Here is a 68,688-nt window from a genome sequence, read left to right on the forward strand (position 1 = left end):
TTTCAACCAACAACAAAGTTTTGGTTAAAAACAACACAGGTATCCAGAAAAACACCAAAGAACTGATAGCTTACATTTCGCAAGCCAGTTCCATATTCTGATACAAGTCATAAAATAGCCACACCTTCATAATTAACCATTCTGGTCTCAACATCTTCTTCGCTTGCCTCCCTAAGACCAACCCTTCTCCTTCACTTTGTAACCGAAGCAAGACTGAAACGACCATTTCTTGGTTTAGTCCAGGATTGTACAGATTGATCTCTCGAATCTAAAGTACTCCCGTGCAGTGCATTTGTTTAGGTATAAATTCGTTTCTCAACAACACACCCAAATTTACCAAAACCAGCAGAAACAATTTTTACCCCAAAAACATTCATGTTCACCTTGATTTATCAAAAAACAGAATAAAAACTCATAGTTATATCTATGGGAGACAGATTTATCTATTCAATTGACTTTTATGTGTGAGACAGATTATTTTAACGAGTCTTTGACTTTGGGTCGTAGCAACTCTTAGTTGTGGGTGAGATCAACTAAGGGAATCAAGTGCGTAGAGTCCTGCTGGGATTCAGAGACGTAAGGAGCGCAACTGTACCTTGATCAGTGTGAGATTGGTTAGGGCTCAACTATATTCCAGTCCGAAGTTAACTTGGAGTAGGCTAGTTCTGTAGAGGCTTGGTATAGTGTGGTGTTCAAATCTGGACTAGGTTCCGGGGTTTCTACATTTGCGGTTTCCTCGTTAACAAAATTTCTGGTGTCTGTGTTATTTCTTTTCCGTATTATATTTGTTTATATAATTGAAATATCACAGGTTGTGCGTAAGTTCAATCAATTGTGAATCCAACCTTTGGTTGTTGATTAAATTGATTGACACTTGGATATTGGTTTTTGATACCGTCGAAGTTATTTCTTATATTCAATCGGGGTCGCAAATTGTTATTTGTTGATTGCAGATTGAATTAAGAAATTGGGATATAAATCTTTGATATACTTTTCTTAAGATTGAGGCTGACTGTCTAGTTGATTCTCTTGAAAGTATATTGGAGTTAGTTCATACAGATTGCTAAGCGAAATATTGGGTGTGGTTGTTAGACCCCGCTTTTTCATTATCTAAAATGGTACGTGAAACCTTCGTGCTTATTTTTTATAGGTTGTACAAGTCTTATGGATTTGTAAGATCCTTCCGATTTATCCTTTTATTTGCTCGTACCTTTTTCATTTTTGTGACAAAAAGGGGGAGAAACGTATGGAGTAAACAAGTGATTTTTAATCACTAGGAAAGGATGTATGTGCTTAAACGTTATATCTAATGAAAGAGTAAAGCATAGACTAAGGGGGTGAAACATATCATCATGTTGTATAGTGTTCCATACTACAAAAAGGGAATAACAAAGATGTTCGGATTGAATATTTACCTAGCTTGCCTTTAAGGGGAGTAAAATCTTTTGTTATTCAAATATCAACATTGACATTTATTTTTGAATATATGCAGGTTATTGTGTTGTTGAAACTTGGAATCAAGCATATGAAGAATGAGATATTTTGTAATTCGTTTATCTCCATATGTAATAGAGTTTTGTCACTAAAATTGACAAAGGTGGAGATTGTTAGAGCATAACTCGGTTGAACCCACCAAGCGTTGGTATGTCAAGTTTGGTTGTCATATTTTAGTATCAAAACTCATCTAGAGTCGCTTGATTAAATACTAAAGTCAACTTCGTTTAGGTTAGACTAGAAAGTCTAGGAATGTTGAGACTACAAGTATTACTCTGAATACCCAAAGAATGTGAATAATTAACGACTACAACGAGGATATCATCCTTCCGCTTGAGGTTAGTAATATGGACTTGATATTGTTTTCACTACTAACGTATATTTCAAGTCGGATTATATTGAAAACATAACATGCGAAGCTGTATATATAATACTCTAGTGATTAGACTTGGTCATATCATTATGATTAAAGTGTCAAGGAACTTATTGAATTACGAAGTATAAACGCTTATATTTTGGAACTTCGTAAATACGACATCAACATAATCTTTGTATTTAGTTACTTGATTATGTGTAAGATATATCTAGGAAACAATGTTTTATAACATTTGTTTAAAAGAAGTGCATATATGAACTTGTTTCATAATCGAAAGGAAATCATGATTGGTCAGGTTCTTTATTGAATATCTTTTGAATGACCAATATAAGATGACAAGGGTAGAACCTATCTTAACTTGTTTATATTTGAGGTATAACCGGTCATAGCCTATACTGTGTAGCGTGTTGTAATCGGTCACAAGCTACTTTGTGAAGCATGGTGTAACCAGTTACAAGCTACATTGGGAAGTTATTTGTAGTCAGTCATAAGCTACCTTTTGGAAGCATGGTTTAACTTATCACAAGCTAATTCGGGAACTTAGTTATAATCGGTCACAAGTTACTTTGGGAACCAAGGTGTAACCGATCATAAGCTAACTCGGGAAGTAAGGTGTTACCGATCACAAGCTACCTCTGGGAAGCAAGGTGTAATCGGTCACAACCTAGTTTGGGAAGCATGGTATAACCGATCACAACTTACATTGTGACTCATGGTAGAACCGATGCAAGGATCAAAACCGAGTTTCCAATATTCACATATCTCTTTGTGTTTTGTGTGAAGCTTGGAATTAGGGTTTGCTGAGAAACTTCTAGATGTCGACATTATTTGAACATGTATATAACTCTTATCATTAGTTGTCCAAAAATATTCCTTGATACTCAAGGTGATCCCATACCTAAAAATTGAAAAGCATTGTATTATGATTTTCATAATATATGTTTTAGTTACCAGCAATTAAAGCATAACCTCTTGAAAATATCATCAGTTAATGTTCTAGACTAATAATATAAGTTTTCTAAGGGAGTTTTCGGAAATATGGTTTGGTAATTAATTGGAAATAGGAAAACCGAAATTAGGTACTTTAATGTTAATATCTTGATAATATTTTCGATTTTGGAATTTCCCTGTCCAAACAATCTTGGTCTATAATTACTTGAGTTTGTATTTCTTGCAAACTATCCTAAGAGCCAGGCAAACTTCATTCTTATTGTTTTTGGTGGAGCCGTCTATTCGGAGAGGAAAGTACCCTAATCAGGGGAAATCTCTTACGACCACTCGTTTAAAGACTTCTGTGGGATTAATAAGCTCTACGAGTACTGTTGGTAGGAAACTAAATAATTTCATTGTTATTTTAGTTTTCGGTTATTGATTTGATTGACTAATGGTTGTTGAAATTTTGATTGCACCTAGTTTGTTTATTCTTGAGAACCTTTTCTTCTGATACAAGGCTCACTTGAACTAGATCAAAGTATCGACGGGATCTTTAAAACCATTTTCGGATCTAAAGACATCTTGTGATAATCCATTGTTACCAGACTCTGTACTGTGTGTGATTGATCACGAGAGGATTCATGTTGTGTTGTACAGGTTATTATTGAAGACAAGCGAAAACTTTGAAAACGACGAAGTTTTTCTTATTAGTTTTCGTATCTTTTGAAACTTGTGCACAAACCTTGATCGGCTGGGATCCAACTAAAATCGTGTTTATCTTTGATAGACTTGATTGGGTAGTTGCGTGAGATCGACATCACCTTATAGTTACTCTTTGAGTTCTATATTGATTGATTGCAAATCTAGAATTTGGTTATTTCGGTAATCAAAGTTTAGGTTGATCTAACCAGACAAAGGAGTTTATTAGTTTAAACAGAAGCGCCTTTGTCAACGACTCATAATATCTTATTATCAAGATTGAATAGAGTGGTTACCAAACAAATTTATCCTTTACTTTTTGGAACACGATCAAAAAGATTGGTGATTCACGTGCCTGACTCTAGAAGTCGAAGGCGCATGAATACTGAGGAAACTAAGTAGCTAGGGGTGGTCTACTTGGACCCTATTATACGAATTTGCTATTAGATTTTGTATAACGGCTTGATTCTGAGAGTATTCAAAACTGGACTAGGTCCCCGGGGTTTTCTGCATTTGCGGTTTCTTCGTTAACAAAATCTTGTTGTGTCTTTTACTTTATTTTCCGCATTATAATTTTTATTACAATTAAGTAAATTACACACGTACGTCAATCCGAATTATTTGACTTTGATGCTAATAGTAAATCGGTTAATATTGTTTGTCAAGTAAATACGAAATATCTTGTTGTCGTATTGTTTCGACCTCGTCCATAAACAATCATTCAAGGTATAAAACTTAAGATGTATTGTATCGACTCTGTCCATAGACGATCATTTAAGAAACGATACTTATATATTGACATTTAAAAATATTGTGGTGTATTTGGGTACCCTCGTCTTTTCAGAAATTATCCCATATAAAAATCAGATGAAGCAACCCAATCATTTACTTTTCCATAATATAAAAAAAATAAAATAAAATAAACCTAACATTGGGGATAAGAACGGATTTGATATGTTAGAAGGGCCATGGTGGATGTAAAATTAAATAACGGATGTGAAAAAAGATAATAATTTTTTTTTTCTAATATTCTTCGATACGCAAATACATCTAGGATGTGTTATCTAGGACTATAAGGTGCTCCCTTACAAAAGCTATCACGAGAGTGATCTCGTCACAGCAGGGCACAATCTGATTTCGATCGTCACATCCATTAGATATAATTAATATTAATCTATTTTGATCATCAAGTAATTGTATTAAGATGCATTTTATTAACTTTTTTAGGTTTCATTAATCTTGATATGTTTGGATCATCACGTACGTCTCTTTGGAGAAAGAAAAGCAAACTTGATTAGTGGAATTTTTTCCATTTTTATGAAGGGGAAATTATGGTTTTTCAATTTAACTCCTAGATTTTAGGCTAAAACTGGACATTAGATTTCCATTTACGAACTATACGTTAATAAAAAATAAAAATGAAACTAATTATATTATATAGTTAACTATTGGTTAAATGTAGCCCATAAAATTCCTTTGTTACTTTCACACTCTTTAACAGAATTTGCAGAAAATGAGTACCCAAACATGAGGGTTCTACAAATCGGGAGACTACATCGGGATTAACTCAACTTTATTTCTTTTATCTGAAATTTCAAAAACCACTTCTATCTCTTCATCCTTGCTTTTAGTTTCTAATTTTGCCTACTTTGAATTGTTTTCATTAAAATCTAAGTTTCAATATGTGAATAGCTTTGTTGATAAATATATTTAAAGTTTTAATTTTTTGTTTTTGTTTTAATTTTTTGATTTTCCTTTTCTAAGAAACTTCCATTTGATTTTATTAACATTTTTAATGTTTTAATTTTTCATTTATTTTTTGTTCAATGGGAAAGATGTTTGAATCCGAGGCTCGTCTGCGACTCTGTCGAATATTTTCCATGAACTGAGGCTCGTCTGCGACTCTGTCGAATATTTTCCATGAACTTGTGTGGTGGTTTCCTATACTGGGAAATTTAGATTGGTGCTACAAGGAATTGTCTTCAGATCTCAATTCTCAATTTGGGATTCATGTGGAACATGATAACTTTATCCACTAAGTCAATAGTCAAACCAATCTTTTCAGAAGATATCGACATTCATGCAGTCGATTGAGTGTTTTTTGCTCCGTATTACAACACTACTTTTGCTACCTTGGATTTATTTCCTAGTTTACTTAGCATTTTGTTACAATTATTCGTACAAGTGACGATATTTTGCTCTTGTTTTCCTATATGCATTTCAAATTAATACTACCCATTATGTTTTTCACTATATCACTATATATTCAGTTACCCGATCACTCAGTATCCTACTCTACAAACTCATTTTCTTTCTTACTCCACCTTTATCATACATTTTATTTTACCTTTTAACCAAAACACCATCATGTATGATATACATACTAATGTTGTAATACCCGCTATTTTTAGTTACGGTTTCGGTTCGGATTATACCCAAATTAGCTAACCATGTGGTTTAGGTTGTTTCATTCACCTTAGCCTAGCTAGGTTGTTTGAACTAGAAATGCTACAAGTTAGGGTGGAAACAGAATAGCTAATAAATAATAAAATAAATATTTTTATTAATAAAAAAATGAAAGACGGATAAAAAAGTTAAGAAAAACAATATCTATATCTATGTGTATTTATTTTGGTATTAATATAATAGGTTTTGTATTGATATAAAGAGAAATAACTTTAGATATTAGAAAACAAAAAGGCTAGATAAGAATACCATGGAGAATCAAGAGTATCAATGGAATTAAGGTAGAATGTGAAATCCTTTCTCTTTTGGTGTTTTCTTAGGGTGTTTATATTGTATGATTTTTGTATTATTGGGTTTTAGTTTTTTAATCACACAAATATATATCTCATAATGATGATCAGGCTTTTGAAATTGTTAGATAACATGATTAGTCACCTGTGGTTAAATTTTGAGAGCAATACACCACAAATTCACCGTAGAATGTTTGTTTAGATTTAGGTGATAGTTTCTGAAATTCTGGACAATTTCGTTTCTATGTGGTTTTGATATTCTTAGGCAGTCTTAATGATGATAAAATGATTTTAGGTCTTAACAAAAGTTGTAGATAAATGTATTATCTTTTATTGTGCTTTAGGTTTGCTTAATTTGAGACTAATATGAATTTATGGTGAATAGTTTGGTAAAATGATGTTGTCTGCCTAGATTTTGTAATGCATTTGTAAAATCAATATCTTTTGATTTAGCCGTTAATTTCATGTGAAATTTGGATATGTTGTACATGATGGTGGCATAAATGTTCTCTAAAATTTTGAGTTAGATCGAACAAAGTTGTCATTATGAAACCTATAATGTAAAATTCCGCAGTTAGTGTATTTGCTTAAATGGTTGAAAGAATTACATCGTTAGTTAGGTTGTGAACTTATGACTGCTTGATGAAGTGGTTTGGAATATAAAGACTTATGATGTATGATATGCGTGTTTGAATGGCGGTGCCCGGACCGAGGATATACAGATAGGTGGGGCACGACCCAAGGATACTCGTGCAACGGTAGTATGAATTTTTAAATAAATGGATATGCGTGTTTGGATGGCGGTGCCCGTACCGAGGATATACGAATAGGTGGGGCGCGATCCAAGGATACTCGTGCAGCGGTAGTGTGAATTTTATAAATGAATGGATTTACGTGTTTGAATGACGGTGCCCATACCGAGGATACACGGATAGGTGGGGCACGACCCAAGGATACTCGTGCAAGTGAGGTTGGCGGTTCCGTGCCGAGGATACACGGATAGGCGGGGCACGAACCGAGGATACTCGTGCATTTAAGATGATTTGGTATATTGTGAGTATGATTGATGAACATATATATAGTTAAATCCTTGAAGTTGCATCATATGCTCTTTTGTACATATTCTCTTTGATTGGTTGACATGTTTTCATATATTATTGAGAAAGGGAATACTTTCTATTGAGTTGTCATCTCACCCAAATTGACATTCCTTGCAGATTTATGGAAGTTGGAAGTGGAAGCTAGAAATGAGTAGCTCAGTGATTGAATTGTTTTATTGTATTGCTTGAAATGTAATCTGAAATAATAAGTTTGTTGGAAATATTGTTACAGATGATTAGCGAATTCATATGCTCAAATTCATATTAGAAAGACTGAGTTTGTTGTAATTAATAAATTAGAAGAGTTATATGAATAAGTCTCTTTCTGACCCGAACGCTTCGAGTTCGGATCTCCATATGGGTTTGACCCTTGTACGGAACTCGGGGTGTTACAAATGCCTATATAAATCATATTGCTTAAATGATACATGACACAATGAAGCTGAAGGGCCCTTTCGAGAATATATGAAGTTTTTGAGACTTGCTGCAATTGCAATACAGGGTGGCAAATATCCAAGACTTGTTGGTAAGCTATATAAAGAAATCACATATGCAGGTGGTCCTAGAGGGATCATGTTGATGAATAAATTTAATCTGGTCTCTTGTTGGAAGAGTAATCATAAGAAAACACCGGATCCACGAGTGTTTTTTTTCTCGCTTTACTACGGTTGGAAATTTCTACAATCTATGAAAATCCTAGTATAGTACATGGAAAATTGCTAACTCTAAGATTCTGATTTGCTTATATTCAACCACACCTAGAATTTACGATTTATAGGTTAAATTTTCTTTAAGTGGAAATATGATGCAAAAGGGATATGCTGCAAAAATGCTGATCGATAAGGTCAGAGGTTCTGGCTATCGTAGGTCCTATTGATAAAGCTGGTCTTTATAAGGCACATGTTTTAGTTGATCTAGATGCACCACTTCGTCCTAAAATACGGATCGGATATGAGGATTCAGAAACTCTAAATTTTAAAGTTTATTTTATTACTCTTCCTCATGCTACTTGTCGTACTTCCGGAATATTAATCACAATCAACTTGCTTGTACTGACAGTCAGCTTCACTATAGGAAAAATATGCTACTATTGTGTTTTAGGAAGAGGAAAATGCTAGAATGATTATCAGAGGCAAAAGGGTACAAGTTAGATGTGCTTCTTATGGACTAGCTTCAACGGTATATGAAAGTATTTATGATATTGCTATTGATCGAGAGAATCGAATTGCAATAGGTTAGGAGAGATAAAGGATTCTAGATGAACCCGCAGTAAAAATAATTGAAAATAATTCTAATATAAATGAATCTCACCCAGTTTTTTCGTCAAACAAAGGAAAGAATATCATTATGAGGATATTAAGGGGAAAGGTAAAGCAGTGGTTACTAAAGGTGAAGACGTTATAATGGATCAGAAAAAATTGGACAAGCAACAACAGAAATATAACACTTAGGCTCGCATGTTAAACCAATATGTTAATTAAGGGTCCAATCGGGTTTGACCTATATTTGTGATAATAACAATGCTCCGACTACACCCGTCGTTCAAATTAAAAATACACAAATTAGTCCAGAATGGATAGATGTAACTGAAGATGTTCAGGATGATGGATTGATACCAAAAATTGTAGCAGAAAGTATTCTTCAAAATGATTAAATCAATATGTTAAGCAATTTTGTTAAAAGGGTTTATCGTTTACCAGAAGATATCCCATCTACTTCTGCTACTACGGAAACCACTGTTCAAGATCATGGATATATTGACGCAGTAGTGGAAGAATTTCCAAACCAGACATTGAGTATCATTGACACTACATAGGTAACTTTTTCACACATCTATTTCAATTTCAAATTTCTTTATACATTGAATTCCTTTATCTTCTTTTCAATTCTTATTCCCTGTGATAATATTTTTAGGTTAAAGTTGCTTTTTTTACTTTTTCTAAATTTTTCGACTATGGGTTCAAATAGTTGTCAATCTTTATATGATATTAGGTTTCTCTCTTGGAATTTGCAGGACATTAGGTCTAGTTCAAAGCGGGAACATTTAAATTATCTCATTAAGACAGACCATATTGATATTATTTTCTTTGTAAAAACTAAAGAAAAAATTCCTTTTATGGAACAAATCTTACATAAATTACATGCAAGAGATTAGTTGTTAATCTCTTCTATTGGTAAATCAGGTGGTATTGCTATAGTTTGGTTCTCTCACATACCTGCTTCACTTATTAAGTTTCAAGATAATGTTTTTCATTTTCAAATTTTAAAAACTAATGGTAAATTTAAGATCTCTTTTACATATGAGTCTTTAGATAATCAATTAAGGATTAAGCAATGAGATTATATCTATGCTTTTAACGATTCAATTATGCCATGGGCTATAATTGGTGATATGAATTTCATTATGCATGAATCTGAAAAAGAAGGTGCCAATTTAGTTACTTATAGTAGTTATGCATATGTTTATAGCTGCATTCAAATATTAGGTTTAGTTGATCTTAATTATGCTGGTTCACCTTTTACTTTGATTAACAGAAGTTCAGGTCGTGCTCATATTCAATAATGACTTGATAGAGTCATTGTAAATCATAAATGATTGAAATTTTTCCCAATTCACTTAACTCTCATCTCACTTGGGTTGTTTCTGACCATACTCCAATCATATTGGAGACAACTCACTTTGGTGAGAAATTTGATAAACCTATGAGATATGTGAAATGTTAGTAAATTGGAATTCTATTAATAGGAGGGAAAGAAATCTGCCAAATTATGGTCAACGTTCGGTCAAACAGAAAGATAATCAAAATAAATCTGTACTTCGGGAATACCAATCCTACCCTAACTAAACTAGGGTTCTAATCACACCGGCTCATAAACACGGTTTATCGTCTTCTTCCCCAACATTATTTTGTGAACAATCAGGTTATTTTCCTTGTGGAAGATCTCTCAATTGTGATCACCATCTTAATAAAATCTCTAATTCTTAACTTTGTCTACATCCTTTTCCTATTTCTTAAATTTTGATGGGAAAATTCTTAATCCCCAACTTTTCCATACAAGCATGCTGTGTGTAATTGTATGATTATGATTTGCTTAATTTTATAAGCATATACACAAAATCTATTATCAACACATTAGATGTTTATACTAAAAAACCAAACAAGGAATACACTTATGATTCCATTTTATCCCTGATCTTTGTCTTTATTAATAAGGATCAGAAGTTTCACCAATTGAAATATAAAAAGGGTTCGGTAATTTTGACCAGGACTACTTGCACAGTACATTTACTCTTGCCAATCCCTTCTTTTCACTCCAAATTAAATCTAGGTTACGTTAGAAACTTACTGGCATTCAACGTTCTTAGGCTAGTGTTGGTCTTGGTCTTGGAAGAAGATGCGTGTTTAAGATTTTGTCACTGTAGATTAGGTGTTTGTTTGTTAGTATGCTTAAACCACAAGGACGCTTTATACACTTTATTCTATTTTTCAAGAGTCAATCCCTCGCCTAAAAATCCGATTCCCTCCCCTTAATTATTTCCTCCTCAAATCCATTCCTTCCCTCCTATTAACAGGACTCGTAAATTAGAAAGCCCTTAAACGGCCAAAGAATAAGAATCTGAAATTGATCGTTTTGAACTTAAGCTACCCGATTCAAGTTGTAAAGATTCCATAAATATCATTCTCCCCAATTGCCACATTGTATCTTCTAAAAATACTACCTTTACCCTTAATGGTCACTTTTGGATTCTTGATTTATTTTATTTTATCCATAACATAATGCACAAGGAAAGTGTACACACGGTGTAAATGAAAAGTATGAGTACACTGTACACGATGTAAATGGGTTGAGAAGTCGGCCCATGCCAAAAGATGGCCGCGTTGAAGATGATGTATCAATTTGGTAGTTTATGTGAATTTCCAGAGCATATAGGGCAGCAGCAGAATGGTCTTGACAATTTGGATACCAATCAGTAAAGGCATTTCTTCAGAAGAAGAGCTCATTAACGTCTCAGTCATTTTTTCGCTTGTTCTTCTTTTTCTTTTGTAAATCGGAAATGTAATACTTTAACGGATAGGTTAGAAAAATCGATGCTTAGGAATAATTCTATGTATCGTCGCTCTATAAATATGAGTCCTATGCAAAAACAAGTATGAATAGCTAAGGTCTATAACATAAATAATCCAAACTACGTCAGAGCAGTTCCTATGGACTCAACAAACATGAAGTTTGTTGATTTTGATTTCACCATGGACTCAACAAACATGAAGGATACTCAAACCAACAAATTTGTTGGTTTGTTCATTGAGTTGGAACATGTAGCGCGCTTGATGATAGGTCGGGCGATCGTGCCACAATCACTGGAGTTGGAAGGAAGAACGTTGGAGTTGGAAGGAAAAACTCCAACGTTTGAAGCAAAAACGCCCCCTTCTTTTCTCTCTCCCAAACCCGGTTATTATATTTAGGATTTATTTTTTATTATTTGTTTTATTAGTTAAATATTTTGTGGGACCAAACTCTTATTAGTTTATGTAAATAAAATCATTTTTGGGACCCATTTCTTATTAATTTATATTAATAAAACAAAAATGATTAGTCGACCGTGAGAAAAATCGGGAGAAATCCCGTGGCTCTAATAGGGGTGGGCCCCACTGGTGGGTCCCACCCCTATTAGAGCCACAAGATTTCTCCCGGTCATCCAGCACTACTGTTAATAAAATCAATAGCGGGTCCTTAAAATATCAGATTTGTTCATTTTGCCTTGTTTCCCATAGTGGAAAATGCAGTTTGTTCATCCACGTGGCTCAACAAAATAATAAGTTTGTTGATTGCCATAGGAATTGCCATTACTGCTGAAAAAGAATGGGTTTTGTTATCTTGTGCATCCATGCACAAGATGAGAGCCAATCATTTGCATTGAAAATGATAAAAAACAATAAAAAAATATGAGAGAGAATGTTTCTTGCATTGGAGAAGGTAAAGTTTGCACTTGTATAGAGAAAAATTCAAAAAATCCACGAACATTACCTTTTCCAATGCAAGAAAACATTCTCTCTCATATTTTTTTTATTGTTTTTTATCATTTCCAATGCCAATGATTGGCTCTTATCTTGTGCATGGATGCACAAGATAACAAAACCCAAAAAAGAAAAGAGTATGCACAAAACCGAACTCTGAACTCATTGTTAATTCTTGGGATTCCTCTCCAACTAAACTTAATTTGTCTCAAAAGTTATCTAATGCAAGGAGGAAACTTTCTAGGTGTAATAGAGAATATTTTGGAAAAATTTGTTTTCACTTAAAATATATTACAAATCAATTGTCTTTTCTCCAAGAACAACCCTATAGTGATGCCATCTCTCAGAAGATTCATCTTACTATTCAAAGGTTGAATTATTGGAAAAGATAGAAGCGGATTTTTGGCAACAAAAATCGGGGGATCGTTGGTTAAAGGATTCTGACAATAATACTGCTTATTTTCATGCCTTAGCCAACAGAAGAAGGTCTAGAAATCACATATCAGCTCTTAGAGATGATCAAGGTAATTGGTTTCATTCTCATCAAGACTTAGAAGCTCTTCTTACTAATCATTTTTCTTCTATTGCTAAGACCACAAACCCTCAATTTCAGCAAGATTCTTTTGATATTATTTCTCCAATTATAACTCAAGAGGATAATGCTTCTTTGCTTGCTATGCCAACTGAAGAAGATATTCTTAATGTGCTTAGAGATATGCCAAGTTGGAATTCACCGGGCCCAGATGGGTTCCCAGCTGGATTCTTTCTATCACAATGGCAAGTTGTTGGTAAGGATGTAGTCAAGATGGTGCAATAATTTTTTACAACTAAACTCATGCCACAAAGTATAAACCAAACTGTTACTTGCCTAATCCCTAAAAATAAGCATCCAGCAACACCATATGATTATAGACCGATTGGCTTGTGTAATATAACTTATAAGATAATCTACAAGCTTATAGTTATGAGAATGAAGCCCCTAATGGAGAAAATAATTTCTCCTACTCAAGCTGCGTATGTCCCTAAGAGATATATTAATGACAACATCGTCGTGGCGCATGAGTTAATCCATTCCATGAAGAAATCTAGAAAGAAAAGCGGTTTGGTAGCACTAAAACTAGATATGTCGAAAGCGTTCGACAGAGTTGAATGGAGTTTCATAGAAAAAATGCTTGCTTCTTTAGGGTTTTGTAAAGACTGGCATACCATTATCTCTCAGTGCATTTCAACAACTACGGTGTCGATAAGACTGAACGGTAGTACATGCCAATCTTACATTCCTACTAGAGGACTGAGACAGGGGGATCCTTTATCCCCCTATCTCTTCATCATCTCTATGGAATACCTAGAGAGGTCCTTGTTACATGCAGAAGAGAACAAATTACTTCGTGGTATTCAAGTTGCAAAGAATTCGACATCCATTAATCACCTGTTATTTGCAGATGATTGTATTTTATTATTTCGTGCTGATCAATCGAGTATTGTGCAAGTACAAAAATGTTTGCAGGAATTTTGCAACATTTCTGGTCAGTTAATCAATTTCTCAAAGTCATCGGCTTTTGTCACGGATGAATTATATGAAGAAGAAAAAATGTCCATTAGGCATACACTTGGGGTGAAACAGCTCAGTACCTCAGATAAATATCTGGGGTTACCTATTCTTTTAGGCAAATCTAAATCTACTTCCTTTAAGTCAATTCAGGATTCTTATGAAAACAGGTTCCAAGGTTGGTGCTCTAAAACTCTTAATCAAGCAGCTAGATCAACACTTGTAAGATCAGTCCTTAATTCAATTCTGACCCACTATATGAGTAGTTTTAGGTTACCCAAGAATGTTATTCATAAACTTGATTCAGCTCAAAGAAAGTTTTGGTGGGGTCATAAAACTAATCGTGGGCTAAATATGGTTGCATGGAATGCCTTATGTATCCCTGTAAACGAAGGAGGCCTATCTTTTAGAAATCTGGAAATATTCAATCTAGCTCTTATCATCAAATTGGTCTGGAGATTATATACAGAGGAAGATAAGCCATGGGTACAGGTCATGAAGGCTAAATATTCTCCATATTTTAGTTTTTTTCATGTACAAGAATCCCCTTATAGTTCTTCGTGGATTTGGAAGGGTATTCAAGAAGGATTATTCTATGTAAGGAAATTTCACAGATGGGATGTGAGAGATGGAAGTAGCATATTAATTTGGTGTGATAAGTGGGTAATTGGTCTAGATTCTCCTCCAATACCAAAAGAAACATTTAGTGAACCAGCTACATTAGTTTTTGTTTCAGACTTGATGTTACAAAATCCTAGAAGATGGAACTCTCAGCTTATCCTTGATATTTTTCCAGATGACACAACTCAATTAATCCTTATAATGAATCTGGTTCAGCAGGGTCAAGATAAACTAATTTGGGAACCAAGTAGAAATGGTATCTTTTCTGTTAAGTCTACTTATAAAGCTTTAATGAGTCTGCCGAATGAAACTCACCTGAGGTCTCCTAATAACCCACAAGTTAACTGGAAAAAACGGTGGAAATCCTCAACGCCGCACAAAATTAAGCTATTTGTATGGAAATGTCTAAAGCATATAGTACCAACAAGACTCAAACTTAGTAGTTATATAAGTAATATAGATACCACTTGTCCCAGATGTTTGCAAGCTGAAGAGTCGTTGCATCACATGCTAGTTCAATGTGATTATTCCAGGTATGTTTAGTTAGCTATGAACATAAATATAGCATCAATACATAATCAAGATATTGATATCGCTGTTTGGATAGCTAGTTGGTTTAATGATTCAGGTTCTCTCTCTTCGGAGGATAATCAAAGATGGTTACTGACTCCAATGATCACTGCATGGTACATTTGGAAAAATCGCTGCTCAAAGCTCTTTCAAAATAAAAATCAAAGTATCCTCATAACTGTTTCTTCAATTCAAAATATGGTACAATGATGTTTATGTAATACTACTTCATCAAAGATTGCTAGAATTCAAACCCGGTCTCCTCCTCCATCACATGCGTTCAAAGTTAACGTTGATGCTTCATTTGATCCTTATTCTTCTGAATTTGCAATTGGTCTTATAAATCGTGATTCTACAGGTCACTGCCAAGCCATTGGAGGGAGATTCTTCCACGGAGGAATAGATGCTGAACAGGATGAAAGTCTAGCCATGAAAGAAGCTATCTTGTGGGCTAGACAATGTCATATGCAACAAGTTACTTTTGAAGGAGACTGTCTCAATATAATTAGCTCTATCAAACATGCCATTCCCGCAGTTCACTGGATGAATCAGGGGATTGTATATGAAATAAGACATCTGCTGAATGCTTTTTCTTGGTTTTCTGTTAGTTATGTAAAAAGATCAGCGAATAATGCTGCTCATGATATCGTAATTCCTCCAAGTTAGGTAGATCTTCTTCTGATTACACTAACAACTTTTCAGATATATTTTGTCAAACTATAAAAGAAGATCAACTATCTATGAATGTAAGTTATGTAAGTTAATCTTAATAACATTTGGCTTTTTACATCAAACTCTGGTGTGCATGCATACGAACCGTATACGTGTTGAGATAAATAAGCTACAGTATTTGATTCCATGTCACAACTATTTATGAATCATACATAATAAGAAGATGCACAGAATCATTACTCGATTTTAAGTATAGAAAACAAATGATTTCCTTCCCAAAGGTTCTACTATTTACCGAAAATAGCCGTCATTCTCAGCCCTAGGTTTAACTCCTTCTGAAGAAATACCTTCAGAGTCGACGACGATAATAATTTCAATCTTCATAGAGTATAGTAGTGATAATCATGGATATGTCTCAAAATGACCTAGATCGACTAATGTTCTTTGATCATGCTCGTAAAACTTCTGAGGTAGCTTATGAAGCCAATCCTCTTGATGCTGATGTAAGTTTCCTCCAATCTCCCTCTTCTTCATTTTCTGGATTTCTCTCTCCCTAACTTATAGATCTTATTGAAAATAATCATTTACTTCAATAATCGTGTTCTTATAATTGAAATAGATTAATTTAGGTTATTGTATATCAATCTTTGAATGATGATTTGGTTTATGTTTTAAAACCCTAAAATATTTTGGGTTTTCGAGAAACTCATAAATTGAAAATTAAATTTACCATTAAGGTCTGTGTTGCAGAATCTTACAAGATGGGCAGGAGCTCTACTCGAGCTATCCCAATTTCAGAGTATATCTGAATCTAAGATGATGATTAAGGGTACGTGATAACAGTATGATACGTTTGTTCTTTTATTGAAAGTGAACAAAAATATGTTTCTTTGAGTAGAGCTTGCTGAAAGATTGTATATTGGTTTTTCACAGATGCAATTTCCAAACTGGAGGAGGCACTAGGAATTAATCCAAGAAAGCACGATGCCCTATGGTGTTTGGGAAACGCTTATACTTCTCACGCATTTCTGACTCCCGAGCTTGATGTGGCAAAGGGATATTTTGATAAGGCATCTGTTTACTTCCAAGAAGCAGTTGAGGAGGTAGTTTACTTGTTTAGTGTCTGTACATGGATGCGTTTTCAATTGGTTTCTGCTACTGTGAATGTATTTTTGCTGAGGCTTAAAAAGGTTGTTTCTGTTTCAGGATCCAGCGAATGAGCTGTACCAAAAGTCTTTAGAAATGAACTCAAAGGTATGTTCAATTCCATAGACTATCTCTGAACTTATAAAATTGCAGCAGTTGGTCGTTGGTTGTCGTGGATACTTGTTTCCCCCCTGAATATCCTCTGCATGCTAGACTGCTAGTAGTTTATCATTGTTTCGCTCTTGTTCCCTCCATTAGTAGTTCTCTAAGCAGGTGTGTAAAACCTCATTGTTTGTCAATTTGTAATGATCTAGCATTCTTGAAGTGATTATTTAATCTCTTTCCCAGGCTCCAGAACTGCATATGGAGATTCATAAACAGGGGTTCGGTCAAACCCTTACAGGGGGAGGAGGATCTTCAACCTCATCAAACATGAAGGTCAAGTCTGCTGACTAGGTTTCCCTTGATATCCTGTGGAGAAATCCTTGCTTCAGAATCTTGTATAGCTAACTGACTTGTCACTTTGTGTGGCCTACAGAGTAAAATGTTATAATAATACTTGACACACATACCTTGAAGCTTAGTAGCCAGGAACGTGCAAAGCCATCACGAATCTCAGTGAGAACCGCGAATTTGCGTTCCTCAATGAAAATCGTGATGGGAGCACGCTCCTAACAAGGGAAAACCGCGCTCCAAGCAAGGGAAAATTGTGTCACTTGAAATGCCGTCAATTTCTCCAAGTTTTTTGCTTTCTTAGATAGATTTTATAATTGGAAAATAGAGGAAACATAAGAAGAAAGAAATAAAGAAAGATAGGAGTAAGATTAAAGAGGAAAAAGAAGAAGAAAGAAAAGGATAACATTAAAGTTTCATTTTTTTTTCATTGTTGTGAGATCAAAGGTGTAAGATGCTTGAGAGAGGAGGCAGAATGTGTAGAAGAAGACAGAAGGACGATAGATTTCTTTTAGGGTTAAGCACAGAAAAAAAGGGGGGGGGGGACTATTAGTTAATTGGGGGCCTATCTTAGCTTATATTAGGCCCAGCTAAATTTATCTTAACATATATTAAGTCCATTCAGTAAAAACCCTGGCCATTATGAACTATATACCGGACATAGAAACTAACAAAATAATTATCTATAAATTTTTTGGCACTGAAAACTACTATATCTATGAAACTTAATGTACGCTCCTTATTTGTTCCTCGAATTTCATTTTTTGAAAATTTTACGATTCTCGTTTCCGTCCTCGCGCTCGTTCCCTCTCCTGGCTATTAAGCCTTGGAGCTGTCTGTTTAAGTGGAGTCTGTTGTGGTTGATAATTTTAATGTGATGTAATACTAGACATGTAATCTATTTCTTTGGAGCTTGAAGCACTCTTCAAGTGGTGGAGTCTGTTGAGATTGATCTGTTTTCTGTTTTTTTTTGTTAAATTTATCTATTTTGCTTTCAGGGCGCTAAGAAGAAGAAAAACACTGATCTGTATTATGACATAGGGGGATGGTTCGTCCTTGTACTTGGCATTGCTGTATGGATTGGGTTTGCAAAGTCCCAGGCTCCACCATCACCTCCAAGATAAGAAAAGAAAGAGTAACGGGGAGACTCTTGGAAGTTAAATTTACAAGTTCATGGAATTGCTATTGCAATGCTGCATTTTGAATTCTGCTGAGTTGTATTTAGAAACTTGAGCTAGCTTATGGTTCATTATCTATCTATTAATTTGATTTTGAGTGGGAAATGTTTTCCTTTTTCTTCTATCTTTAATTTTTATATTTGGTAAATGTTTGTTCTAGTTCAAAATCCTGGCTTTAACCAGGAAAAGGGAAAATTCTTCTGATTAATTAGTAATCAAGTCTCTGTTGAAATATACACTTGCTTCAGGATGTCTTCACTTCCACTTTGAGATTCTAATTATAACTTCTGTCTTAAATACCCAGCTGTGGGGTAAACAGGATATGCTTTGCTTTGGCTGTTGGTTCGGCAAAGTAGTACAGTGAAAGAAGCTTATGCTTGTGGTGCAGCTGGGTGTTCAAATGTTTATCCTTATGAATGCTTCGATCTTCAAATGAACATTTTCTGCTTATTGTACTGCAACAACCCCTTTAAGAACTATGGAGTGACTGAAACAGGAATGTCACATGTTTCTTGTTCTTGCCCCAAAGCCTTAACGAGCTCTTTCTCACACCACTTCTGAAATCATCTGGTTGGTTATCTAGGCCGAGATTAGTGATTAGAGAGTGGACTCTCTTTTCTGAGAATGGGGCTATTACTGTTCAGAGCATCAAACTGCATCTTGAAACTGAAGGGGTGCGTGTTTTGTAATACACATAAATCATACACGCCTTCTGTATTACTTGTGTACGAAGTGTTGTTACTTGGTCACCACTCCCCGAGCTGGCTGAAAGAGTAAACCCTTTCCACATTTCTTTCTCTTTCTGCCAACTTGCTTTTTCCAGATTTTTTTTTAGAGGGACATTTAATTTTTCTTCTCAGATTCTTGATTTTCTGCTTCTCCTCCGTGACTTACCGGAGATTAATTTCGTCTCCTTAATAACCGGTAAAGGTTCCTGGTAGTTTGTTAGTTAAATTTAGGGTTTGAGGTTTGAGTGTAGTTTGGATCTCAGAAATCCTCTGTTAGTTTATAAATTTTGTTGTCTGTTCACTGGGTTTGCTAATTCACTGTATGTTGAAGTGTTGTCAGTTGTTCAGTAAGTAGAATTTTGATTCCTAGAGATTAGGGTTTCTTGGATTGCTGTGCTGGTGATTTGATTTACTGTATATGAATCATGATTTTGTTAATTTGAATCGCCTTGTGATTGTGGAATGGGCTCAGTTATGGAGTTGCATATTGCTGATTTAGATTCTTGTCTTAGAAAATAACCAAGTAAAAGAGGGACCAGAGAGTGGTGGGGGAAGGAAGATGGAGAGCAATATATTTGAAGCAACAGTAGCAAAAGAAATCGCTGAGAGGAAGTTTACCGCACAGGACATTGCTGGTGCGAAGAAATTTGCTTCGAAAGCTCAAAATCTGTATCCAAATCTTGAAGGTATTTCTCATATGTTGTCGACATTGATGTGTATCTCTCAGCGAAGAATATAGTGTGCGGGGAAGCAGATTGGTATGGTATTCTTGGTGTGAGTCAGTATTCAGATGATGAAACAGTTCGAAAACAATACAAGAAACTGGCTCTATTGCTTCACCCGGACAAGAACCAATCAGTTGGGGCAGACGGAGCATTTAAGCTCATTTCACAGGCACGGAGTTTGTTGTCTGATAGGACTAAAAGAGCAGCATATGATCAAATGAGGTTTCCTAGAACATCTCATCCCGAAGTTTGAACCACAGCAAGTGGTCCATCCTCCACAGACGCAAATGTTTTCCGTCAATATCAAGTAAATATCTTACTTTTACATTCATCAAAATTGTCAATCCGGAACTTCTAAAACTGGAATCAGAAATTTGGTTTATGCACTGATGTTTGCTGTTCACTTTGGAACTTGTATGGTTAACCGTCTTGTTACTTTGTGTGGCCTAAAAATGAAATTGTTGACATGACATCTGTTTCCTTGGAGCTGTCATTAGGTTGAGTCTGTTGAAAGTTCTCTTTATTAATCTCTATCTTATTGTCTTACAGGGTGCTAAGAAGAAGACAAACAACGATCTGTTTTATGACTTAGCGGGATGGGTGGTTCTTGCAGTTGCCATTGTTGCTTGGATTGGAATGGTGAAATCCCAGGTTCGACTATAATATCACGGCACTACTGGGTTTACTCTTAGATGTAGAAGCTAACAAGCTCCAAGACTCGCTATTGTGGTGCTGCATTTTGGGTACTACGGTTGTATTTTTTACCATTCACCCAGTAGTGTATATGGCTCATCATCTATATATTTAACTTGATTTTGTCCTGGAAATGTTTTTTTATTTCTTCTATTTTACTCACCAAATTTTGTGTTACAATTCAAAACCTTGGCTTTAACTAGGAAGAGGGAGGACTTGCTCAGTAAAGCTAGTCTATGGTGAAGTTTACACTTGTTTATGGTTTCTTCTAAGAGATTCTTGTCTTTATGGCTGCTTTAATGTTTAGCTACGACGAAAGTCCTATATACTCAGCTGAGGGATATACATGAAACCTTTGCTCTGAATGTTACTGGGAGGGTTCTGCAGCTAGGTCTTCAGTTCTTGTAGACTTGCATTTCGGTTGTTTAAACTTCCCCAAGAATCATTCATGTGAAATAGCAACCTCATTTGAGAAATTGGATGAAGCTCAATACTGATGGCTGTTCTTCAAGGAATCTAAGAAGAGCTGGGTGTAGTGTGGTGTTAGGAAATTATAATGGCTTTATTGTGGGTTGTTTTGCTACTCATTTGGGTTTGGATACTTCTGTTACAGAGGAATTTTTGGGAGCCATTTCCGCTTTTTGGATCACATAGTATCATAGGCATAAAAAGGGTTTGTTTTGAGGAATTGAGCGTGACCCCATGCACATCATTCTAACCCTGTCTAACAAATCTTTAGTTCCTTGGAGATTACTCATTAGTTTTTGAGAGTAGTGGTCTGACACATTTACAGGGAAGGCAGCTCTTATGCTGATGATATCTTTGCTAAATGGGGAGCAAATTCGAAATCTAACCACTGGTGGAATGTTTGCCTTGCAATTTTCAAATTGCAATAGCAGAGGATAGAAATATCGGACCTGCTTTGAAAATATTGTCAGTTTTATGCCCCCTCTCCCGTTTATGTTTCCCCTTTCGCTTTTTGACCAATAAACGCTTGTAATGAACTAGGTTACCGTTTCTGGTGCAACCGCACCTTGAGGATTGACCAAGGGCATTCAATTACAGGAATCTGGCACAGATACACCTAAATAATGCAGATAGCATTTTCATAATTGCCTTCCAATATTGCACCTCCCCATCACTACTAACTGGCAATTGATATCATCCCTTTTCAGCATTTTCATAAATTCCTCTCAATACTGCTCTTCAGAAAATGCCTCTTGCCAGAAGTATCATTGTCGTCATTTCATCACAGTCCTGTCGTGAAAATATCCGTCCACCACCAATCTATACATTCATTATGATTCTATAAAATCATCATCATAAGGTATCTTTATCTCATCATTGAGATTCCTAATCCGTAGTACTAGACTGATTTCTGTAAAAGTCATTTCCATCTACACTCACACAAGTGACATAACCAAACAAGTCCTAATCTTCTTTTCGGGGGTGGGGATCGAAGAATAATTGTACGACTGAGATACCTTAAACTAGGAAAAATTTCACTTTTTCAAAAAATTCAAATTCAAATTCACTCGAAATTCAGTCTCTCTCTCTCTCTTTTTAAAAATTCAAATTTTCAAAAATTTAAAATCATTAAATAATAATAATAATAAAAAAAAGAGATTCTGTATAACGAGGTGAGTAGATATTCAACACCTCAGACTCATATCTCATCTCTATGCACAAACTCTCTCTCTGAACAAAAACCCTTTTCTCTCACTAGAAATCGTGCGTCTCTTGGTCACTTCTCCTGTTTTCTCTCTCTAGAAATTTTTTTGGAGGGAAATTTATTTTTTCATCTCTCTTAATTATTTATTTTTCTAGGGTTTTCTTTTCTCAATCTCTCAGATTCTCTAAGAAAATCTTTCTTCATCTTCTTCTTCTACTGTGGAAAACCCTAAACCTCTCAATCGGTTGAGCTTGATTTCTTCTTCTACTGGATCGAATACTCAAAAGGTTTATGATTTTTTCGTGCCCTCTCTGTTAATTTCTCTTCTGTTTTGGTTTAGCTTAGAATTCGTTGGAAAATTGGTTTGTTTGTTTGGTTAATGGTTCGTTTTAGGGTTTGGGTTGTCTACAGTACTAATTACTGTTGTTGTTGTTGTATTTTGATTCGATCTTATCGGAGTTAATTGAGAAGTGCCGAAAGAGAAAGATTAATAGGGGTTTTTGCATTTAGATATAGTTGAATTTTCTGTACCTGGTTTTAGCTGTCTTGCTATGTTAGGTTAACTTATTGAGCTTCAATTTGTTTGTTTTCCTTAGAAATGGATAGGTTTGAGTGTGAATAGAGATTTTTTTTTCTAGGGTTTTGCTTCTGATTTGCTTTGCGATACACTAGTTTGAGTGTGAATCGGGAAATCGTCTTTCATTTCTTTGGTAAGGAGCTCCATTGATAGCATTAAAGAAACTGAGGCTTGTTATTTCTGGTTTGGATTTTTGTTTTGTTTCCCAAATGATTTCACTTTGATTTTGAAATTTGTGATATTTACCCTCTTGAATAGTCTGTATGTATCCATAACCATTTGGGATTGTTTCTGATTAGGGTTTTGTATTGAGTTTCTATCCCGTGTATACAAATTGCTAGTATTATCATGTCTTTGTCATTTCAATGCACAATCCTCAGTTATCAGATTGCTCAGGAGATTAAGAGTTTCCACATTACTAGGGTGTGGGTTCTTATCAGTTGCAAAATGTTAATTCATAGTTGCTTGTGTAAACAACTCCGTCAATGATTTGAATTTCTGCTAATACATAAATAAATGTGCAGTAGATTAGGCTTTGGAGGTTAGATAGTGGAGGCTTTGGAGTGAGGGACCACCCATTGGGAGAAGTTTTTGTTATTGCCGTGCGGTGTCAAAGTTGGTATTAAGAATTTAAATTCGCTGTGCTATTCTGAAGTCAAAAATGCAAACCAAGAAAAAACTTCCTGGAAGAAATTCTACGCGGGAGCTTCCGAGTCCCAAGGTCCGTAAGCCACAAAAGAAGGTGACTGATAATACCCAGATATCAGACAAGAAAGTGGCAGATATCATCACATCTTCTGCTAGAAAACAGAGATTTGGTATGTTAACAACCTATCCATTGTCATCTTCTGATTTCATGTTTTTAAATTGTATCTATAGATCTTTACATTGGATCTTTGCAGTGAAACTTGCAGCTGGAATCCCTTCAAAGACAAGTATAGAACCTGTGGAGCCAAATCAAATAAACACAAATTACTTTTTGGCACACGAAGAGGCTCAAAATATCTGCTCGGGGTTTGATGCAGGAAACATGAATGGATTGGACCATAAGGTAGTTGGTCTTGGATTGTGTTTCTCGTTTATAAGTTTTAGCTTGATCTTGAGGCAGTCTTCTTATTCTATATTTGTACCATTTCTAATTGATCATTTCATTTATTAAGATTTGTGATATTTGTTGTACCAGCACTTGATTTTTATCGATAAAATGAATATTAGGAATGCATTTTTCTTGTGCCAGGACATAGTTATATCAATACTTGAGATATTGATGAACGTCGAAGTTGGCGCACGCATTCCATACCTAATTTGATTAAGTTATGCTGTTCTATGACATGTCACAAGCTAATAATACTGTGTCCTCTTGCATGACACTGCAGGATTGCAATGACGGAAATGCTCCACGTGCAGACACACTATTTTCTCCTTCTTTTCACATCTCCAAAGAGGTTGACGGAGACATAGCGGATCGTGGTAGTATCTTTTTCCTTGATCTAATTGCTTTCGCTCAATTCTTTTACATTTAAAGCATCACTTCATTTCTCAGGAGTGCTAATCATTCCATCCATAATAAAATTGAGGTTAGTATCACTAAAATAATCCTTCCCAAGTGTAGACATTCATCATAATCTTCTTGCAAGGGTCGCATTCTGTTGTTGTTGCTTCTGGAAATCCGAATAATCTCAGAAGAATATTGCATTTGCATGAGTCTGTCCTACATTACCATTAGCCGATGTCAGTTTCTTTTTTGTGATCCCACCATTGGTACATGGTATAGAGACCATGCATCAGTTCCTAAGTAGCTAAGTAGTCAAGTCTTCCATCTTTATATTGAAATTTGTCTGTTCCCCCTCCGTGACCTAGTTTATGGAAAATTTGTCGTCAGTAATTCAATGAATATGAAATTCTGAGATACAGTGTTATTCGTCTTCTTTTATATCCTATCTTGTAATGCTTGTAAGGATTAAAACACCTGTGGTTATTGAATCTCTTGTATTGTTTTCAGTGGATTTTATGAAGTACTTTCAGAGTGAAGATGACAGCAACCTTCAGGGATCGTGTAATGATATGGATATAGACTCAAATATGTCATTCAGGCGGTCAGATGTGCAGAATAGTAGTGGTGACATGTCTTTAGAGATGAACGGTGTGAGTGCACACTGTAATGAAGTTTTAAGTGGTTCCAACCTTTCTTCTGAAGTTTCTGCTATATATCTTGCTATGCAACATTCAAAAGAGGAGTATATTAATGATCCAAGTCAGGAATCTATCTCAGAGGAAGTTTGCGTGGAGGCTGAAGATGGTGACGAAGTAGATGATTTTGATCCATATTTATTCATAAAACATCTACCTCACTTATCATCACTGGTCCCAACTTTCCGGCCCATGCTGCTGCCAAAACGAACACGGAGCTGCCCTCCTACTACTCTTGTGTTGGATCTGGATGGTAAGAGATTTTCTTTGTATGTTCATTTGTCTGATTGTTACCTACTTCGTGGATCTCTTAGAATGAAAGTCGCTATGAATGACTCAGGTTATCAAATGGTTGACAATCAGGGTTATGTACTTATGATACTTAGTAGACAGATGATTTTTTCCAGTTGTTAATATTTCTTTCCGCTGGAGCTGATATGTTTGTTACTATGAACTTCTGTTCTTGGCAGAGACTTTGGTGCATTCTACTCTAGAGCACTGTGATGATGCAGATTTTACATTTACCGTAAATTTTAACATGAAAAAGCATACAGTTTATGTTCGTTGTCGTCCTTATCTAAAGGATTTCATGGAACGGGTGGCGAATCTATTTGAGATTATTATATTTACTGCCAGCCAAAGTATCTACGCGGAACAGCTGTTGAATGTTTTGGATCCTAAGAGGAGAATATTCCGCCACCGTGTATTTCGTGAATCTTGCGTTCTAGTGGATGGGAATTACCTTAAAGATCTTTCAGTTCTTGGCCGCGATCTAGCACATGTTATCATAATCGACAACTCTCCGCAGGTACCTTATTCAAACATTAATGCAAAACTGGACCTGCTGCCTCCTAACTTATTCGAATTAGTAGTCTCATTTTCCTATTAGTTATTATAAACAATTGAGTTTATGAATGTGAATTTCTTATGTAGGCGTTCGGGTTCCAAGTCGATAATGGAATACCAATTGAGAGTTGGTTTGATGACCGATCCGATCAAGAATTGCTATCATTACTTCCATTCTTGGAGAGCTTGGTCGGAGTCGAAGACGTTCGTCCTTTAATAGCAGAAAAGTTCAACCTTCGAGCAAAAATAGCTGCTGCCATATATCCATCACATTTCAATAGAGGTGATCTTTTTGAGAGGTGATCCCTTCATATGAATTGCTGTGTTTTAGTTTGTATCAATGTATACATTATCCTCTGAGTGAAATGAAACTCCTTAAATGTCGTTTGAGGAAGAATGATTTATAAAAGTTCTAAAATCAGATCCCAGAGCGTGAAGCAGTTGACATTGTCAAATTCAGAGAGCAAGAGATGCTCGTGAGAATGGTCTCATTATGTATGAGTTGTCTCACTCTTTCCCCCTCTTTAACAAAGTCATTAGAGAGTGGGTTCATTATGTAAAAGGTGTATGGATCTATCTAGTTGGTTCGTCAGTAGAACTTAGGAAAGATACTAGAACTAGAATGAGAATAGGATCTTATAAATAGTGAATAAAAATGTGTTGTGATGAGAAGGAAGGCATGAAAAAGTTCTGGGCATATTGTATTTTGCAGGTTTCAGTCAGTAAACGATTCAATACCTTTCTAGGCCTTTTGGCTAAGATGGGTCAGTAAAGATAAACAGAAGTTGGATTAAAGATTTTTCCTTCAAATCTTTTTTCATTGCATCTAGTTTTTTTGTTTGGTTAATAGCCAGCTGTTTTTTGCATTTACTCAGTTATATGCAACTGTGACAGCTTCTTTTTTAGCTGGCGACATTCATTATGACTGTGGTTTCTGGTGTTATTACATAAGTGTTTGATTTGTAGTTAGAATTGATTTCTGTAGTAATTAAATAGTGTTGGTACAATCTGCTGTTTAAAAATTGGTTTTCCTGCTGTGACAATCGATAATCACGGATCACGATTATTTCTTTACTATTTGAATGGTTTACTTATTTTTCTTTAAAACTTCCAAGGCATGCACATGTCGAATCACAAAATGCATATCGTATATGTACCCGAATTCGAATCACACTGCAGAGTGCAGATATTGAAAAGCCATGCACACAATGTTCAATGCCATTTCTGCTCATCTAGCTCCTAGTTAGTAAGTTCTCGAATGATTCGCGAATTATTCGCGAATTTTTCCGTATCACGAATTTTATCGTCTTATTCGCGTACGTTTGCAATTCCGAACCCAAGTCGCGTATTATGTGGCATTCCCGGATTATTCACGAATCGTTCACGAATTTTACGTATCCCGAATGATACGTCCGCTTAATTCGCCATAAATTTTTTAGCTTTTACTTTTCAAAGATTCCACTTTTTGGGCTTTACTGCCTCCCGAGCATACACGACCGAATATTAGACGTGTTATAATTTTTATGAAATAAAAACGACTGAAGAGATTTGAAGGTGAAGGTGAGAGAGATCTCAAACTCACTAACCAAGCATCTAAACCACCATACGACGTCCTCTTGGATAACTAATGTTGTATATATTATTAATATCATCATATTAAGTTTATTTTTTCTTTAAATAACTCACACATGCATAAAAATTGGTCTATGACTTTATAAATACAAATTATTTGTTATATATAGATACCGAATTTTCAGAGCCGAACTCACATTTATAAATCGAATTATACACGTACGTATGCCGTTCCGAATTACTGACGAATCACGTCCCGTTGACCGAATTTTGGACCGAATCTGAATTTTACAAAACCGTATAATACTCGTACGTATGCCGTTCCGTACGTTTGCCGAATTCTGAATTGCTAACTTGGATCTAGCTAGCATTACCCTCATTATTACTAGGGCTGCACAAAACCGAACCATAACCGAAACCGAAACCGAAAACCGAAATTTTTTAACCGAACCGAACCATAACCATATTCCTGTGGTTCATTTATGGTTGTCAGTTTCAGATAACCGACAGTATCGGTTTCGGTTTAGGTTTTGAAATAAAACCGAACCAATAACCAATTGGTTAACCGATTAATAGTGACCGTAGGATTAAATGATTTTAGGCCGTTGATGGGGATATTTAACCCTAATAAGTAATAACTTACATCGCTCTTCTCTTCTTTCATAGATATCATATTATCAGAAAGCTTTCCCACAGACAGTTCCACTTCCAACTTCACTCGACTCGACTGATTTTTGGCAGCTGTGCTTATGATTTGTAGAGGAAATTGGTTCAGGAAGCTCTTTCTCGTGATTCTTCTGGTGCTGTTCAATCCAACTTCTCTTTGATTACTCCTACTTCTGGTGTCTTTCAGGTTTGATTTCTTTTTGAAACTTTGTAGATCTGGGTTTTGTTTCAGATTCCTTTAAATTTTTTTTACTAGAAATGGAGATTTGGGGGTTTTGAATCTGCTATTGAAATTACTGATTAATTTTTTTTTTTTAATTTTTCGTTTTGTTTGATTTTTGTACCTTTATTCTTGATTTACAGGGATCTCTGCAAGTAGTTTGGTTGTGAATCTTGTGATTGTTGTCATGTTCATATTTATGTGATTGTTGTCATGTTTATGATTTTAATTATGATATCAGGGTTTGTAAAATTGAAAAAAATTGGGGATTTCAAATGTAAAATTGGTCATTTAGGTTGATTTACATAAATTAGGGAAGGTAAATCAGAATACATAAATTAGGGTTTGTCAATTATTCTTAAATATATGTGAAATTGAATTATAAAATGAGTAATTAGTGATGGGTTTGTTCTTAATTTAAGAATAGAGAATTGTATAGGGTTTCATTTTAATTTCTTCTTAAGTTAGGGTTTTTGTGAATTGAATCAGAAAGTTGATTAGTAATGGGTAGAAAGAATCAGAAAGTTGATTAGTAATGGGTAGAAAGAATAAGTCTCCATGTGAAAATGACTATTTTTGTGCCTAATATACAGTTAATTTAGAAGAATGCAGAGAGTTAGAATTATTTTAAGATTTGTAATTCTTAACATTTTTGTAATCACCCCATACAACCAAAAATTGGGGTTTTGCTTAAATGTATGGTTTAAATTAAATGTATGGTTTATCACATTGCAGACTTGCCTTTTGACAATGCGAGGAGGATCCAGTTCAACACCTACTGCCTCTGTTTCTTCTAATAAGCGGCCACCTCGACCTCCACCTAATGCAAGTTCAGATGGAGGTGCAAATTCAGCTGGAGGTGCAAGTGCTGCTAAAGATGCTAGTGTTGCTGGAGATGCTAGTGCAGATGGAGATGCAACTGAAGCTGTCATAAAAGTGACAGAAACACATAGCAATAAGCGTAAAACCCCTGAAGATGCAACTGAAGATGACACAGAAGTGAGTCAAGTGACAGAACCAAAGGGAAAGAAACGTTCTGATGTGTGGAACCACTTTGATATGGACCCCAAGCCTTCGAAATATGCAAAATGTCGCCACTGTAAGACAAAGATTGCAGCTCAGGGTACCAAGTATGGGACAGGTGGTATGAATAATCATTTGAAGATATGTAAAAAGAAGCCCAAGGAGGAAAAAGGACAGCAAACGCTTGATTTTCAACCGGCTAGGCTAGGAGGAGAAGGAAAATTGGTTGCAGCAACTTTTAATCAAGATGCATGTACAAAGGCAGTGATTTTATTTGTGATTTAACGGGTTAGCGGTAAGTTTCTCTAGTTTGTAGTTTTATTAGCAGTTGATATTTTTTTAGAATAAAACTTAGATTTGTTTAAGCATATGAATAGCCAAGTAGAAACAATGAACTGTCAATAATGTGAGTACTCTCCTTTACGCCAAAATAGCTTAAACTCATGCCATTGCCTTTGAAGGTAGATCATCTTAGTCAACTGTTATGAATGTTCAGGGCTTACTTTACTTGTAACTTCTTCATATCAGTACAATTCCATTGTAGTTTCATTGGTTGAGGTGATAATGCAACATTAAAATTAGAAATGCATATTCCAGTAAAAGGATCATCCTCAATTCCAGCTAAACGAATGCTTATTGTTTAGTGCTTCTCTACCATAGCGGTTGCTAATCTTGATGTTCTTAGTTACATTATGTACCATTGCACTGATCATGATTGAGAAATTCATATTTAACTCGAGTTTGTGTATGTGCAGGTTACCATTACAACCTCCTGTGGAATACCCAATTTCTACACATGCAAAGTGTATTCACTGTAACAAACTATTTCCTGTCGACCCTTTTAGGAATGAACTTATGATGTGTAGTCAGTTATGAACTTATGATTATGATTTTTTGATGTTTTTTCATTTTTGTTATTAAGGAGAAACTAGACTCTTTAAAATTTAATGTTTCTATCAATATGTATTGGAAGTTGGAACATTTGATGTATTTGAAACTTGAGTGACAGGTTCAGAAAAATTTGCCTGTCATTTTTGTGAGACTGACAGATATAAAAAATTTCAGTGGTTAACCAAAAACCGAATGGTTTTATACAAAACCGAGTTGGAACCGAACCGAGAAAAACCGAACTACCCAAATGGTTTCATTGGTTTTCATTATTGGAAACCGAGTAGTTCGGTTTCGGTTTAATTTTTTCAAAAAACCGATGAAAACCGAACCATGTGCAGCCCTAATTATTACCATGTGTATGTGTATGTTTCGTCACAAATAGATCCACAGAAACAGACAACCTGTCTCCGTAACTTTGAAGTTTGAACCCTAGTTAGCAATTCGGGATTCGGCAAACGTACGGAACGACAAACGTACGAGTATTATACGGTTTTGTAAAATCCAGAGTCGGTCCAAAATTCGGTCAACGGGACGTGATTCGTCAGTAATTCGGAACGGCATATGTACGTGTATAATTCGATTTATAAATGTGAGTTCGGATCTGAAAATTCGGTATCTATATATAACAAATAATTTGTATTTATAAGGTCATAGACCAATTTTTATGCATATGTGAGAGTTATTTAAAGAAAAAATAAACTTAATATGATGATATTAATAATATATACAACATTAGTTATCCAAGAGGACGTCGTATGGTGGTTTAGATGCTTGGTTAGTGAGTTTGAGATCTCTCTCACCTTCACCTTCAAATCTCTTCAGTCGTTTTTGTTTCATAAAAATTACAACACGTCTAATATTTGGTCGTGTATGCTCGGGAGGCAGTAAAGCCCAAAAAATGGAGTCTTTGAAAAGTAAAAGCTAAAGAATTTATGGCGAAGTAAGCGGACGTATCATTCGGGATACGTAAAATTCGTGAACGATTCGCGAATAATCCGGAAATGCCACATAATACGCGACTTGGGTTCGGAGTTGCAAACGTACACGAATAAGACGGTAAAATTCGTGATACGGAAAAATTCGCGAATCATTCGCGAATCATTCGCGAACTTACTAACTAGGGTTTGAACTGCTAGCTTCTCCAAGTCAATTTGGGTTTCTGGCATGTGATTTTAAAGTGAGAGATCTTTTCAGACCCGTAACAGGTTTTTCTCGTTTTCCTTGTAAGTCTCGGAACATTGGCAAAAAAGAAATATCTAGAAACCTCATTTTCGGCCCATAGGTATATTAATTCCAAACCTGGAAGTTGCTTAATCCAAAAATAATCAAGGGTCTAATACTAATACTATATTGGGAGGAATTCAAGATTGTCAAAATCTGCAACAATCAATTTGTCAATGAGAAAGCAGGGAAGAAAAACCCATTAAACTAGAGTTTGACAGCAGTAATCGATCTGCTTATTGAGTTATTATTGTATTTCTTGGAGATGTACAAGTCGTTAGTTTATATTTCTCAAGAAGAAATTAAAAGATTAACAGTGAGGTGATGTATGTAATGGAAACGACGAATCTTGATAAAACGTAATGAATTCCATGTTTCATCGATTTCCTCTCTGTAAAAGATTCCTTTCGAGTTTGGACTTTATGAACCCGACGGGGAGTACATTGTAGTCCAAATAGAATAGTTAAGGCTGCTAAGCGAAGCTTTATCTTAGAAATGAATTGAGTGCATGGTTTTGCTGGTTGAGTCTATTACTGGGGATTTTCTTCTTTTGTGTTCGCTTTCATTCAAATTATTGTGTGGCGTCTGGCTAATAATAAAACAGAAAGATATTAACAAAGATGAGCTAAAATTTTGGTTCAGTGACAACAACACAGTGACAATTAGTTGGATTAACAATCCCTTGGATCTAAGACATTTTTAGAATTTTATAATAATTCAAGACTAAAATAATTCAGTTAATCAAGATTTTAAGATTTTTTGGATCAAAATTTTGACGTTTTCTCGATGTTGTATAGTCCGCATGTACAGGAAAAATCACCTAATACGACCACACACCGAGCCCAACTCATACACTGATTACTTCAAACCTTTTTATTACAAGGGACAACAAATTTTATTTTTATTTTCAGAAAAAAAGATTGGTTTGTTTAAAAATACTAATATATAACTGGTTTCGGAGAAATACTGTCGGCGGGAAAATTAAAAATGTTTAGGAACCTGTCATAAGAAATAATTTATGGCGGGTTTTGGAATTTTCAACGGTGGAGTTAGTTAAGGGGCAGACGTGAGAGATATCATATTTTCAACGGTTGAAAAAGTTGAGGAGCAGGTATGTATAATTTTGATCACTTTAGGTAAAAGGCTAGAATTATTTCTTTAAAAAGTTTGACGGGGTTGGATAAAAGTCGATCACAAGGGAAAGTAGAAAACGATAGCTTCTTTTCCGGCAGATAGGAAATGACATTCACCTCAATAAATTTTTGTCCTGAAAAATCAAGTTAGCCCAGCACCAGTGGTGTGGCACGCCCTTAACAATTTCAGATTGCTAAAAACAAACCGGATATTTCAAATCACATTCATCTCAACGTGTTATCAATTCATAGGGCCTGTGCTTGCTCTACATTAGCAGAGAGCAAATGGTGTGACACGGTTATGTCGATATCACCCCCATAACAGATTCTAGAGGGCAAGAGTAGCGCGTTCAATACGTCCGAGTAACCTATAAACTAAACACAGCAGTGATACATTTTAAGAGAAGATATGCGTGATTGATTGAGTAGTCGTCTTACTACTCGTCTCTAATTGATTAATAATTTATGCATGGGGTGTTTCTGAATTTATAGTAATTCTTTTGATAATATATTGTAACTTGTTGAGATAATTCATTAAAAATAGAAAATAAATAAAATAATTAATGCGATGGCTTAAACTATTGACAAACATTATTGACTAATTTCTGTTTTTGCATCTGATCAGTGTTAAAAATCTTGTATATACAAGCAGAGAGTGTTGAGTAGAGAAGAAGTATTCAGGAGCATCGGCTCGAGAACAAACATCTTGGTTTCTCCAGCGATCCTCTCTAGCTTCTCTTCTTGTCTAGCTAGGCAAGGCAGCTTCCATTTGCTTCCTTGTTTTCCATATACATTTGGTTGTGTAGCTAGCCTCTAGCTTCTGTTTTCTTGTTTACTGCAAGATATCTTTGCCTTTGAGTGCTACAAGAAAATTCTAATGAAGACGGTCGGGATATCGGAAAAGTTATGTCAGTTGGTAGGAATATCTCCACCGCATCATAGAGTTACTAGAAAATATGGATCAAATACAATAATACTATCTGGTTCAAGGAGAAAAGGATCATCGGTTCTTTTCGGTTTTGGTTGCGTTCTTGGAGTTTCAATCCTTATAATTACAACTATCATCCTTATGTTCCCAATTCTTTCACCATCAATTATGAATCCCATGCTTCAGAATAATATTAACAAATTATATCAAAAAATTTCACTTTCTCATTCGTCTTATGATACCACCACCACCACCACTACTATTACTAGTACTAGCTTTTCTTCATCTTCTTTGGATTCTTCACAAGACTTATCGGAGGATAACTCTTTGGAAGCGAATCAAACGACAATTCCTTCTTCCTTACAGGAGTCATTGGAAAACTCTACTTCGGTTATGGAGTCACTGGAGAACACTACCGCCACGGATCAAACTGTAATTCCTTGGAATTCTTCTTCAGAGTTAATGGAGAACTCTGCCGAAACAATTCTAGCAGAAAGCAATGGTACAATTGCTAACTACTCGAGCGCCGCTAAAGTTGAAGAACTGGTGTCTACAAAAGCAGAGGATCCAGTTGTCAGTAATATCTCTAATAATAATGAAATTAAATTGTATGATGGTGAGAAGAAACAGGCAGAAGAAACTAGTGATACTTCTTCTTCTTCTTCTCAAGGCCATGAGTGCAATATTTTTGAAGGTGAATGGGTAAAGCCGGTGAACAATCGAGAACCTTTCTATCCTCCTGGTACTTGTCCTTATATCGAACAATCACCTTTCGATTGTTACAAGAATGGGAGACCAGAGGATGCATTTCTAAAATTGCAGTGGGAATGGCAATCTCACACAACAAATGCAGGATGCAACACTAATTTCCCAAGGTATAATCTGTATTTCATTCAGCCTTTTCTTGATTTTAAATCTATTCATATAACAAATGTTTTTTAAGATTCAGACAGTCAGTTAAAGGGACTTTTAGCCATTATAACCAATCATATGCATTATGTTATGAGATCTCTACTCAAAAGTGGGAACACATCAACTTTTGGTTGCGTCTGACTCAAATTTGATACACTCTTTCAGCTGACACATGCAGTAATTTTCAGTTGGTTCTGACTGACTTAACCGGCCCTATGTAGAAACATGGTTCTTAATTTTTTACTGTCTGTATTTTTCATATTTGCAGCATGCTTAATGCAACGGACTTCCTAGAGAGATTAAGAAACAAAAAAGTGGCGTTTGCGGGAGATTCTCTAAATAGGAATATGTTTGAATCTCTGATGTGCATCCTCTGGAATGCCGTCCCGGATAAAAGCCGAGTCCATTGGGTCTCTGGGTACGCAGATTACAAGATTAGAGGAGATAAATCGTTGAGATACGAGGTAAATTCTGTTTAATTTCATTAATTAAAACCTCTAATGTTTATATTTCAACCGTCTAAATACATTTCTTGTTGTTGTTGTAATCAGGACTATAATTGTACCGTAGGATTTGTATGGTCTCCTTATTTAGTCAAAGAAACAAATCCGAGGAATCGAAGAAACGAGACGAATAAGAATGACCCAGAGAAAATGAGACTAGATATGATTGACGATCACGCAGCATCGTTCTACCGCGATGCTGATCTTGTAATTTTTGATTCATGGCATTGGTGGATTAATGATAAAACTAATAGCGGGTAAGTAAGTGTAACATGGCGGAAAAAAAAGGGTTGTCTGATATATTATTATTGCATACGTGACTTATATGGTGTTAAATTTGCAGCGTAAACTATTTTCAAGAAGGCGATTACTTGTACCCGAAACTAGATATGATTAAAGCGTATAAGAAGGGTCTGACTACATGGAGGAAATGGATGGACAAGAACATTGATCCTAACAGAACTCAAGTTGTTTTCAGAGGATATTCAGTTAACCATTTCCTGTAAGTAATCTTTCTGGATAATCTTTCTTTCTTACTTTTTTTTTTTTTTTATTTTAATTTTTGGTACTGAATTCTTTTGTATAACATGCAGTGGAGGTAAATGGAACACCGGTGGGAAATGTAACAGAGAATTAGAACCAATCGCGAGTAACGAAACCTATCGAGAAAAGAGTCCCCCAAAGGTGAAAATACTGGAAGACACAATTCGGAAAATGAAGACTCCTGTTATATATCTGAATGTCACAAAGCAAACATACTATAGAACCGACGGACACCCTTCACTCTACCACAAAAATTTCAAGACATACGAAGAGAGGCTTGCAGCTGTGCTGAATCACCAGGATTGTAGTCATTGGTGCTTACCAGGTATCCCAGATACATGGAATGAATTGCTGTATATTTCTCTCTTGAGGGACGGTAAAGGATCATTTGCCCGGTGATAGCATCTTCTGTAGAAAGTAGCGGTGGTTAAAATTCAATTATTTTTTCGTGCCAAAAGAAAGTGATGAAAAAGAAGGTTTCAGTACAGACCCACTATCTTGGATGCACACTCCGGAATATATTCCTTTTCACAGGTAAGCCATTCAGCGATCCTTCCTTCCCTTGTAAATTGTAAGATTTCAAGGTCAGTCCAGTTGAATCCTAATAATGGGCATCAGAGAAAGGGAAAATGTTGTGTTAGGTCTGTTTCTCTGACCGTAGGTCCGTAGCCCAGTGCTCACTTTTTAACTGCTCCCCGGGGTACGTACCATATGGGAAGTTATGTTTGTGGGTGGGCAAGTCTCAAAAGCATGTATGTATGTTCAAGAGGAAAGCGTTAAAAATGTGGCTATTATACGATGGGTTTCCCTCCCAGTTGATTCTTTCTCGGGTCAACTTACTTTGGTCTTTCAAGAAAAACAAACAGTAGTCTATTGAGTGTTCCGAGTTAATATCGGAAGTCTTTGAGTTGACTGCTGCAAAGACTAGATGCAGCTGACAAATTTCGTGCACATAAGTTTTGAGCTGTTGTTGTCTGTTTGGTAAATTTTATTGCTTGGTAGCTTTATTACTTACTACAATGATATCGGCAGTTAAGCTGTTTGGTAAGTTTTGCTCCTTGGACGGTGCACCGAGTAAATCTATATATTCATGTGAAGTACCTAGGCACCTCAAGAGAAATGATATACCTTGAAACCTGCCGGACCTTAATAGGAAAACACTAGTGGTTCACAACCACACACATAGACGGAAAATTAGTTGAAACTTGATTTGGGAATAAAGTACAATAAATGGAATTTACAAGCCTGATGAGTCATGTCATGTGCTTCAAGAATCGATGATCTGTATATTGTGTACTTTCCCAGCTTATTATATTACCGTTCCTTAATTGCCTATGGGTTGGCTAACATTTGCCTACGTTTATTATTTAAAAGTGAAATCGAAACGCGGACAAATGAAGACAGAGCCACAGATCATGACCGCAGGATTTGTGGATCATGAATTTTATAATCCGGCCAGTGCACTCATCGGAGAACATATATTCACCGTTTATGACACTCATTCACTGAAATAGGATGTCCATCTGATAGGACGGACGATCACACCAAATGAATGTATTGGATTCTCAAATCAGAGTTGCGTTGTTTTTCGTCTGTTTCGCCTCTGGTGGTCCTTAGCCCGTAGACATTTCTTATTCCGATCAAAAAAAAAAACAAAAGAGGTCTAGAAGCCCTGGTTAGTTGAGATACTCTCAACCCTATTTAAGATATTACAAATATTGTTTAAATTAATTAATCATTTACCTAATCTGATTGACAAAGTAAAAAAGCATTATTTATGTCCGTTGTTTACCTAATTAATGTGTCATGTCGGAGTATTACTTAACTTAATGGAGTCAGTAAGGATATATGTGTATATATACCCTCCACATTGTGAAGTACAAGATTCTCTACTTAGTTTTATATTATCATCTTCCTCAAAACTCATTTTTTTTCTTCCATTTCCGAGTTACATGTAAGAATGAACGCAAATGAAACAGATATTGTGAATCCGAACAAGAAAAATCCGATGAAAAAGCTTGGGAGTTGGGAGAAGTTATGTAACTTGGTAGGGATGTCTCATCACCCTCCAAAGCCAAATGGCATTCTATTAGGTTTCGGTTCTATGATCGGAGCTTCAATCATCGTTTTTACAGTTTTTCTTTTCATGTTCCCATTTTTTTCACCGTCGTTTAAGAATCCAATACTTCAAGATAATCACCTCAAGGAGTTTTATTACAAATTCTCGCAGTGGCCATTCTCTATTACTGGTATTACCACTAATACTACTACTGTTGCTTCTTCGGCTCCGGAGATTTTGAAAAACTTAACACAAAACACTCAAAACGTTACTAATAGTAGTACTTCTGCTCTGATTTCTTCTTCACCTTCTTTAGAACCATTTGCGAAAAACTCCACTGAAGAAGGGTTTAGTAACTCATCCAGCGTTGTTTCTGTTGATCTTCCTATAGCTGAAGAGTTGATCATAGAAGATAAGACCAGAAGTAATCTCACAAGCGATCACAATAGTAGTGCAGCTGCAGCAGCATATCATGAGAAAGAAAAGCAAGCAAATGCTCATGATGAATACTGTGATGCTAATGTATTTGATGGTGAATGGGTAAAGATTGAAGACCGGAAACAGTATTATGAGGGTGGTTCTTGTCCGTATGTCGAACCATCACCTTACAATTGTTACATGAACGGGAGACCTGATAATCACTTCTTAAAATGGCATTGGCAATGGCAGTCTCAGCAAACAAATGCAAGATGCAACAATCTTCCCAGGTATAAACTCTTAAACTTATCTTTGTTTAAGATTGATTAAATGATTTTAATACTTCCTCTACTAAGGAACTTGTAGTTGCTGAAAATTTCTAGCTAGACTGTGAATTAGCTGCATTCTTGAACGGTGGGAGTGAAACCAAGTGCTTTGGTACTTAGAAATTAGAATCTCATTATGAAACTATTACTTGTTGAAATGCTAATTCAAATCAAAATTCTCGTTATTACCACATTAGTTAAAATCCTAGCTAATACATACAAAAAAAAAATAATAAAAAAAAGTGCCCTTTTAGTTGCTACTTTCTTTATCATAGTTTAGTCATTGCTGCACGCATGTGCAGCTTAGTGTTATTAAGATTCGTGGAGACTGTCACACGGTAAAGATTTATTAATTTATTACAACGCGATAAAATTGTACGATTATCAGTAGTAACTAATTGTCATGTGCATTTTGCAATATCGAGGAATGAAAGGAACCTGCGTATGCGACTTCCTCAATAGTCCTTTCCTAATTTTGCTCCTAGTTGTGTGACCGAGTCTTAATTTAATTGGGGGATTCAGACTCGGTCATGTTATCACATACAAAATGTACTTCACAGCTACTGGTTAAGATCAGATAAGTTGGAGATAGTTTAAAGCGCATGCATTTTGTTTTATTCATCTGATGATTGCATGGTCCGATGAGTCAGATATGTCTCCAACCCTCGAGTCAGACAATATATCTGATTCAGACGAGTCACCAAACGTGTCAAAAAATAATAACTGTCTCGAAAAGAATCAGATACGAGTCAGTGAGTCCCTTACAGTCTCTTGGTTAAGGTGCCCCTCAACATGATTTGTTTTTTTTTCCTTTCAAGATGCCCCTTGACATGAATGTAGCAGATATGTAACAGAATGGGACTAAGCTCTTTCTTTTCTTTCTTCTGCAGCTTCCTTGATCCAACTGATTTTCTAGAGAGGTTGAGAGGAAAAAAGTTGGTATTTGCTGGGGATTCTCTTAACAGAAATATGTTTGAATCTCTAGTTTGTATCCTTTGGAGTGCAATTCCAGACAAGAGCAGAGTGTATAGGATCCCTGGAAATGTCGAATACAATATAAGAGGAGACAATTCTTATCGATATGAGGTATGAGCTTTGCTTAATTTACTTAAGTTTGATGGGATTTGTTCATTTAAACAGACTCCATGTCTGTCAGAATTTGCAGTGTAAATTATAGCCCCGCTGACTTATTAAAAATTTAGCTCTTTTGCTGACGCTTGTATTGTAATTGCATTGAAATTTAGGACTACAACTTCAGCATAGTATTTGCGTGGTCTCCATTTTTGGTTAATGAAACCAATCCGAAGAATCGTAGAGATCCTGGACGCAGTAAGTTAAAACCGGAGGTAGAGACTCTAAGACTGGATTTGATTGACGAGCTAGCATCATCGGTGTATCGAGATGCTGATGTTGTAGTTTTTGATTCGTGGCATTGGTGGAATATTGACAAAACTAATCACGGGTGAGTAACATGATGGAAAACTCAGATTCTTACTTATTCTTTTGATGCATGAATTCTTTTCATAATACGGATATGTGCTTCATTGAAATGGCAGGGAAAACTACTTCCAAGAAGGTAATTACTTGCACCCAAGACTGAAGATGGTTGAAGCATACAAGAAAGGTCTAGCTACTTGGAGTAAATGGATTGACAACAACATTGATTCGAACAAAACCCAAGTTGTTTTCAGAGGATATTCAACTCCACATTTCCAGTAAGTGATCACAAAAGATATTATATATGATTGTAGTGTGACCAGTTATCTGATTGCGCAACTAATTGTTCTGGTGTTTCTGTGCAGTGGGGGTAAATGGAACACAGGTGGGAAATGCAACAGGGAAACAGAGCCGATCAAGGGCAGTGAACCATATATAGAGAGGAATCCTTCACAGGTGAAAGTACTAGAAGACACACTACGTCGAATGAAGACGCCTGTGTTATATCTTAATATTAGCAAACTATCTAATTATCGAGCTGACGGACACCCTTCCTTGTATTCAAAGAATTTAACTGTGCAAGAGAGAATTGCAGCTATGGATCATCAAGATTGTGTCCATTGGTGCCTACCTGGCGTACCTGATACATGGAATGAGTTGTTGTATGCTTCTCTCCTGAAGAATCGTAAAGGATCTTTTGGACGACTGTAGTACGAAAAATGCTTAACTGAATGGAATAGCAAGAAACATTACATAAACCAGTAGTTATCCATGGCAAACGGGAAGGAACAAGAGTTAATTTCTTGGTATGTGTATAGTACTATATGATCCCACAAAGTCGCCAGGGCGTGCACTTTGTTTGGTATTCAGATTTCTGCAGCCTGTGCAAGATGAATTAGCTGAATGTTAAAATTAAGACGGTATATATATAAGAACAAGTGTTTTGAAAACTCGTCAGTAAAGATGTGAAGTCCTTTCATCATTCAAACGTTCATCCCAGTGGACCTGCCTGCATTCAGCTGCAGAGTTTTCCAGTTCAAAGGTGATTAACATAGAGATGTGCACGAGTATGCACCATAGAGGGCGTGCAGTGCACCCTACCACAGACTCTTTTGAAAAGGAAGAGTTAGCATAGTTATTCTGTAGTCAGAATAAGTTCATTTTCTAAAGTCCAGACTGTCTATTTCAATTGGTTGATTCACTAAAGCTTCTTCTAATGCGAAAGAGATCTTATTTACTACTAGTTTATGTATTCTGAACTTCAAAATGGGTCTGAAATCAAGGTATTGGATTTAGAAAAAGAAATTCAGTGCGAATACATTATTGGTTGATTGGTATATGTGTATTTGTTATATACCACAAATGCCGGGCTTAACGTGTATATATAAAAATCGACGATAAGACCACCTAATAAAGACAACACTCCCAAGCAAATAAATCAATCAATCAATGTAAGAAGATATCAAAAATAATTTCTTCATTTATTTTTTTGTTTTTTCTTTTGTTAATGTTCTCTTTACAGCAACTTTTTTTCCTTTTTTTTTTTTTTTTTTTTTTTTTTTTTTCTTTTTGAACCAAGCAGCAAAAAGAATTTTGAGGATTTATTTTTCTTTGTTTTCATGTTAACTTACTTGAACGAAAATTCTATATTCTAACCAAACGTTGATTATGTATATAAGTATATACCGGAAAATATGTGACTAAAATGACAACGACTTATTGAGAAGAGTCATAAGTGTAAGAAGAAATCAATTATTAAAAATATTGATTTTTGTTAAATTTTACTATATTTTTTTTTTTGAAAGAAGCAACTTGGACTCATTTACCAGGCTAAATTGAAAAATGTCAATGAGATCTGGTTCTTGATAATATCATTTCAATCTATAGAACGAACAACACTATTGACGTGAGACAGACGTAATTTTGTTTATCTGGATGAGAAATCTCAAGGTTTGGGACAAGTCATGTCACTTCTTAACGGTGCCGTCTCATCATCATTCAAAGAGATACGGTTCATCGATGCTTCTTCGTTTCGGTTTCATCCTCGGAGCTTCCATCTTTCTTCTTACAGCTACTATCTTCATATTTCCATCAGTAATGGATTCAATGTTCTGGATACCAAACGCGCATACTTCAAGTGATACAACTTCTTTTTCTGCTGTTCCGACGGAGCTATTGGAAAACTCCACCGGAACTGTCCAAACAGAAACAAATCTCATGGAAACTAGTTTTACGAACTCAAGTGTTGTTTCCACTGATCTTCCTAATGACGGAGAGTTTATAGATAGAAACGACGGTCAAATTGCAAACATTTCTTACCGGAAGTGTGATATTTTTGAAGGTGAATGGGTCAAGGTGAATGGTCGAAAACCTTACTATCCTCCTGGTTCTTGTCCTTACTTGAAAAAACAACCGTTTGCTTGTTACCAAAACGGAAGACCGGACGATCAGTTCCTTGGATGGCAATGGCAGTGGCAATCTCAAGAAACCAATGCCGGATGTGATAATATACCCAACCCCGGGTAATGTCTCCCATTTTTTTCTTTCTTTCGTTCGATATCAGAGCTTGCATTTGCTCGTGCTTTACTTGTGACGGTAATGTCCTTGTCTATTTGCAGCTTGTTTAATCCAATTGACTTTCTCAATAGACTGAGAGATAAAAAGTTGGTATTTGTTGGGGATTCCCTGAACAGAAATATGTTCATGTCAATGTTGTGTATGCTTTGGAATGCCATTCCAGATAAGAGCAGAATTGTTAAGCTGCATAGGGAGATAGAATTCAAGATCCGAGGAGATTATTCTAGGCGATACAAGGTAATTCCCTTTTGATTAAATATGTTCATGTCAATGTTGTGCTGACAAATTAGTTACGTTCCCATGTCCTTCATGGACTGGGAAAGCAGCAACACTTCCCTTTGTAGAATTTTCAACTTTCTCCAAAATCTCAATTGATGAATATGCATTTCCATGGGCGGCTTTGTGTTATATTAGGACTACAACTGTTCCGTAGTTTTTGTTTGGTCTCCATATCTGGTTTATGAAGCTAATCCAAGGAGTCGCAGAAGCAAAAATATATTACATCTAGGACCTCATACACTAAGATTGGATCTTATTGACGAGCTTGCAGCATCCGTGTATCGTGATGCTGATATTGTGGTTTTTGATTCGTGGCATTGGTGGAATGTTGATAAGACGAATCATGGGTGAGTCGCATTTGCAAGTATTTCTTTGTTGTCGGTGAATATTGTGCCTCGCGCTAACTACTGGTTTTCACTCGCAGAGAAAACATATTTCAAGAAGGTGATTACCTGCACCCAAAATTGGAGATAAACGAGGCATACAAGAAAGCTCTTACGACTTGGAGGAAATGGATTGATAATAACGTCGATTCTACGAGAACCCAAATTGTTTTCAGAGGATACTCCGTCTCCCATTACGTGTGCGTATCAACCATATATATTATTGAATCTCGTTCTCTTAATTCATCGGTTTTCTGAACCTACTCGGTCTATTGCACAGGGGCGGGAAATGGAACACTGGTGGAAAATGCGATAGAGAAACAGAACCGATCATGAGTAAGGAAACATACATGGAGAGATCACCTTTACAGGTGAAAATACTAGAAGACGTACTACGGGAAATGAAGTCTCCTGTGTTATATCTGAATGTCAGTAAACTTACATACTACAGAGCGGATGCACACCCTTCAGTGTATGCAAAAAACTACAGTGTTCAAGAGAGAACTGTAGCATTGGATCATCAAGATTGTAGTCATTGGTGTTTACCAGGTGTACCTGATACATGGAATGAGTTGTTGTATGTTTCTTTACTGAAGGCTCGTAAAGGATCTTTTGGCCGCCAATAAAATAAGAAATCGGTAGCATCTGAATCGGAAACAACATTTTTGGATATCACTAGGAATTAGCTTTCCTTGTATAGTCCCATGACATCCATATTTATGTATTGGGGGTTTTCCTTGTATATAGTCCCATGACATCCATATTTATGTATTGGGGGTTGGATTTGTTGGGAATCTTGGGATAGCAGGTTGGAGTCGTTGGACCAGTAGTGGGACCTAGTTGCATAGAAAAAGATATTCTCTCCGTTCTTGGAAAAGAGATACTCTCACTTTTTCATTTTAGCCTAAAAATAAGCCAAGTTAAAAAAGTGTAAGTATTCATTTTCCAAATATGGAGGGAGTATTATTCTTTTAGTTCATTTGTTATATATAGCATTGCTGCTTTGTTCGCTTTAGTTTCACATTTTATTGGTTAGATCCCCTAAAATCGTCATGTGAGTGGGTAGGATGGGACCTGAGCTCAGGGAATTAGCAGAGGGTCCATTAAAAGGTAAGCTGGATCCACGAGTTGAGTCTGAGCGGTTTTGGAGGAGAGGGTGGTCTATTTAGAAATTTAGGGAAGTTTAGGGGTGGTCTATTTAGAAATTTTGTTTTGGTTATAATCATATATATGCTTGTAGAGGGAGATCCTTTTTTTTCTTTCTGACATAAAAAAGGGCAATTTAAAATACAAAGACAAAACAAAATACAAAGACAAAACAAAGGCACGAGAGCCTGGCCAACAAAAAAGAAAAAAATACTAAGTTACATGATAACACCATGCCAACTATTAAGAACCATCTCCAAAGAATAGTTCTTAAACACTCCTTTCTTCAAAAGCCAATTGAAAAGTAGCACCTTATTATCATCAATCATCCTCTCTGTTGAATAAGACTTCCCTTGATAAAATCGTCTATTTCTTTCAAGTCAGATAGTCCACCAAATAGCAAATGGAATGAGCTCCCAAATTTTCCATTTTTTAGCTTTCTTTTTCCTCTTTTGTTTCCACTCCCATAAAGTGTTTTTGACACAGTCATTAGAAACCCAATGAAACTTGTAACAATCCAAAAAGAAATGCCACAATTTCCTTGTAATATCACAGTGCAAGAAAATATGGTCATTTGTTTTAGCAGCTTTCTTGCAGAATAAACACCCATTCACAATGATAGTATTTCTCAATTTATCCATAGTAGGAGCAACATTACAACACAGAGACCAGATGAAAAATGATGCCCATCTCTTCTCCTTTCTCTTTCTTCAGGAAATTCTCCATGATGCCCGTTTCTTCCTATAGTTATCGAGTGCTTTGCCCTTGTTGTTGACTCCTCCATGACTTATTTTCTTGTTATACTTGGCTGAAGTTTGTACCGCTAATAATCTATATTCCGAACCCTAAATCGTATGATCCAAAGTATAGATCTGCGATTCGGTACAAGGATATTGTCTGGTCTTACTCAACTAATAACGATTTTGATTGATCCAAGAACGAGAAAATAAGTATCTAATGATTGAAACTCTCGAATAAAGAAAATCCTGCTGAAATCCGTGACATAAAATAACGAACTCTCTACTCGGACCTAGCAATCCTTTACCGCTAGAAGGGTGTAAATCAGATCTAGAATATGACACTTCTCCTTTTGAGGCTTGACAAAACCTTAAAAGTTTCCTAGATCTACAAATCTAAAACGAAATACGTCTGAAAGCTCAAAGATCTGATGGAGTTTGAGACCAAAAACTCATAAAACTGACTTTGAGCGTGCAAAAGACAAAACTAGAACAACGTACAAAGAAGACGAAACATGAACAAAATAGAAAACTCAAACCATGATTCTTAAAGCAAAAATACCTCACAGGTTCTTTTCCCTTTGTCTGGCACCAAAATGTAGCAGGAAATCCTACAACTCCACCCAAATAAGAAATCTCACACAAACTTACTAAAACTAGTGAAGAAGATAAGATTCAACTCATTTTTATTAGTTTTTCACAAGGTTCATACACAAAGATTGAGATATCTCTCCAAAGCTATAAACCCTAATTCTCCCTTTACAACTTTTCTCTCTAAACAATCACTTAGACTAATAAAAACCTCATTACCCTCTACAATGCCCTCTCATTCCTTATATAGGACTTTCCATAGTGGATAACAACTAATAAAGTAGTTTCTTCTCTTATAAACTCGGATAAATATTCTCTCTGATGTCTCCTTATCGCATAATTAGGGTCAACAATATTATCGCAATCCAGTCACGCTTCTCATGTGATCTTCCTTGATTATCGTTGTGGTCTTCATATCGAATGTGATTAGTCATCGCAGTCTAACATTATCGTATTCCTTCTCCATTGTGCTACTTTCTGTTTATCGTGCAATTGACTTTCTTAAACGTGGCGCGACGATAATTCGTATCCACAAACAAGACTTGCTGTTGAGATTATTAGTCCCACATTGTATGGGCAATGTAAGATCCAGCGACTTATAATCTCTTAGGGCCTCTCCACTCATTGCCAAATTGGTTTTGAGTTGGATGCCCGTATTCTAACATGGTATCATAGTAGGCTATTTGCGACGAGTCATTGACCGCGCCTTTACTCCGCGTCACCCGATTTATTGTCTACGTGTTAGACCCAACGAGGCTACACGTCAGGGGGCGTGTTGAGATTATTAGTCCCACATTGTATCGGAAATCTAAAATCCTGCTACTTATAATCTCTTAGGACCTCTCCACTCATTGCCAATTGATTTTGAGTTGGATGCCCGTATTCTAACACTTGCAGGGCACAACATGAAATATGAATATGGTAGGTTGCTTGTGGTTTCGCTCCAAACGTGGTACATGATGATATCTAAAATTTACTGGCTAATCAGTGAACGCGAAATCTTGTAGCGCCAAATTCTCCGTTATGTTCATTTTGGTTCCGAATGTCCTTAGTATTCCTTTAGTATCCTGACAGACGCAATTTATTCAGACGCGAGTCAGATTTAAAGAACTTGAAACAACCTCAAGCGTCAAAGTTAAATCCCTATTAATCAGGTTCTCTTTGGAACTGTTTTGCTGAAGTATAGAACCGAAAAATAGTACACAATGGGAGGAAAATATGTAATTTGTTCGGGAAATGTGATTTGACTTTTACAGAGATGTCATAAGAAAAGAGTTTGTAACAAATTTAAAATTACTGACATACTTACCTGATTAAAATATCTCACTTTTGGCATCTAATTAATGTTTCAAATTGATGTTGCACATCTTGCATTTACTGATATGCAAGAAGAGTGCTGACTGCTGAGTGCCTACTTGGAATAAGATACAAGATTCTCTCGTTCGAGAACTATTCTCTAGCTAAGCCCTGTGTCTTCTACTTGTAGAGTTCTCAAATGAGTTGTGCGACATAACATTGTCTTCCGAATTGAAATTCGATATATTTTTTTAAGCAAATGGAGAATCTAGGGTCTAGGGAGAGGTTATGTCACTTGGTAGGAGTATTGCGCTCAAGAAGAAAAGGATCATTGATGCTCTATGGATTTGGTGTCATCTTTGGAGCTTCAATACTCCTTTTTGCAGCCATTGTCTTCTTGTTCCCAGTTAATTCCCCATCGATTATAACTCCCATGCTAAAATTTAATCTGAAGAGATTTTACACCAAATTTCCTTTTTCACGTCTGCCAGGTTATATCAACACTTATGGTGGTGGTTGCAATATTTTTGAAGGTGAATGGGTAAGGGTTAATGATCGAAAACCGTATTATCTTCCAGGTTCATGTCCCTTTATCGAAGTACCGAGTAATTTTGATTGCTACAGAAACGGTAAACCTGATGATGCGTATCTAAAATGGCAATGGAAATGGCAGTCTCACCCAACAAATGCAGGGTGTAATAACAATGTTCCAAGGTATGTACAATCTGTCCAATAACGCGGGTCATAGGTCTCGTTTCTTTGCTAAATCGGATAATCTCAGTCCTTAAAAAGTTCTGATTGTTTTTCCTTCTTGTAGCGCTCTCAATGCAAGTGATTTTCTTGAGAGATTGAGAGGAAAAAAAGTAGCATTTGCAGGGGATTCTCTGAACAGAAATATGTTTGAATCTTTAGCATGTATCCTTTGGAATGCCGTTCCAGATAAGAGCAGAGTTTTCTGGCTTGGAAATGTAGAAAACAACATTAGAGAACAAATGTCAGTGAGATATGAGGCAAGTTGTAAGTTCGATTTAACTTATAATGAGAAGTTAAGTTGTAAGTTCGACTTTCTAATTACAAATCTTCTTCTTGTTAGGACTACAACTGTACCATAGGGTTCGTGTGGTCTCCTTTTCTAGTTTATGAAACACAAGCCAAGAGTCGAAGAATGCAGGAAAGTATATTAAAACAGGTTCCGGAGACGATGAGACTAGATATGATTGACCCACGCGCATCTGTATTCTATCGTGACGCTGACATTGTTATATTCGATTCATGGCATTGGTGGGTTAGAAATAAAGTTCATAACAGGTGAGTGAAGCGAAGCGACGAAAGACAGAATAGAGAAGAACAACTTTTTTTCCTTGTTTTTGAATGTATATCATATCATAATTGCTTTGCAGGACAAACTATTTTCAAGAAGGCGATCATTTGTACCCAAAAATGGAAATTAGAAGCGCGTATAAGAAAGCTCTCACTACTTGGAGGCGATGGGTTGACAAGAACATTAACTCAAACAAAACTCAAGTAGTTTTCAGAGGCCATTCAGTTAGTCATTTTCGGTAAGTGATGCCTAGGGCCAGAATCATTAATCGCGTACTGTTGTTTATAGTTTTAACAGTGTATCCGTAATCAACTCGTATTCATATTGTGCAGTAGAGATGGAAAATGCAACAGAGAGGGGGTACCGATCACGAGCAATGAAACATACAGAGAGAAGAATCCTCCACGGGTGAAAATACTAGAAGAAACATTACGACGAATGAAAACTCCTGTTATATATCTGAATGTTACTAAGCAAACTTATTACCGAGCAGACGCACATCCTGCACTGTATACAAGGTTTTATAATGGAAGTATTGCTAACGAGGCGATGAAACAGGATTGCGGACATTGGTGCTTACCTGGTGTACCGGATACATGGAATGAATTGTTGTATATTTCTCTCTTGAAGGCCGGCAAAGCATCCTTCGCCGGGTGAATATGTAAAATAACACTAGGCCGCAATGTCACATTTTAGTGAAGGGCCTCAAGTCGTCCTGACTTGTACTACTTGATTGCGGAAGAAATCAGCATGATCTTTTTCTCATAGCTAATTCATAATCTGTCTCGTATACTGAATTAAACATATGTCTAAATACTAATTGGCTCATATCTGAAGTCGGAGGCATGATCTCATATCTGAAGTCGGAGGTTTTGAATCCGCATGGTTTCATAAAAACAAACAATTTAGAACCTATTAGTGCTGTCTGATTTAAGAGGCATTCAGATTAAATGCACTGAGCTTCTTAATCCGCCAAAGCGCTTTCCCCTAGTATAATGGAACGGCAAAAACTTGTCGGTGAACTATTAATCTACTAAATTTTATTGTACACTTGAGAGTAGAGATCATTAAAAAAAGAGTATTCGACTGAGAAAGTATTCATCGTTCAAGAAGCGTAATTCTCTTTATCTGGCTATTCCTCCTACTAGGTTCATAGTCGCTGCGGTTGTCATTTTATTCATTTCCTACAAAAGTTTTCATGGAAAAGCTTGGAGCCTGGGAGAACTTAGTATGTCACATGATAAGAATATCGAGAACAAGGTCACCAATACTTTCTGGATTTGGTTCTGTTTTAGGAGCTTCAATCGTCATTTTCACAGTTATCATTTTCATGTTTCAATTTATCTCGCCATCGACAATGAATCCCATGCTTCAGAATAATCTTAACAGGTTCTATAAAAGATTTACTTTCTCACATTTGCCATTCAATATTAACTCTAGTAGTAGTTCTGCTGTATCTTTTGCTTCTGTTGCACCATCTTCAAATTCTTCTTTATTTAAAGAGTTAGTGAAGAACTCTACTCAAACGAATGAAACAAATTACTCTAGTATTATTGTTCCTGTTGGTCCTCCTAAAGGCGGAGAGTCGGTGGTTAGAACCAAAGCTGCTTTTAATGTAACGTCTAGTAGTTTCCTTAGTAACACTGGTGGATCAAATGACAGAAAGAAACAAGAAAACGGTGATGATTGTAACATTTTTGATGGTGAATGGGTATGGGTTGACGACAGAGTACCATACTATCCTCCTGGTTCTTGTCCATATATCGAACAAGGCAGTAACTATGATTGCTAAAAGAATGGGAGAATTGACCAGCGGTTTCTAAAATGGAAATGGCAGTGGCAATCCCAGCAAACAAACTCAGGGTACAATAACAACATCCCAAGGTACATTTTCCACCATGTGAATGCGGTTAGTTATGTGTAGACGAAACTTAATATTTTATTGCAGTATTCTTAATGCAACAGATTTCTTGGAGAGATTGAGAGGGAAAAAAGTGGCATTTGCAGGGGATTCTCTGAACCGGAATATGTTTTCATCATTAACATGTATACTTTGGAATGCGGTTGCGGATAGGAGTAAAGTTCATGGTTCTGGGTTCATGATTCACGATATAGTTCAGGGTTCAGGGTCAGGGGTTTAGGGTTCATAGTTCAGCTTCGTTGTTCATGGTTCATGATATGGTTCAGGGTTAGGGGTTTAGGGTTCATGGTTCATGGTTAGGGTTCATACTTCACGACATAGTTCAGGGGTAAATATGACTTTTTAACAGGTGAAATAACTGCCACCTTACATTTAACGGGATGAAAAGTGTTATTTGAAAAAAACGGGACAGTTTAGAAAAGTGCAAAAAAACGGGGACATTTTTTTTACCCTAATTCAAAACTGGGTCACTTTATCAAAATTCACTAGATTATAATTATATACGGCTTTCTAACTATATATTCATCCCTTATTATTAGGACTACAACTGTACTACAGGATTTGTGTGGTCTCCTTTTCTAGTTTATGAAACACAACCCCTGAATCGTATAACTCAAAAAAGCAAAATACAACCAAGGCCGGAGACGATGAGATTGGATTTGATTGATCCATATGCATCAGCCTACTATCGTGATGCAGATACTGTAGTGTTTGATTCATGGCACTGGTGGGTTAAAAATAAAGTTCACAACGGGTGAGTTAGATACAAAAACAAAGACTTTACAGTGAACATACTTATTTAGTTGTATATATATATATATATATATATGATGTGCCGAGCTAACAATATATATACTACTCTTATTACTTAAATTTCAGGGAAAACTACTTTCAAGAAGGTGATTTTTTGCACCGGCAACTAGACATTAGTAAAGCATTCAAGAAAGCTCTTACCACTTGGAAGAAATGGATTGACAAAAACATTGATTCGAACAAGACCCAAGTTGTTTTTAGAGGACATTCAATTAGCCATTTTAGGTGAGTCTTGCATATGAGTTTTTTTAATCGTGAATTGCTATTTAGTACTATCAGTGAGCTCAATTCTTATGCATAAACTTTCAGGGGAGGTCCATGGAACAAAGGTGGAAGCTGCAGCAGAGTGACGGAACCACTCATGAGTAATGAAGCATTCATAGAAATGAATCCTTCAGCAGTAAAATTAATAGAAGGCACAATACGTCGAATGAAGACTCCTGTAATATATTTGAACGTCACTAAACAAACTTACTACCGAGCAGATGCACATCCTTCCATTTATACGAGATTTCACAGAAATAGGACGGCAGGTACTAGGATGAAACAGGATTGCGGTCACTGGTGCTTACCTGGTGTACCGGATACATGGAATGAATTATTGTACATTTCTCTCATGAGGGATGGTAAAGGATCCTTTGCTCAGTGAATATGGAATTGGCTTTTGCAGTCTGTATCATTAAGCCCAGACAATATGCGCATGAATTACCTATTGGTTTTGAAGGAGGATTTTAATTCTGACATTTTAGCACACACATTCAGTGCATTCCTTTCCTTGCAATGAAAACTCTCTCCATGAACCTGGTCGTCCTTTTCTTGGGGTTGAACGACTAGTCCAATCCAATCACCCTCCCCTGTTCTTCAAATTTTCTACTTTTTTTGTAATTATGCTATTTAAGAGGTGGGTTTTGTTCATCAATTTGATTTGAGCTACCGAAAGTGTTGCATGTCTAGTAGGGTCGGCTCAATTCTAAAAAATGTCATTCTTGGAAATGTGTTTCCAAAAGTAACACCCTAACCCCAAATCTACCAAAAGTGTCACTATATGATATTTGTGTCCCTGATATTAGAGGACCCTTAATTGTTTAATATTATTTCTAACTTTCAAAATTTAAAGTAAGTGTTTTCTTGTGTGGTTTTTTCAGTGCAAAGGTCCTGATGAAAAGGTCAGGACACTCTACTGGAACCTAACATATTTTTAAAAAATCTTATTTTTTTGAATTGAAAATTTGGAAATCACATTTTTTTTAATGGTATTTAAGTGTTTAGGGTCCCTAGACAGGGTCTGGACTCCGGACATGACCTTTTTGGATCCACTCTAGTTTTCTAATAGAAAAAAATATTAAAATAAGATAATTTTTGTTAATATTTTGTTGTCAAGTTGCAGGACCCTTTAACTGGACCCTATACTGGATTCTTGGATTATTAATAAAATAATCTTGTTAATGGAATTAAATAAGATTTGAAAAGTCTGGACCTTAGAAGTAGGTCAGGACCTTAGTTTAGGGACCTTTTAACTTGGCCACCTAGGCGCCATGTAGATGACAAGTAGAACGAACGAGGTGAGGACATTTTTACTTATAAGTCGGGACCCTACGCTAAAGACTTTTCTCAACTCGACCACGTAGGTGCCATGTAGGTGACAACGGGGATGAACGAAGTGATAACATTTTTACTAGGGTCAAGACCCTCTAAGTCGGGACCCTACAGTTTGACGGGACCCTAACGCTTCACCTTCCTTACACCCCCGTTACACCCCTCTTTTCCTTACATAACCCACCCTTCTTCTTCTTCTTCTTCTTCTTCTTCTTTCATCCTTTTTTTCTTTTTCATGGCAGCTGCTACACCATGAAAGCTTATCATCCAACTGAGATAGAGAAGGAAGGATCTATAGGTGAGCTTAACTTTTAGCTCTTTCAAATTCAAACTCAAAGTTAGGGTTAATTAAATTTGGGTTAATTTCAATTTCAAACTCAAAGTTAGGGTTCTTAAATATGTATTGGGGATTCGAATCCATGTTTATTTATATAGTTTACAGTGAAATAAGGTATGAGTTATCTTTAATTTTTTGGTTTGGTTACTTAATTTATGTAGGGTTCATGATACAGGATGATCTTATAACTGATAGTATGTTATGTTTTGTGAAATGCAGTTGCAAATTTGTCGTCGCCATAATGATAAGCAAAGCTGTTCTCATCCACTACGATGGAGAATGGGTGCACAAAGAAGGTAATGATAACTATAAAGGTATGACACATCTTGCAGGGGTACCTGATAAGTACACTTTTGAGGATGTGAAGAAGGCAGCAATGGATGTTCTAGGTTTCTTGCACCAACCTTGTTTTGATGTGTATGGCCTCATAGATGTCACGGAAATCGCATTTAAGCAAAGGATTAAGATTGTTAGCGAAGAAATTTTGATTTTTTATGTTGGCCAGACATGTGGAGTCCCAAGCTTTTACACAATCAAATATGGAGAAGAAGTAAAAGTAGATATTTCTCCCGTAACTCCCAAAACAACTAGTGGAGATGACAACGGATCCAAGATGCTTCCCCACACTCCCTTGACCCCTCTTAACAATCTGACGTCGAGTTGCAGTGAGGATTAACATAACGAAATCGATTAAACTTTATAACTACAACACCTGAATTTCAGTAGATTTGATCTTTCACACTCCATTAAAGCAATAGTCAGGGTTAAATATGAAATAACGAAATTGATTAAACTTTACTGATTTAATCGACAGGAAAAAATTAGGGGAAAAGCCACCCCTAAATTTCAGATTAAATATGAAATAACGAAATCAATTAAACTTTATTACATACATACCCAAAATTGAATCCTAATTTCAGATTGATGACAAATAATTTTAAACCCTAAAGCATACCTTTTTTTTCTTCCGCTAGTTTTGAAGTTGAGTTGATATCTTTGTGTCCTGCACTGAACATGATCTCCCTGTATCCAAATCTTCTTCCCTAATCTCTTCTTCCAGACACTGTAAAAATCAGTTCTTCTTCCAGACACCTAATTAGTTTTCTCTATGGTTTTGAAGTTGAGTTGATATCAGTTCTTCATAGATGGAGAATTGGGTATGTAAAAATCTACTGGTATGGGATATAGGTATTTTGATTTGAAAGATTACGGTTTTTCTGATTTTTCTTTGGTTTTGTGAAAGAAGATGAAAGAAAATGTGAGAACTGGGAGAGAAAACTAAGAGAGGAAGGAGATGAAAGAAACGGAAATAACGAGGGGTGAAACTATCAAGAGATTAAATCTCCGCTGAGGTGGTAGCTGACTCATGCTTTAATTTTGGTGAGGTGGTAGCTGAGTCAGTTAAGAGGGTGTGGACCTTTTCTAAATAAGGGTGTAAGTGTCTATATTACCTCAAAAGGGTACTTTAATGTATATTTCAATAAGGGTGGCATTCTCAGAATGTTGTTTCCTGAGGGGGTTATTTCTACACATTAAAATTGTCGGCTCTAGTAGATTACTACTACAACTCTGGATCATAATAATCTAAAATTTTTACGCGAATCAATTTTTTACTTTCTTTTTCGATGTGATAGAAATTAAGCATTTATCTATGTGTTTCTTGTGAAGTTTGCATGATTTCTCAGAAAATAATCAGTTGAAAAAGTTTTTGTTAAATCAAATGTAGTCTCGGATAGTCAGTTGGACTACTTAGTCCGAATACCAACAGCAAAAGTGGTAGTAAGTGGTAACCCTATTTAGTACCAATGCTCGTTCTTAAATGCAAATTTTTCAGTGGGAACAACATAACGAGTTTACGCTAACGCGTACGCGATCTGGTTTTGAAAGAATACACATAGAAGACCGAGTTAATAGAAGAAGAGACTTATTCCTTGGAACTCTCTTCAAGGCCGGCACTAAGTCATCATTTGATTTTGGTATTCCCGCAGCTGAATATAGAGAAAGTAGCAAACCCATATTTAAAAAATGTGGCTACTACTAATCCCAACTCATTAACAATGTAAACTTGAGTTTAAAGATACTTTACAACTTTTTTTTCTTCCGTGCAACGAATGTTCTGTGACGAGTTCTCCACTCTCTAGTTATTGACATCTCTGGTCTTGCGCCTAATTAATGTTCCATATCTGCTGCACATACAAGAAGGATGAGTAGTTCTATACATAATATATTACTGAGTTTCGAGTGCACTTTAAACAGCACACATCGCCGTTCCAATTATCATCTGGTTCCCTACAAGAATTCTTTTCATGGAAAAGCAGGTTAGAACATTATGTGCAGAAATATCGCATTCAAGGAGAACAGGATCATCAATAATTGTTGGAGTTGGTTTCATCTTTGGAGCTTCGGCCTTCATATTTATATCAACTATCTTCATGTTCCCGTTTCTTACCCCAGCCATTATAAATCCCGTGCTTCAAATCAATCTTGATACATTTTACCAAAAAATTTCTTTTTCTCACTTGGCAAACGGAAGTTCAAGTAGTACTTTGTCCTCCCTCAATTCTTCTGATCAGCTGTTGTTGTTGGAAAAATCTTTTGAGGCGTATCAAACAGTAATATCTTCTTCGTTGCCAGAGTTGTCGAAAGACATCTCGAAGGTGAATGGAACAGAAAGCAGTAGTAAATTAACAAACTACTCAAATGCTGATGTTTCCAGCAGTAGTCCTCCCGAAGTTGAAGAAATGGTGGTTACAAGTAAAAATAGTTCTGTTACTGGCTACAATTCTGCTTCTAGTGGCCATGATTGTAATATCCATAAGGGTGAATGGGTTAGGCCGACCAATGGGAGAAAACCATTTTACCCTCCTGGTTCTTGTCCTTATATCGAAAGAAACCCTTTCAGCTGTTACAAGAATGGGAGACCCGATGATGCATTTCTAAAATGGCAATGGCAATGGCAATCTCACCCAGAAAATGCAGGGTGTAATAGTAATTTTCCCAGGTATGTCTAATCTGTCACAGGGTTTAATCAGCACCCAATGAATCCAGCCATAACAGTAAGAATGAGGGTTTCCAAAATTTTGATTATTTTTATTTTTTTCTTTCTTGCAGCATTCTGAATGCACAAGATTTTCTAGAGAGATTAAGAGGGAAAAAAATTGCATTTGCAGGGGATTCTCTGAACAGGAACATGTTTGAATCTTTAGCATGTATCCTTTGGAATGCCGTTCCAGATAAGAGCAGAGTTTTTTGGGTATCTAAAAGTGTGGAACACAAAATAAGAGGAGACATGTCACTGAGATACGAGGCAAGTTTTACTTTAATTAAGCCTAAAGAAAATGAAGTTATAGCCTATAATTGTTTATGATCTTCTTATTAGGACTACAATTGCACCATAACCGTAGGACTCAGGAAAGCATACTGAAACAAGTGCCGGAGACAATGAGATTGGATTTGATTGACCCGCGTGCATCACCGTACTACTGTGACGCTGATATTGTAGTATTTGATTCATGGCATTGGTGGGTTAAAAATAAAGTTCAAAATGGGTGAGTAAGCAAAAATGAATGAGTATATAGAATTTGTGTATGTATATGATTGTTGTGTTGCTTATGATTTGCTGGTACTACTTAAATTGCAGGAAAAACTACTTTCAAGAAGGTGATTATTTGCACCCACACCAAGAGATTAGTAAAGCATACAAGAAAGCTCTTACTACCTGGAGGAAATGGATTGACAAGAACATTGATTCTAACAAAACTCAAGTTGTTTTCAGAGGATATTCAGTTTCCCATTTCCAGTAAGTGACCTTGAATACGTTATTGGTTTTGATTATGTAAACTGCGTACTTATATTTCTGTATATTATGCAGCGGAGGTAAGTGGAACACTGGTGGAATATGCAACAGGGAAACGGAACCAATCGCGAGCAACGAAACATACAGGGCGAAGAATCCTTTACAGGTCAAAATATTAGAAGACACATTACGAAGAATGAAGACTCCTGTGTTATATCTGAATATCAGTGAACTTTCTTACTATCGAACCGACGGACACCCTTCATTGCATTTACAATACTCATCTGATCAAGAAAGGACTGAATTCAAGAAACATCAAGATTGTGTTCATTGGTGTTTGCCCGGTATACCGGATACATGGAATGAGTTGTTGTATATTTCTCTCATGAGGATTGGTAAAGGATCTTTTGCCCAATGAGACTAAAAAGCCAGATTTTTTGGTGTATAAGAATGTACTACTCTGTGTACTATTCTGAAAACCAAATTACCACATGGGAAGAAAAAATGGAACCGATTCAAATTTCGTTACTTAATTTTTTTTATTTCACACCATTTTATGTAAGTTAAACGGATGGTTGATAATAACTAATCTCCTCTTGATTTTCACCGCCAATACACTTGCATTCGATGGTGTACAAATTAAGTGAGAAATGAAGTAAGGAAATACTATCTAGGTTTCGAGAAGAGAAATAATATCATTTTTTTTAGCCTAAAAATAGACTAAATTGGAAAAGTGATTTTCCGGGAGCGAAGGGAGTATAAGTCAAGATACTCTTTAATATTCTTTGTTTATCGTATCCCCTAAAAAGTTGTTTATCTTTAATCATACTTCAACACAATATTATGGGTGAAATTTCAGTTTTGACACGGGCTCAGATTGGTTGTCCCAAATCTTAAATTTACACAGTGCTAAAGTAGAATGAGGCCCTAATGTTTGTCTATTATACACATCTAATGACAATTTTGTCTATCCCTTCTGCCTATTTTTTGTCTCCTTTGTCTTTTCACAATATGTTATCAGCACGCCGTAACACTGAGCTCCATTCAGATCTGGTGATTGAATATGGCGGTTTCCTTTAGAGTTGCAAAACTGCAATTGCATCATAGGTTTACAATCTTGATAGCTTTGTTCTTTGAAGTTATTTGTATATAGTATAATGGGTTCAGTCACCTCTATTCTTGTTCGTTACATGATTTGGAATTCTTATTCCACTACTGATTTTTGTCTGTCTATTTATGCGTGAGTTGATTTCTTTGCGATGTTTGGATAAGTACATTAGTAGAAAGGTCAGGTGGTATGCTTATTCCGTGGGATTTAGACTTTTTTGAAGTTCTCTCTGCATTTGAAGGCATTTATTCATTAATCATAGAAGGTTTTTTCAAGAATGGCGGTTCCCCATGTTGTTTTACTAATGTTTACGTCCCTAATCATTATTCATTAAGGGATGATCTATGGGAAGAATTATATGCCATTAGAGGAATGTGGCATGTACTTCCCTGGGAGCTTTGTGGTGATTTTAATGTTGCCAGAAGAAGAGAAGAAAAGAAAAATTGCAGAAGAACCTCCCTAAGTATGCTAGATTTCAATGACTTTATAATCTTTCATGAGTTGATTGATTTACCACTCAAAGGGTCTAGATTTACTTGGACCAGTGGTGAGGACAACCCAATCCTTTGCAGGTTGGACAGATTTTTGATTACCCCTGACTTTGAGCAGAAGTTTCCCCTTTCTACTCAAACTGCTTTGTCAAGACCAATTTCAGACCATCTTCCTCTGATACTTGACACCGTCGATGCTTCGTTGGGTCCTTCTCCTTTTCGTTTTGAGGCTATGTGGTTCCTTGTTCCTGGATTCTTAGAAAAGTTTCAAGCATGGTGGAATTCCCTTACATTCTCAAGATCTCCTAGTTCTACTTTGTGGTTCAAACTTGAAGCCTTGAAGAAGATACTAAGTAAATGGAATAGAGAAGATTTAGGTAATCTTACAACTTTTCAATAACATTGATGTTGTTGACAGGTTGGAAGAAATGAAAAGATTAAATGAAGAACAAAAAGCCCTTAGGATTAAATCTAAAGTGGAGTATGAACAAGTTTCTATCATGTTGGAAAGATCCATTAGGCAGAATTCCAGAGTACAGTGGCTGAAAGAGGGTGGTAGAAATGTTTCGTTTTTTCATAGTATGGCTTCAAGTAGAAGAAGACAGAACATGATCAAGCATCTGTTTATTGATGGGGAACTCACTGATGATAGGCACAAGATTAAATCCAACATCATTAATCATTTTGAGAATCTTTTCAAAGAAAATTGTCCCTACAGACCATTTATTGATGATTTAGAATTTGTGCATATCTCTGAAGATGAAGCTACTTCCATTGAGAGAGATATAAGTGAAGATGAAGTCATTGACGCTATTAAGGAACTTGATGCTGTGAAAGCCCCAGGTCCGGATGGATACCCAATTATCTTCTTTAAGAAGTGATGGTCTTTCCTTAAAGAAGATGTCATGAAAACCATTGATGAGTTCAACACCAAAGTTAAGATCAATTCCTTACATAATGCTACATTTATCTCTTTAGTTCCCCAGAAGAACCATGTGGAAAGTGTTTTAGATCTTAGACCAATCAGTATTTTCACTAGTATGTACAAAATCATCTCTAAGATACTCGTCGTAGATTACGATTCTTAATTCCTAAGATCATTTCCGAGACACAATTTGCATATGTTCACGGGAGGCAAATACATGATAGCATATTGATTGCTAATGAACTGGTGGATTAAAAAATTAAAGAAAAAACAGCTGGTATCATTTGTAAAATTGACCTCGAGAAAGCCTTCGATAAGATTAACTTGTCGTATTTACAATCTTTGTTTAGGAAGATTGGATTCAAAGACAAATGGTGCAACATGATTCATTTCTCTTACTCTACAACTACATTATCGGTACTCATAAATGGCTCTCCATTCGGTTCTTTTGGTTGTTCTCGGGGTATGAGACAAGAAGATCCACTATCTCCTCTTCTTTTCAATATAGCTATGGAAGGCTTTGCAAGATTTTTGGATAAACTCACTCATAATAATCTTCTAACAGGTTTTTATGTAAGGAATGGAAGTCAAAGAATTTCTCACCTACATTATGCAAAATGACCATACTTTTCCTCAAATATGATTGGGAAGAAATTCATTTTTTATTTAGTGCTTTGAAGTGCTTCGAGATCATGTCAGGACCTAGAGTTAATAATTCTAAAACTAGACTGATAGGTGTCGGAGATACACCTCAATTGGCTTCTTGGGCTCAGAAGATCGGTTGCCTCACTGATAATATTCCTTTTGTGTACCTGGGACTACCACTAGGAGCAAAAAACAACTCAAAAGCCATATGTGATCCTGTTGTGGAAAAGTTTGACAGCAAACTTGCTACTTTGCAGAAGACTCACCTAACAAAAGGTGGTAAGATAATACTCATTAAACATGTCCACTCAAGTCTTTCACTTTACTTTTTCAGTCTTTTTAAAGCTCCTGTTTCTGTTACAAGTTTGTTGGAAAATAAAATAAGAGACTTTTTGTGGAACATTAGTGATGATTCAAACAAGAAACATCTGGCCTACTGGGGTTTGACTTGTACTTCGATTGACAAAGGTGTTTGGAATTTAGAGATTTACAACAGTTCAATGTTGCTCTATTAGCGAAATGGGTTTGGAGGTTTGGTTTGGAAAAAAACTCACTTTGGTATTCTATCATTGAAGACAAATATGGTAAATTTGCTTCGCTTTGGATCCCTGACAAAGTTAAAGATATTTATCACCAAGCAAGCGACAAAAATCTCACAGTTTTCATCATTGGTGGTGCAAAATGGTACAAGCATTTCTTTCTGGTGTGATGTTTGGGTGGGAGATTTTCCTCTTAAAAGTTCCTTCCCTGCGCTTTTCAAGATCAGTAGTAACAGAAAAGGTTCCATATCCTCGCATATCGCAACAAATGACACTTTTACAAGGTGGAACTTACATTTCGAAAGGGCTCTAACTGATAATGAGGCCGAACTTCTTATTTCTCTTTTTGACTTTATTGGAACTGATCCTCCACTGCTTTGCAATTCAGAAGATCGAAGAAGATGGACTTTAACGGCCACGGGTACTTTCTCTACTAGTTCTCTATACTCAGCCATACATCATGGTGAAAACCATTTACAATTCCCGCAGAAAACTATCTAGAACAACAAAATTCTTACAAATATTTGTTTTCTCTTATGGTTGGCGGCACATGATAGATTAATCACAATTGATAAGATGGTAGATTGGGGTTATCATCATGTTAACAAGTGTATATACTTTGTAACAGTGCTGAAGAATGTGTCAAGCATCTATTTTTTTGAATGTCATATTGCCATGAACATTTGGAATTGTTGATACATGAAAAATAACTCCCCTTAACCGGGCTAGGGTGCCCCAAAGAAGGGAAAGGCTATACGTGGAACATGGGGACTAGGCCCCAAGTCCACCAATGAAGTATCCATGAGATGGAAAGGACAATGAAGGAATTAACAAGGAAGAAGGAGGTCATATTAGAAAAAGGATGGCATTAGTAGTAAATAAGGAGGTTTAGGACACATGGCAAGATGTCATAAAAAGAAGGGGTTTTTGGAAAGTCTATATAAGGAAGGACAAGGTACAATGGAAATACATCTCTCTCTCATACTATTCTCATAGTGAGGTCATCTTGGTACACTAGGACGGGTGAAACCCAACGAGAATTCCGGTATTAACATTTGCCGACCACACCCGGAGGCTCGTGCCTAGTCTATCATGATGCAGCCGAGTGGTACTATCCCAAACGCGACTAACGTTCAGTTGAATGATCCGCCCCTTAATCTATAAGGGGAGCGGATAGAGATAGTGACAGACCTAATCTTATAAGATAGAAGACCTGAAGCGACACAGGAGAAGGATAAGCAACTAGAGGGCGGAAGCACGTCACTCACGCAGCCCACTCTAAAGGAAATACAGAAAGAGTTGGAGGAACACATCCGCAGGGAAAGCGAGTTGAGAATATTGCTGAAAGAAGCTAGCAATGATCAAAACGCCAAAGAAGCCTTGGAAAGCGCCGATGATACAGGAGAGGATCATTGAATGATGACGCAGGAGGCGATGTCCAAATTTTTCGAGACAAACTACAAAGTGGTAAAACAGAACAATTACGATTTTATGGCAAGACCGTACACCCCTGAGATCGTGGAATATCAATATCCAGAGGATTATACTTCACCAAAGTTCAAAGTGTATGATGGACAAGGGAATGCGCGAGAACATCTTATCGGATTCATCGCTTCTATGAACGATCGAGCCTCTGATGGGAAGTTATGCCTAAGGGAGTTCCCTAAGTCGTTGACTGATACAGCCTTCTCTTCGTACGACAACCTAAAGCCCGGAAGCATCAGCTCATGGACGGACCTATCCACACACTTTCTCAGAAAATTTTACTCTGCAAAAAGAAAAGTCACGACCATCGACTTGAGTAAATGCAACCAACGGTTAGGGGAAGACATAGGGAAGTATATCACTCGATTTCGTCGTTTCGCGCTAGATTGCCATGAGGACGTTAAAGAAGATGCACTAGTGGAGATCTGCATACGCGGAATGATACCGTGTTTAAAGAAAAGCCTGGTGAACTTCCGATTCCCAACCTTCGTCGACCTGGAAGAAGCGGAAGCAAGAATCGCCTATTGTGTCGAAGAAAGCAACTCGGATTATGTTTGGCGTAACGCGGTCAACACTGTCTCAACAACACCAAGGAACACACGCGTAAACAACAACCAAGAAGGCTGGGGCGCGCAAAGGGCGCGCAAACAAATCAATCATATAGGGATCAACCGCTTTCTCCCTCATTGCCCTGTAATAAAGAGAAGATCATCGGGCTCCTAGAGCAGTGGATGGCGAATAAAGAAATTCAGCTGCCTCCAACGAGGGCGGATCCCACCGATACGCAGAAGAGCAACGCCAGGTACTGTCACTTCCATCGCAGAGTACATCACCCCACTGTCGACTGCTATAACATAAGAAGAATGTTTCAGAAGAAACTGGAAGCGGGAGAAATCAAAATGGGAGATCCCGAGGGAGCAAGAGCAATTCAAAATCATGTAATGATGCTTTCTCATGATCCCAGCAGAGACGAATGGCAACCATGGGAAGAAAAGGATTAAGAAGCATGCAAGGTTACCATAGAAGGTCGCGCATTTACAAATACAGATGGTGTCTCTAGAAAATTCGCGGGTACAGTGTTGGCCCAACAGTTTTTTGACTCGATGGGTTTTAGCGAGGATCAGAGCAGGGAAGCGGCCAAAGCTATTGCAGCAATTGTGGCAGGAAAGCCTTACGATTCCCTCCCCAAAGAAGCTATCGTATTCACAGACGAGGATATTTGCTATCCGGGAGAGCACCTTAGACCCTTACACCTGACTGCGTATATTAATAAGGTACCTTTGAAGAGGGCCTTCGTAGACGGTGGCACATCTTTAAATCCAATCTCTACACATACACTATCTAGACTTCCTTGGAGTACAGTGGTCGGCAATTAAAATGCGAACCACGACGGTGAAAGGATTTGGAGGGCATACTCAAACGGCGATTGGGATTCTCCATTTGGTTATGAAGATTGGTCTCATTCATGGGCTCACCCCTTTCTATGTACTAGAAGATGACACGACATTCCATGTACTGCTAGGGCGAGGGTGGTTACTCAACCATAAAGTGGTAGCGTCGACATATCATCAGTGTGTCAAAACTAACATAGGAGGAAGGCAATTTCGGATACCAGCCACGAGCCACCCCTTTGACCCAGAAGAAGCTTACATGACAGATGCGGTTTTTTATGATTTTACTAAGGAGGCGGATGAAATCCCTGACGTAAAACTTACCCCTCTACCAAAATGGAGCGAGGAAGATAAAACGTATCCGACTAAGTCATTCTTCAGCCCGTCCAGGATGACGTTCCCAGCGGAAAGAAAACGAAAACACGTAGAGAAACCTAGGTTCCAGCGTTTCTCAAGACCAGACGGGGGACACATGTACCGTTTATAGCAATTAACCGAGGGAGCGTCTACAAGCATGCAAAACTTCGGCACACTTGATGTAGAGCCCCCCTCGGACGAGCAAAACCTCAACGAGCTCCCATACAATAAAATCAATGATGAGGAATTACGAGAATTACTTAATACGAGCATGCAGTCCGCAGAAGAGCGGGCCCCCAAAGATCTCACCATGGACGGTATAGAAGAAATAAACATCGGAACAGAGGAAGACAAGCGGCCGATCATGATCAGTAAAAGCTTAGGCACAGAAGAAAGGGAAGCATTGATCGCCTTGCTCAGGGAATACAAACACGTTTTCTCTTACGATTATGACGAAATGCCGGGCCTAGATAGCAGCCTCGTAGCTCATAACCTCTGGATATCTCCTGTTTTCCAGCCAATAAAACAAAGAAGTAGAGAGTTCCCTAGGCCTACCGCTCTCGCAATAAAAGAAGAAGTGAAACGATTATTGAAAACCAAGTTTATCAAACTTATCCAGCACCCGACCTGGTTAGCCAACATCGTTCCGGTGATGAAGAAGAATGGAAAGATCCGATGTCGCGTAAGCTATAGGGATCTCAACCGGTCCTACCCCAAAGATGATTTCCCACTACCCAACATCGACCTGACGCTGGACGCGACTGGAGCGAAAACGTGCCTACTACCCAACATACAGAATCTCGAAACGAAGTTCCACGGGGGCGTCACCGTATTCTCTGGTCTATGGGGAGGATGCGATATTGCCGGCAGAGATTGCAATTCCATCCGTGAGGGTAGAAATGGCTAGTCATACGACTCCGGATGAAGTAAGTCGCTTTCCCCATTTAGATACTAGAAGAGAGGAGAGCCCGGGAAGAACGGTTTTTTGAGGCATACAAGAAGCGCACAACAAATTAATATAATCAGAATGTAAAGGAAAGGAGATTCGAGGTAGACGATTTGGTCCTTAAGATCGCTCCTCATGTGCAAAGGAATGCTAGTGCAGGAAAATTCGCCGCAAACTGGGAAGGACCTTTTAGCGTAAGAAAGGTAGCAGAAAGAGAATATTACAAGCTCAGACGCATGAATGGCACGAAGATCAAGTCATAGATCAATGGTAAATTGCTGAAGAAGTTTTATGCATGAACAGATCAATGTAAAACCATCGTTTCGAATAAAGACCAACTTTTGATATATGATTCATAATATCTACCAAGGTCGCGGGAATGCCAATGGCGCCCGAATCGACCGACAAAAGGATGCGGAAGTGCCAATAGCGCCCGATCGGCTGAAAAATTTACTAGAGGTTGCAGGAATGCCAATGGCGCCTGATCGACTGACAAAAGGCTGCGGGAATGCTAATGGCGCCCGATCGACTGACAAAAGGCTGCGGGAGTGCCAATGGCGCCGGATCGGCTGACAAATTTACTAAAGGTTGCAGTAATGCCAATGACGCCCGATTGACTGACAAAAGGTTACGGGAATGCTAATTGGACCCGATTGACTGACAAAAGGCCGCGGGAGTGCCAATGACACCCGATCGGCTGACAAATTTACTAAAGGTTGTAGGAATGCCAATGGCGCCTGATCGACTGACAAAAGGCTGCGGGAGTGCCAATGGCACCCGATCAGCTGATAAAATATTACGGGAATTCCAATGGCTCCTAACCAACCATTTAACACACATCCTGCCCTCCAAATCCCCTGTCAAGAAAAACAAAGGGAGGAGTAGGCGCGTTTAACATAAATCCCCCCTCCCCCCAAACCCTGTCAAGAAAAACGAAGGGGGAGTAGGCGCGTTTAACATATATCCCTCCCCCGAAACTCTGTTAAGAAAAACGAAGGGGGAAGTAGGCGCGTCGAACATACATCCCGCCCTCCCAAACCCTGTCAAGAAAAAACGAAGGAGGGAGTAGGCGCATTTAACATACATCCCGCCCTCCCAAACCCTGTTAAGAAAAACGAACGGGGGAGTTGGCGCGTTTAACATACATCTCGTCCCAAACCCCGTCAAGAAAAACGAAGGGAGGAGTAGGCGCGTTTAACATACATCCCGCCCTTCGAAACCCTGTTAAGAAAAACGAAAGAGGGAGTAGGCGCGTTGAACATACATCCCCCCCACCCCCACCCTCTCAAGAAAAACGAAGGGGGGAGTAGGCGCGTTTAACATACATCCCGCCCTCCCAAACCCTGTTAAGAAAAACGAAGGGGGGAGTAGGCGCGTTGAACATACATCCCTCCCTCCCAAACCCTGTCAAGAAAAACGAAAGGGGGAGTAGGCGCATTTAACATACATCCCGCTAATAAAAAAAGGGGGGGGAGTGGGATGGAATAGGGGACGGAATAAGCATATCCTTAATTAAACCTACATAATATAGAATGAACACCCGAGTACAAAGGAAAGCTAAAAAAAAGTCGTCTGTCACTCATCGTATGATAGTAACACGCGAAAATGAGCAATGTCTGCATCTATGGACTGCACCATCAAGAGCGCTTCCTCACGCTGATCAATATCAGTAGACAATGCATAATCGACTTCATTAGCCAATTCATCAAGTCCCTTTATCTCGCTGGGAACTTTTGATTTACGAGAAGCAGCTAGCGCTTTCTCTCGATCATGATAAATCGTGCACATCTTATCCACATGCACTACTCAAGAAGCCAATAACATATCTATCTCCCCCCTTAGAAGAAGCAAACTCCTCAATTCACCAGGAATATCCGTGCAAGGGTTAAAGTATATCCTTGCAAGTGAATAAAAGCCCGCTCAGAGATAGAAAGACGAAAGTCAAGGATAACTTGATCTATACTTTTCGTCATGACAACGAACTTTTCAAAGAGCTGATATGCAGCTTGAAAGATCTTAACCGTGTCGTCTAATGCACGTCTAATCTGGACATACACGCGCCCCTTCGCCGGAACCCTTTCTGCCATCTGGAAAGTATCGTATTGGTCAGAAAATTGGGCCCGTTTAGCATCTCTTTCAACCTCCCTTCGCGCCTTGAGCGCTTCAATCTTCGCTTTTACTAGAAAAAGCCTCGCGAGTTCCTCCTCCTTGTACCGGAGGTCAACCAGCGAGGGTATTGGTGCCAATGAAAGAACGTAACCATGAAGAACATATGCCATTTAGAATGAAAGAAAGAAGCAGACAATAAAAGAAAGAAGCAGACAAGTTGGAGCTTAAAGAAACCAATGTTGCACATTTATAGAGAGCTACGAAAATACGAACGGTTACAGCGATCGCAAGAGCCATGGCTGACACGTGGACAACACTAAAGGGGAACCGAATCTCGAGAAACCGCGTCTCTGGAGAATCAGATACTCCCACAATTTCAAACCCTAAAATTCTAGAGAAATACAAAAAAAAGAGAAGGGGAGAAGAAAAAATATATATATATATATATATATATAATCTAGTCTTCCAATAATGAACGACAGTGAGCAATATCTACATCCAGAGCCTCCAACATCAAGCGACTGTCGCTGACTTGTGTGTCAGCCAAGCGCAAATCTTGATCAGCCTCGTGAACTCACTTCATGATATCCTGAATAATCCTGTCCTCGGCCCCAGCCCCTTGGGAAAGTGAAAGGGTATCCTCATGTTCATCATATTCTCTACGCATTTTATCTCGATGGAATGAACGAAGGGTCCATAACATTCCCTCTTTCTCCCTTAGAACTAGCAGACGGGCTAGTTCGTCCTCAATATAAGAATGGGTATCAAGCAAAGTGGTCGTCGTTAAGACCAAAGTGTGACCGAGGAGTGACCGCATTACTAGGTTGGAAATCCAGAGGCGACAATCCGAAATTGCCCGGTCTATTATAGCCACCATCGCCAAAGAATCTGCATACAACTGATTGGCCGCGCCATGTGCGGTAGCGACATCATTGAGAGCGCGTTGAGTCTCCGGTGACAGACGACCCGATAGTTACGTGTCTAGCTCGGCTTGATAAGCTTCAGACACCTCTCTAAACTTAGTATTCGCTCGTGTCTATTAGTAATTCTCCGCTCCGGTAGCGCATCGACTTCAGTCTTCACGAGCAATAGACGCTTCAGTTCATCACGCTTGAACATTACAGAAGTTAACACAGGAATAGGCGCTAAAACTAGCATGTACCCGTGGAGAGAGTCAGCCATGCGAGCCAAGTAGCTCACAAGGAAAGGGAAGAATAAATCAAGGAACGAGATGAGAAGATCCAGTTGTACATATATGTACATATGAGAGAGAGACACCATTCACGAGGCAGTAACCGGTGATCTTCTCTATGCGCAAAGAAATGCGTATGATGACTCGACCATTTAAGTATGACTATAAGGTTATCTTGCGACTGACCTCATAGTCAGGGGACTAATGTTGATACATGAAAAATAACTCCCCTTAACCGGGCTAGGGTGCCTCAAAGAAGGATTTAGAGCATTGCTTGGTCGAACTCGCATGCGTTGCTATCTCAAGCATGTTTGTCAATGTTAGTGACCAAAACCATAAGTCTTGATTTCTAGTCTATTATAGATAAGTCTTGGACTAGGATAGAAAGTGTAGTTGAGCTCAAGGACTTCATGGAGATTCATCATACAAGTAGAAGAACTACTGAAGGAACCGGTGGAACTTCTCGACAAAAAGGTGTGTGAAGACTTGAAATTATCTATCACTCAAAAGTCTATCTATTCTATCTCCTACTCTTTGAGACAAGAAGTCGTCTTCTATATATATATACTTGGATTATACACATTTGGTATTTCGAGCCGAGTATACCTCGCCTATCTATATCTCAAAATATGTGTTGGTAAGCTTTTCGCTTCGATCAAGTTTATCTTTACCATGTGACGAAAGTCATGATATGTTTAAATCATCTTGAAAATTTCTTTGACGAGAAATGGTGTAACAACTATATAAAGTCCTCTAAGAATGTTTCAATAGTTGAAATGAGAGTTTAGATTACATAACCAATGGTGGACATAAGAATTGTTGTGGAAACACATTTATGTATAAGTCCTATTACTTGAACC

The 68,688-nt window shown here is 37.0% G+C and overlaps 9 protein-coding genes and 1 long non-coding RNA gene across 13 annotated transcripts; all 10 read left to right on the top strand.

Moving 5' to 3' along the window:
• Positions 1-16,026: 16,026 nt before the first annotated feature.
• LOC113276611 (mitochondrial import receptor subunit TOM20-like) lies at positions 16,027-18,807 on the top strand. The gene is made up of 6 exons (XM_026526234.1): positions 16,027-16,291; positions 16,539-16,617; positions 16,722-16,891; positions 16,995-17,042; positions 17,283-17,372; positions 18,386-18,807. Exons 1-6 carry the CDS (start codon positions 16,193-16,195, stop codon positions 18,509-18,511), a joined length of 612 nt encoding a protein of 203 aa, XP_026382019.1. The 5' UTR covers positions 16,027-16,192; the 3' UTR covers positions 18,512-18,807.
• A 164-nt stretch (positions 18,808-18,971) lies between these two features.
• On the top strand, positions 18,972-20,845 carry LOC113274275. The gene is made up of 2 exons (XR_003322920.1): positions 18,972-20,325; positions 20,568-20,845. It is a non-coding gene; the product is annotated as an uncharacterized LOC113274275 (long non-coding RNA).
• Positions 20,846-22,370: 1,525 nt separating this feature from the next.
• On the top strand, positions 22,371-26,821 carry LOC113276612 (CTD small phosphatase-like protein 2). Of its 3 annotated transcripts, none has more exons than XM_026526238.1 (7): positions 22,371-22,670; positions 23,485-23,778; positions 23,863-24,011; positions 24,337-24,427; positions 24,963-25,403; positions 25,621-25,958; positions 26,084-26,821. In XM_026526238.1, the coding sequence occupies exons 2-7, from the start codon at positions 23,622-23,624 to the stop codon at positions 26,297-26,299; spliced, it is 1,392 nt and encodes a 463-aa protein (XP_026382023.1). In that variant the 5' UTR covers positions 22,371-22,670; positions 23,485-23,621; the 3' UTR covers positions 26,300-26,821. The 3 variants fall into 3 exon arrangements, with proteins under 3 accessions (XP_026382023.1, XP_026382020.1, XP_026382021.1); XM_026526235.1 differs by having other exon boundaries at positions 22,373-22,670; positions 24,337-24,430; XM_026526236.1 differs by having other exon boundaries at positions 22,373-22,670; positions 23,488-23,778; positions 24,337-24,430.
• A 1,142-nt stretch (positions 26,822-27,963) lies between these two features.
• On the top strand, positions 27,964-30,702 carry LOC113276613. The gene is made up of 3 exons (XM_026526239.1): positions 27,964-28,421; positions 29,190-29,595; positions 30,233-30,702. Exons 2-3 carry the CDS (start codon positions 29,205-29,207, stop codon positions 30,334-30,336), a joined length of 495 nt encoding a protein of 164 aa, XP_026382024.1. The 5' UTR covers positions 27,964-28,421; positions 29,190-29,204; the 3' UTR covers positions 30,337-30,702.
• A 2,370-nt stretch (positions 30,703-33,072) lies between these two features.
• LOC113276614 (protein trichome birefringence-like 2) lies at positions 33,073-36,651 on the top strand. The gene is made up of 5 exons (XM_026526240.1): positions 33,073-34,525; positions 34,831-35,026; positions 35,114-35,322; positions 35,409-35,567; positions 35,659-36,651. Exons 1-5 carry the CDS (start codon positions 33,600-33,602, stop codon positions 36,005-36,007), a joined length of 1,839 nt encoding a protein of 612 aa, XP_026382025.1. The 5' UTR covers positions 33,073-33,599; the 3' UTR covers positions 36,008-36,651.
• Positions 36,008-41,155, top strand: LOC113276617 (protein trichome birefringence-like 2). Its single transcript, XM_026526244.1, has 6 exons — positions 36,008-36,142; positions 38,059-38,374; positions 39,301-39,496; positions 39,655-39,872; positions 39,967-40,125; positions 40,213-41,155. The coding sequence occupies exons 1-6, from the start codon at positions 36,073-36,075 to the stop codon at positions 40,556-40,558; spliced, it is 1,305 nt and encodes a 434-aa protein (XP_026382029.1). The 5' UTR covers positions 36,008-36,072; the 3' UTR covers positions 40,559-41,155.
• Positions 41,156-41,659: 504 nt separating this feature from the next.
• Positions 41,660-44,060, top strand: LOC113276615 (protein trichome birefringence-like 2). The gene is made up of 5 exons (XM_026526241.1): positions 41,660-42,369; positions 42,466-42,661; positions 42,839-43,050; positions 43,128-43,286; positions 43,367-44,060. Exons 1-5 carry the CDS (start codon positions 41,783-41,785, stop codon positions 43,710-43,712), a joined length of 1,500 nt encoding a protein of 499 aa, XP_026382026.1. The 5' UTR covers positions 41,660-41,782; the 3' UTR covers positions 43,713-44,060.
• Positions 44,061-47,095: 3,035 nt separating this feature from the next.
• Positions 47,096-48,910, top strand: LOC113276616 (protein trichome birefringence-like 2). Of its 2 annotated transcripts, none has more exons than XM_026526242.1 (5): positions 47,096-47,570; positions 47,674-47,866; positions 47,950-48,164; positions 48,257-48,415; positions 48,510-48,910. In XM_026526242.1, the coding sequence occupies exons 1-5, from the start codon at positions 47,116-47,118 to the stop codon at positions 48,832-48,834; spliced, it is 1,347 nt and encodes a 448-aa protein (XP_026382027.1). In that variant the 5' UTR covers positions 47,096-47,115; the 3' UTR covers positions 48,835-48,910. The 2 variants fall into 2 exon arrangements, with proteins under 2 accessions (XP_026382027.1, XP_026382028.1); XM_026526243.1 differs by having other exon boundaries at positions 48,513-48,910.
• Positions 48,911-56,278: 7,368 nt separating this feature from the next.
• On the top strand, positions 56,279-57,066 carry LOC113274276 (protein trichome birefringence-like 2). The gene is made up of 3 exons (XM_026523710.1): positions 56,279-56,392; positions 56,485-56,643; positions 56,716-57,066. The coding sequence occupies exons 1-3, from the start codon at positions 56,286-56,288 to the stop codon at positions 57,056-57,058; spliced, it is 609 nt and encodes a 202-aa protein (XP_026379495.1). The 5' UTR covers positions 56,279-56,285; the 3' UTR covers positions 57,059-57,066.
• A 1,054-nt stretch (positions 57,067-58,120) lies between these two features.
• Positions 58,121-59,120, top strand: LOC113273153. The gene is made up of 2 exons (XM_026522916.1): positions 58,121-58,560; positions 58,658-59,120. The coding sequence occupies exons 1-2, from the start codon at positions 58,121-58,123 to the stop codon at positions 59,118-59,120; spliced, it is 903 nt and encodes a 300-aa protein (XP_026378701.1).
• The last annotated feature ends 9,568 nt before the right edge of the window (positions 59,121-68,688 follow it).

This window comes from Papaver somniferum, chromosome 4 (genome assembly GCF_003573695.1).
Source record: "Papaver somniferum cultivar HN1 chromosome 4, ASM357369v1, whole genome shotgun sequence".
NCBI lineage: Eukaryota > Viridiplantae > Streptophyta > Magnoliopsida > Ranunculales > Papaveraceae > Papaver > Papaver somniferum.

What these genes read in the sequence shown, in the direction of transcription:
- LOC113276611 (XM_026526234.1), top strand. Translation starts at nt 16,193, where the DNA reads ATGGATATGTCTCAAAATGACCTAGATCGACTAATGTTCTTTGATCAT. An exon ending in CCAATCCTCTTGATGCTGAT is followed by an intron (nt 16,292 to 16,538) that starts GTAAGTTTCCTC and finishes TCTGTGTTGCAG; the next exon opens with AATCTTACAAGATGGGCAGG. An exon ending in ATCTAAGATGATGATTAAGG is followed by an intron (nt 16,618 to 16,721) that starts GTACGTGATAAC and finishes GGTTTTTCACAG; the next exon opens with ATGCAATTTCCAAACTGGAG.
- LOC113276612 (XM_026526235.1), top strand. Translation starts at nt 23,622, where the DNA reads ATGCAAACCAAGAAAAAACTTCCTGGAAGAAATTCTACGCGGGAGCTT. An exon ending in TGAATGGATTGGACCATAAG is followed by an intron (nt 24,012 to 24,336) that starts GTAGTTGGTCTT and finishes ATGACACTGCAG; the next exon opens with GATTGCAATGACGGAAATGC. An exon ending in TAATCGACAACTCTCCGCAG is followed by an intron (nt 25,959 to 26,083) that starts GTACCTTATTCA and finishes TTTCTTATGTAG; the next exon opens with GCGTTCGGGTTCCAAGTCGA.
- LOC113276613 (XM_026526239.1), top strand. Translation starts at nt 29,205, where the DNA reads ATGCGAGGAGGATCCAGTTCAACACCTACTGCCTCTGTTTCTTCTAAT. An exon ending in GGGTACCAAGTATGGGACAG is followed by an intron (nt 29,596 to 30,232) that starts GTGGTATGAATA and finishes GTGTATGTGCAG; the next exon opens with GTTACCATTACAACCTCCTG.
- LOC113276614 (XM_026526240.1), top strand. Translation starts at nt 33,600, where the DNA reads ATGAAGACGGTCGGGATATCGGAAAAGTTATGTCAGTTGGTAGGAATA. An exon ending in AATGATAAAACTAATAGCGG is followed by an intron (nt 35,323 to 35,408) that starts GTAAGTAAGTGT and finishes TTAAATTTGCAG; the next exon opens with CGTAAACTATTTTCAAGAAG. An exon ending in TATTCAGTTAACCATTTCCT is followed by an intron (nt 35,568 to 35,658) that starts GTAAGTAATCTT and finishes TATAACATGCAG; the next exon opens with TGGAGGTAAATGGAACACCG.
- LOC113276617 (XM_026526244.1), top strand. Translation starts at nt 36,073, where the DNA reads ATGAAAAAGAAGGTTTCAGTACAGACCCACTATCTTGGATGCACACTC. An exon ending in GAATATATTCCTTTTCACAG is followed by an intron (nt 36,143 to 38,058) that starts GTAAGCCATTCA and finishes ATCTTCCTATAG; the next exon opens with CTGAAGAGTTGATCATAGAA. An exon ending in TATTCAACTCCACATTTCCA is followed by an intron (nt 40,126 to 40,212) that starts GTAAGTGATCAC and finishes GTTTCTGTGCAG; the next exon opens with TGGGGGTAAATGGAACACAG.
- LOC113276615 (XM_026526241.1), top strand. Translation starts at nt 41,783, where the DNA reads ATGAGAAATCTCAAGGTTTGGGACAAGTCATGTCACTTCTTAACGGTG. An exon ending in ATTATTCTAGGCGATACAAG is followed by an intron (nt 42,662 to 42,838) that starts GTAATTCCCTTT and finishes GTGTTATATTAG; the next exon opens with GACTACAACTGTTCCGTAGT. An exon ending in GTTGATAAGACGAATCATGG is followed by an intron (nt 43,051 to 43,127) that starts GTGAGTCGCATT and finishes TTTCACTCGCAG; the next exon opens with AGAAAACATATTTCAAGAAG.
- LOC113276616 (XM_026526242.1), top strand. Translation starts at nt 47,116, where the DNA reads ATGGAGAATCTAGGGTCTAGGGAGAGGTTATGTCACTTGGTAGGAGTA. An exon ending in TGTAATAACAATGTTCCAAG is followed by an intron (nt 47,571 to 47,673) that starts GTATGTACAATC and finishes TCCTTCTTGTAG; the next exon opens with CGCTCTCAATGCAAGTGATT. An exon ending in CATTCAGTTAGTCATTTTCG is followed by an intron (nt 48,416 to 48,509) that starts GTAAGTGATGCC and finishes CATATTGTGCAG; the next exon opens with TAGAGATGGAAAATGCAACA.
- LOC113274276 (XM_026523710.1), top strand. Translation starts at nt 56,286, where the DNA reads ATGAGATTGGATTTGATTGACCCGCGTGCATCACCGTACTACTGTGAC. An exon ending in AAAAATAAAGTTCAAAATGG is followed by an intron (nt 56,393 to 56,484) that starts GTGAGTAAGCAA and finishes CTTAAATTGCAG; the next exon opens with GAAAAACTACTTTCAAGAAG. An exon ending in TATTCAGTTTCCCATTTCCA is followed by an intron (nt 56,644 to 56,715) that starts GTAAGTGACCTT and finishes TATATTATGCAG; the next exon opens with CGGAGGTAAGTGGAACACTG.
- LOC113273153 (XM_026522916.1), top strand. Translation starts at nt 58,121, where the DNA reads ATGTGGCATGTACTTCCCTGGGAGCTTTGTGGTGATTTTAATGTTGCC. An exon ending in TCTCCTAGTTCTACTTTGTG is followed by an intron (nt 58,561 to 58,657) that starts GTTCAAACTTGA and finishes TGTTGTTGACAG; the next exon opens with GTTGGAAGAAATGAAAAGAT.